Source organism: Zea mays, chromosome 4, assembly GCF_902167145.1.
Source record: "Zea mays cultivar B73 chromosome 4, Zm-B73-REFERENCE-NAM-5.0, whole genome shotgun sequence".
Taxonomy (NCBI): domain Eukaryota; kingdom Viridiplantae; phylum Streptophyta; class Magnoliopsida; order Poales; family Poaceae; genus Zea; species Zea mays.
Window position 1 is genome coordinate 32095938 of NC_050099.1, and position 72089 is coordinate 32168026.

A 72089-nucleotide genomic window follows, 5' to 3' on the forward strand; every position below is an offset into this window, starting at 1 on the left:
AAACAAACCAAGTGGTGGCAAACAATGATCCAAATATGCCAAATTTGAATCAAAAACAATTCTTGTTCTCATTTGCATTGATGTTGCACTTCTAGTTGTTGCTTTTTGATGTGTTGGCATAAATCACCAAAAAGGGGGAGATTGAAAGGGAAATGTGCCCTTGGGCCATTTCTAAAGTATTTTGGTGATTAAGTGCCCAACACAAATGCTTTAAGTGTTAATTTGTGCCAAAGACTCAAGAAGTGCAAATCAAGGTACAAGGTATGTTTCTAGACTTAATACATTGATTTGAAGACTAATGTATTGTGTCTAAGTGCTAGAAACAGGAGAAATTGTTATGGAAAAGAGTTGGTTGTGTAGAGCCAACTGCTGCTCGGTCTGGGTGCACTGGACTGTCCGGTGGTGCACTGGACTGTCCGGTGGTGCACCAAACAGTGTCCGGTGTGCTAGGACCAGTCTCGGTGAACAGTCCGCTCTCGGGACTCGACGGCGGCGTACGGCTATAAATCACCGGACTGTCCGGTGGTGCACCGGACTGTCTGGTGAGTCGTCCGCAGCGAAGTCGTCGCTCTCGGAAAACGTTCAATGGCGTACGGCTAAAATTCACCGGACTGTCCGGTGGTGCACCAACGGTCGACTGCGCCAACGGTCGGTCGCGCAATCCGCGCGCGACATGTGGGCGATCCAACAGTCGGCAGGGGCACCAGGCTGTCGGGTGTGCACCGGACAGTGTCCGGTGTGCCAACTGCCACAAAACTGCAACGGACGGATGCGCCAGAAAAGGAAGGAGATCGCGCACCAGACAGCTACAGGGACTGTCCGGTGGCGCACCGGACTGTCTGATGCGCCACCCGACAGAAGGCAAGAATTGCCTTCTAAGAATGCCTCCAACGGCTCCTAGCTGCCTTGGGGCTATAAAAGGGACCCCTAGGCGCATGGAGGAGTCACCCAAGCATACTTTGAGCATTCTAAATCGTCCACACTCTGTCTCTGCGCACTTGATTGATTTTCTTAGTGATTTGAGCTCCGTTCTAGTGGTAAACTTGTTGCGATTCATTCGAGCTCAAGTCTTGGCTGTGTGTGTGCATATTGCTGCGGATTTGTGTGTGTTGCTTCCCTCCCTTACTCTAGTGCTTTCACTTTGATCTTTGTTGTAAGGGCGAGAGACTCCAACTTGTGGAGATTCCTCGCAAACGGGAAAAGAGTTAAGCAAAGAAGAATACCGTGGTATTCAAGTGGATCATTGGATCACATGAAAGGGGTTGAGTGTAACCCTCGTCTATTGGGACGCCACAACATGGAGTAGGTAAGTGTTATACTTGGCCGAACCACGGGATAACTCGTGTGTCTCTTGTGATTGCTTTTCTGTGTGATTATTGTGATTCGCAAGAGCTCGCTCTATAGCCACTTGGTTTATCATTCTAACACTTAACCAAGCTTTGTGGCTTTAAGTTTTAAGTTTTTACAGTATCACCTATTCACCCCCCCCCCCCCCCTCTAGGTACTCTCACAACCGCTCTAAACCCCAACGGTCGACTGACGTGGCACGCACCGGACAGTAAACAGTGCCATGTCCGGTGCACCACCGGACTGTCCGGTGCGCCCATTGACAGCAACGGCTGGAATAGTGGTTGGGGCTATAAATACCCTTCAACCACCACCATTCAAGCTATCCAAGCCTACACATCTTCACATTCAATACTATAGCAAAGGCAAACACTCCCAAGACACAATCAAAGCATTCAATCCCCTCCAAGCTCCAAAATCAACTCAATTGCTTAGAGACTTGAGAGAGGGTCATTTGTGTTTCTTTTGTTGCTCTTGTTGCTTGGATTGCTCTTCCTCTTCACACTCTAATTCTTTATAAGTGCTTTGTAAAGCTAGCAAGAGACACCTAAGTGTGTGGTGATCCTTGCGGGGTCTTAGTGACCCAAGTGTTTAAGGAGAAGCACTTGACCGGTCTGTGTGACCGATTGAGAGAGGGAAAGGGTTGGAATAGACCCGGCCTTTGTGACCTCCTCAACGGGGACTAGGTTTTTTGGAATCGAACCTCGATAAACAAATCGTCATGTTTATTTGTGTTGATCTCCACTCGATTTGTTTCCTCCCCCTTTCCTCTCTCTAAAAGTTCCCTTGATCATATTGGTTTGAGTTTGCTCCCAAGGTTATCTGCATTGATTGAGCAACTCATAGCAAGGAGAACTATCTTTCGCACTCTCAATTATTTCTAACACTAACCCCGGGCATAGTGCGTATTCAAAGTTTGTAAATTTCAGGTTTCGCCTATTCACCCCCCCACCCTCTAGGCGACTTTCACCCACTCTGGCCCCGGCACTCTACAGCGCCACCCGGGTGCCCATGCTTCTTCCGGGGGACAAGCCCCCCGCACTCTGTCTACCAGGGCCCCCGCACGACCCCTGTCGCGGCCCCTCATCAGGCGTCCACCGCCGACGGCGGCCGTCGCCCCCGCAAGGGCGGACGTGGGGGCAGCAGCTCCTCTCGTCGAGGTTCCACCGGCCGGGGTGCGGCCAGGGCTGGTCGTCGTTCTACAACCCCTGGACCAGCACCATCTCCATGTGGCCAGGTCAAGCCCCTAGTGCCTCCCGTCCTTCGGCTCCGGCGCCGGCTCTCCTGACAATGCCACCCTACGGCGCACCTCTGTTGCCTGCCTACGGCATGCCTCCATACAGTGTGCACTCGACGACCCCGGTCCCGCCTCATCTCCCGCCTATAGGGAAGTCTACCACGACACCATGGTCCCCATTCACTGGAGGCTGGGACCCTGCCTCCCTCGCCACCGCATACAACACCATGGCGTTGGCCCACCATCCTCTGACTGGGTCATCGCCTCTGGTGCATCCTATCACACAACTGCCACCACATGCATGCTATCTCGCTCACACCCACCTCCCTCCACCCACCCTACCTCGATCGTCGTTGGAAACAGTTCCACTCTTCCAATCACCTCAGTATGTGCCTCGGTGTTCCTTGGACTGTTCTATCTCAACGACGTTCTCGTCGCCCCACACATCACTCACAATCTCCTTTCCGTCCATCGGTTCACCACTGACAATTCTTATTCCATTGAGTTTGACCCCTCTCGTTTTTCTCTGAAGGATCTAGCCACCAGGACCCCACTCGCTCGATGTGACAGCGTCAGGCCCCTCTACATGCTCCGGCCCTCTTCCACCGGCGCGTCTCCACCTCCTGTCCTAGTATCCACCACCATCTCCACCACTTGGCATCATCGTCTCGGTCACATAGGACCTGACGTCATGACTAATATTTCTAGCAGTTTAGATTCTTCTTGTAATAGGGGACATTTTGAGGGCCTCTGTCATGCTTGTCATCTTGGCCGACATGCTCGTCTCCCTTTTACTACCTCTTCTTCTCGGGATGAGCAGGCTTTTGACCTGGTTCATTGTTATCTCTGGACCTCCCATGTACTCAGTCTTTCTAGCTACAAATACTATTTGGTAATTTTGAATGATTTTCACATTTTCTCTGCACTTTCCCTCTTTGGCTAAAGTCCGACACTTTTACCACCCTCACTCACTTCTTCGCTTGGGTCGCCACCTAGTTCTGTTGCCCGGTCTGTGCACTGCAGTGTGACAACAGTCGCAAGTTCGACAACCACGCCTCTCGGTCATTCATCCTCACCAGTGGCGTTCAGTTGCGTCTCTCGTGCCCCTACACCTCCACCCAGGACGGCCGTGATGAGCGCATGATTCATACCACCACCAACATGATCTGTTGCCTTCTCTTTCAGGCGTCTCTCCCGGCCAGCTACTGGGTAGAGGCCCTACACACCGCCAACCACCTCCTCAACCGCCTCTCATCGAAGGTGGTGAGCTACTCCACCCCCTATTTCGGCCTGTACGGCACAACCCCCTCCTACGACCACCTCCGCGTGTTCGGATGTGCCTGCTTTCCCAACACTTTGGCTACTACTCCTCATAAGTTGTCTCCACGCTCCACTCATTGCCTCTTCCTTGGCTACTCCCCTGACCACAAGGGGTATTGTCACACCCGGTTTTGGAAGGTAAACCGAATGTGGACCATGTACGTGCCAGGATCAGAAATTCACGTACACAACAATTACATAAATGACTCATCATAGCACAATGCTTCGAATAACAATAAAGAGTAAGTAATAATATTAAAGACAAGAGTCATTTACATAATTTAAATCAAACTGCACATAATAGAAATGTAGCCAGCGTAAATTAACCTACCACAGGCAGCTAACTGGGGGAGGTCGCTAGCCTAATCCTCGAACTCATTGAAGTCCTGGAACTCCTGGAGATTCGCCTCGACGCCTTCTTCTTTACATGAGCATAGATTGCACCAAAGGCAACCTGGTGTTTTGTGAAAGCAAGGGTGAGTACACATCAACGTACTCAGCAAATGTCCCATTTGGCTGAGGTGGACTAGCTTTATGTGGGGTTAGGGTCAAAGCAGTTGCTTTTAGTTCGTCCGGTATTCATTATTAGTAGAAGCCAAGTTTTAGCAATAAACAACCCGTGAATCATTTCCTCATTGAGGAACATCATTATCATCATCGTAACCAAAACCATTAATAGAACCATTGTATCCCAGATCATCTGTATCTATAATCAAAGAGGATCCCAAGGCCGCTCTTAACCGTGAGCATGGCTGATATATCGGTTTCATTCCCCTGCAGAGGTCACACACTTTACCCACAAGTTGTGATTCCCATTCTGCCCGGGGTTCTAGCCTCCCCATTGATCACTACCAAGGTGACCTAGCAGGGTCTCACTATGTAGCCTTTACAAAGATTCCCTAGAGGTCATAGTCGCCCGTTAGATTTCTCCGGTTTGATAAACACAGTACTTCTCCCCACAGGAAGGGTGACTAACAAAACCAAATCAAAAACCTCTGCAACCAGCCTCGGCAGAGAAAGTATTGTGCCCGGACCCCATTGACGGCACTACGGCGAAGCCAACTACACCTCAAGTTCCTCTAATTAATCGGCTAAGGGCGTCCCATTCCACCCACATGGCTGCACTGTTTTCCCGGGTGGTCACTCAACGAATAGGTCCTTTCGGAGAGGTACTCAGGAAAACAGTCTGAGTCCCCTAAAGTGCCACAAGAACATCATCATAACATAATGACAGCATTGTATCATAAGTGTTCACATCATGTTCATTGATTAAAGTAAAGCAATAGCATGAAGCTAACTATAGTAACCCAAAAGGTAATCAAGGATAAGGTAAATACAAAGCTAATCAATCCTTAGGTTTCAATTAAGTAATGTGGGACAGTGAATTATAAGTGAATGGGACATAATGGGTCAGAGGACACTTGCCTTCACCAAATAGATACTCAGGGTCTTCAACTTTGTAAAACTCGAAGAACGAGACCACCTGGTCACCGAAGCTTGACCATTGATTCCTCGAAGCTCGGAAACAGATCACAATCTATTCGCGACGCACAGCGAATACAAACAGGCACAAACAAACATATATATGCATAAGAACATTACACCATACAAGATAAAACATTATAGAACGTGCAGTGTGAAATAGAGCTCGCTTCTATGGTCACACGAGGAAAAGAAACGCGACAGTCGGAGCTACGGTCGAGAAGTTATCGCATTTACGCTAAACGACTATTAACTACAACATTTAATTCGACCTTATCAAATATAAATTATATCTACTATTTAGTTCGATTAATCTGCTACACTAACATCTGCCAGTTAACTAAGTAGTTTAATTAACACAAGAGATTCTAAGCGAGACGAATTTACGACACACGAAACAGTGCGTGCGACCAGCGCGAACGATGAGCGAACCAGCGTGCCACCACGTGCGGAGCAGCACGCGCCACAGGCGAGAAAAACTAAATAGGTGACACGTTTATACTAAACAAATATTAAATAAATAAAAAGTAGTTAAGTTAATATTAGTCATGTTAATGTTTATTACAAAAGCGCAAGTTGAACACTACACATTTAATCTAATTAGAATATTAATCTAATAAATATTAGTCGAGCGAACCTTAAGTTAATTATCCAAAATATGTGACCCGACGAATTAACGTTATTAACATGAGTGATTATAAGCGAAAACAACTTATTATCACGAGCAGACGTCGCGCGACCCGCGTGATCGACACGCGGCAAGGCAAGCGACACGTGTAAATGGCACACGCGACGCACACACACGACGTGTGACGACACACGACACTGTACGAAACAGCGCCCGGTCGGCACGCGAAACAACGCGCACGAGAGCGTGCGACACCCGCGAGTCAACGCGACTACGCGCGCGAACAGCACGATGACACGCAAACGATGTCGCGCGCTAACAACAGCAAACAAATAATTAATTAAAAGTATTTACGCTGGTACTAATCAAGTTAATTAACATTTATACTAGCTGACTACTCGTGCGTTGCAACGGAAATATATAATAATAGTATACTATGATAACTTATATACAAAATATGTATTATACCGTTACGAGAAAATGTTTTATAATTAATTTGTGATTCTGGCCATACATAAATTTTGTTATTTTAATCTATCTGTTTCACCACTACATTGCAACCATCAGTATCATGCAGACTTTGATATATGTCACGATTTGCATGGTCTCATCATTGGAGAGCACGTTCCACACATGCAGGAAGAAATTCCCCCGTCAATCGTTAGTCATTAGACATGTACCACCATACGCTTTTGCTTAAACAAAAAGGCAAGTGTGTGTGTTTGCGAAGAGAATTAAAGGCAAGTCGGCACAAAAGCTACCCCAACGGTGGTGAGGATGACGAACTGGTTATTATTGTCGGTCCTCCTCTGCGTCACCTCTTGCGTCGTCAAGATGATGCCACGGTCCTCGATATAGTAGTCATCGAACGCGCGAGACATACCGAGTACTGATGACTCTAGGTTGGGCTGTAAAACGAAGTGCACCCTGCGCTCATCGGCAAGGTAGTACCCCTGGCCGTTGCACCACCAGATGCGCTACTCCTCTACATACATCATGTTCAACGACACTCACACAACGTCAACAACGGCCATCGTCCCAACGCACAAGAATTCATGGTCGGTCTGTTGCGACTTACGTGGAAGGTTGGGCTTCAGGTGGACGATGAGCTGGACGACGTGATGGCGTCATCGTCAAATGCGATGCCCAGAACAACCTGAGAGTCACCGACGTTGGCGACGACCATGAGGTCCCCCTGCTTGATGATGGACAGCACGGAGCAGCCGCTCTGCATCGCGTCGAAGCGGCGGCTGCGCCGGAGCTTGTCGTACATAGCGGCACATGCGGCCACGTAGGACTGTTTCTAAAGGTCGAACTGACAGTCGCCAAGTTTCTTCTCGTCGTCGATGAGCGACCTCAACGCGAGTGCCTCCTGCTAATGGTGTTTGTTCGGGGTTTTCAAGTAAGAAATATGGATTCATGTTTGGCATGGTTTATAAAAATGACTCACAAGTCAGATCCATGGAAAAATATTATGAAGAATAAATGTCACGCATGCAAAAAAGGAATTTAAGTTAAAAACATTATTCAAACAAAAGAAATTGCATGCAAGGCTCTTTTTTAAATACTACTCCCTCCATCCAAAAATATAATTCAAGAATTTCGGTGATACTTATCTACTACTACGCATTGTGCAAGGGTAGCAGGTGAGCTTGGGGAGAGATGTAGTAGATGTGTTTCCTGTTATAGGTGTAGACATAAACACGCATGTGGTGTAGTGGTAACTATTGCAGGCATTTGCTTGAGAGGTCGTGAGTTCGAATCCCTTTGGGGCTATGTGTATTTTTTAATTTTAGCTAGACTTCGGCTGTACGGGGGAATGAGAATGGGAATGAGCTTTGCGGGGAGGGGGAATGAGAATGATAGATATAGAATGGTGGCAGGACATGGGAATGGACTATGCGCGGGGAGGAGGGAATCGGAAAGACAGAACAGGAATGGTGGCAGAACACGGAATGGGCAGAACAGGGAATGGCCGACTACTATTGCAGCCTTAATAAGTAGTAGAGATTATGATCCTCGTAAGTAAGTAGTGACTTCTTTACAATAATAGCTGAATACCCGTGCGTTGCAACGGGAATATATAATACCAGTATACTACGATAACTTATATACAAAATGTGTGTTATACTGTTATGAGAAAATGTTTCGTAATCAATTTGTGATTCTGGCCATACATAAATTTTGTTATTTATAATCTATCTGTTTCACCACTACATTGCAACCATCAGTATCATGCAGACTTCGATATATGTCACGATTTGCATGGTCTCATCATTGGAGAGCACGTTCCACACATACCGGAAGAAATTCCCTCGTACATCGTTAGTCATCAGACACGTACCACCATACGCTTTTGCTTAAACAAAAAGGCAAGTGCGTGTTTGTGAAGAGAATTAAAGGCAAGTCGGCACAAAAGTTCCCCCAACGGTGGCGAGGATGACGAACTGGTCATTGTAGTCGGTCCTCCTCTGCGTCACCTCTAGCGCCAAGATGACGCCACAGTCCTCGATATAATAGTCGTCGAACGCACGCGACATACCGAGTACTGATGACTCTTGGCTAGGCTGTAAAACGAAGTGCACCCCGGGCTCATCAGCAAGGTAGTACCCCTGACTATTGCACCACCGGATGCGCTACTCCTCTACATACATCGTGTTCGAGGACACTCATACAACATCAGCAACGACCATCGTCTCAGCGCACAAGAATTCATGGCCAGTCAGTAGCGACTTACGTGGCAGGTTGGGCTTCAGGTGGACGATGAGCTGGACGACGTGATGGCGTCGTCGTCGAATGCAGTGCCCAGAACAACCCGAGAGTCACCGACGTTGGCGACGACCATGAGGTCCCTCTGCTTGACGATGGACAGCGCGGAGCAGCCGCTCTGCACCGCGTCCAAGTGGCGGCTGCGCCGGAGCTTGTCGTACATAACGGCACATGCGGCCACATAGGACTGTTTCTAGAGGTCGAAGTGGCAGTCGCCAAGTTTCTTCTTGTCGTTGATGAGCGACCCCAACGCGAGTGCCTCCTGCTAATGGTGTTTGTTCGGGGTTTTCAAGTAAGAAACGTGGATTCATGTTTGGCGTTGGTTTATAAAAATGACTCACAAGTTAGATCCATGGAAAAAATATTACGAAGAATAAATGTCACGCATGCAAAAAAGGAATTTAAGTTGAAAACATTATTCAAACAAAATAAATTGCATGCATGACTCTTCTTTAAATACTACTCCCTCCATTCAAAAATATAATTCAAGAATCCCGGTGATACTTATCTAGTACTACGCATTGTGCAAGGGTAGCAGGTGGGCTTGGGGAGAGATGTAGTAGATGTGTTTTCTGTTATAGATGTAGACATAAACACACATGTGGTGTAGTGGTAGCTATTGCTAGCATTTGCTTGAGAGGTTGTGGGTTCGAATCCCCTTGGGGCCATGTGTATTTTTTTAATTTTAGCTAGGCGTCGGATGTACGAGGGAATATGAATGGGAATGGGCTTTGCGAGGAGAGGGAATGAGAATGATAGATATAGAATGGTGGCAGAACATGCGCGGAGAGGAGGGAATCGGAAAGGCGGAATGACAAACTGGAGGGAATCGGAATGGCAGACTACTATTGCAGCCTTAATAAGAATTATTATTTTAAATAACCAACTAAACAATAATTGACTAATTAGCGTGAGCGACAATAACTACAAGAAATAAATAACGTGCAGACAGCACGCGAGACACACGCGATCGACAAGAGACGACACACGCTGCAACACGTTTATACTAACAAGTATTAGTTCAAAAACATTAGAACCGATGTAATCATATTAATATGTATCAAAAAAATTGCAAATAAAAACTAGAAATTATTTTTATTCAAATTGTTATTCTAATAAATTTTGGACAACAAATAATTAATTAGTTGATTAAAACTTACGTTGTAACAAAATAATGTTACTAATGTAAAATTGACGCTGCTACGGAGTTCACGCGACCAAAACGAGTCAAAACAGGTTTGCGACGCATAACATATTTAATAATTAGCAATTCGTGGCTAATAAACGACGCGACATACGAATACTACTAAATTGAATCGTTTTTATATTAAACCAATATTAAATATACATTTAAGTTGGCATAATCACAATAACAGGTATTTGTGAACGCGTAATTAAAATTATAAATTTGGTTTGGTTGAACTGTTATTTTAAATAACTGACACTAAATAAGTAATTAATTATTTAACATGAACGATGTGGTGAAACAATTTTATTAAAGCGTGTGAATAACGACTCGTGTGAATGACGACGTGCACGGACAACATGTGAATTAGCACGAGCGAAACAGCACGCGCGACGCGCACTACAACACGCAAATAACGTGCGGATCGGGCGCGCGGCGCGTGTGCACGAACATGCAAATGGACGACGACTACGCGCACGCTATGCTCGGAACGGCGCATGAACGACGCGCGACGACACATGACTTGAGCGCAAGTCAGACGTTTTGCGCGCGGCGTCGAATCGCACGACAGCGAGGGTGCGACGGGGCTGCTAGGGGCCACGCTCGGGCACGGGGTTGCAGGCACGCCACACATAGGCGTGCAGAGCCGCCATGGCACGAGGCCGTCAGGGATCGGGTGCCGACTGGCCGCCGCGCACAATGGAGAAAAGGATGGGCCAAGGGTGTCGCGGTGGGTGAGGGATCGAGCACACAGGGGCTTCGGCCATGGGAGCATGCCTGTGGGGCTGAGTCACCAGGGTTGCGACCAGGGCGCTCGCGCGCAAGTGCCCGGCCAGGGGTTGGACGGAGCCATGCTGCGGGCTGGCCACGTGGGGCATGGGCGCTGCGCGGTGGTGTGAGCCATGGGCAATCGCCGAGGCCATGCTCGACCAGGGTGCAGGGAGGGTGGCTCGCCGGCGCATGGCCGAAGGATGCACAGTAACGAAAAAACTGAGAAAGAAAAGAGAAGAGAAAATGCTCACCGGAGATGAAGAGGATGACCGGAGGAAGGCTGCGCTCGTGGCGAAACGATGGAGAACAGCGATGCTCTGGCACACGGCGAGGGCGCGACAGCTTGAGCGGTGGACATGCGGTGCGGCGGCTGCAGTTGTGTGGGGAGGCAAGCACGAGAGGGCACTGGTCTGACCATGCAAGAATGAGAGAGAGAATCGCGAGGTGATGGGAACATGGGGGTTCAAATGGTGCTCTTGTCGTGGGGCAGTTGACAAATCTACTCGAGCAGCACCTGGGAACGCCCACGCACGTGACTTAGGCGGCCTAGCTGTGCGGCATGCACGGCTGAGTGGCATGCGCGACTAGGCAGTGGTCCTGCAGTTCGTGCGAGCAAGAGGCACTAGGCGCGCACGCATCTGCGCATGCCACCATGTGCGATGACGGCTGCGGCCAGGTGAGGGGTGCGGTGGGGCGTTGGGCCGCGCGTGGGACAAAGTGGAGCTAGTGGGCCGGCCAGCGGGGGAAAAAGAAAAGGGGCGAGCTGGGCACTTTTGTTTTCTATTTTCTTCCCCTATTCTTTTACCTATTCCTATTCAAATTTAGATATAGCTTTTGAATCCAAAATTCAAATATACTTCATGAGTTTGAATGGATGCACCACCACAACAATTCAACATACCATAAAATGTCTTGGCATGTTATGCAATAATCAAGGACTCTTTTAGGGTTCTATTTTTTACTAGGCTTACACATATATAAAACAAAATGACTCTCCACCATTTAGAAAAAAAGTATAAAATAAAGAAAGTAAGAGGGTAACACCTGAATTTGGTGGATATCAGAAAAGAAATTTTATAACCCAAATTCAGGGTGTTACAAATCTAACCCCCTTAACAGAATCTTGCCCTCGAGATTCAAGAAGAGACTAGCAAGAAAATGAGATTGGTTCATTAGTCTTTCATAGCTTGTCCTGACTCAACTTTGACTCCAGCAACTTTAACTTGCGGACTGGTTGCTTTGACCTTTAGATGCTTGAGACCGATCGATACAATTCTTGAGGATCTCTTGGACCTGTGGGTTAGGACCCACACACGCTTTCGCTGCGCCACTGCAACCTTGTTGGTTGATGTTGAATACATTGTCTTCATTGGGGTTAGCGACTAACCCCCTTAACAGGAGCATTGATACACACATGGTGAAGATGTTGTCGATTCTGATCTTGATTGATTAAGAGAGGTTGTAGGATGCCACCTGGACAGGTGCAAGAGGAAAGGGTATAGATAGAAAAGGTAAGCATAGACGGATTAGAGAGAGCAGGGGGGAGAACCCAATTACTTAACTATATGGCACTCACCTAGTAAATTGATGTCATTGCGAACTAAGGGCCACAACACATCAACAGACATCACAAAGAAGCAAATCAGTCATAACACAAAGACAAACATCACAAGCATACAACAACAAACATCTCGTTGCTACACGTTAATGTTAACTAGATGGTGGTCTTTCCTTACAAAGGGGAAACTACTCTAACACCATCGAAAGGCAAGGGGAATAATAAGACATGCAGGATAGGGGCATGAGCATAATAAAGGATGGAGCTAAAGCAAGGATTGTAACCGACAGGGAGAGAATGCAACCAAGGTCAGGATAGGTAAAACACCATTCTCAACTTGAGATGGAAAAGATGATATTTAAAAAGGTAGGCATATGATAAGCATCATCGAAAGATCTAGATATTAGGAAGGTAAGGGTGATATCGTGCAAAAGCTAAGACTTGCAACGTGACAGAGTGTCACACCCGGGTTTTAGGGACCCGGGCGTGAACATAATCACCAGGTGTGCTAGGACCAAGTCTCACACATATGATGAATCATGGTACAGAAACGAATGTCACAACTTTATTATACAATAGGAGTTCTGTACAAAATAAATAAATAATTACATCGTAAGGAGACAACAATCCAGCAACCCAAAGTTGACTGGGAGACGACGACCTAGACCTCTCACGAACACATCGCAGCATCCACCATGCACCTCATCCTGTGGTACATGTTCTTGACATGTGGGGGTGTGAGACAGCAAGGGTGAGCTCACATATGTTCATCGCTCAACAAGTTGTGGGGAATAATGTGCATGAACTCGCCAAAGGTGTGAGCTCATGTGAAGTGTAAGGCTTACCAAAGAGAATGGTTAAAGTTGAGCATTGCTTTTAAAGTTGGTCAAAATTTTATTAGCAATTACTAGATGTAAGTAAATACCAAACCATAATAATAATAGAACCAAAATTAATAATAAATCCCATGCAATGCAAATGACAAATTGAATTTAGTTCCATAATTTAATCATGCGAGAGTCTTGAGCTGCTCATGACCGCGAGCACGGCTAGTATACCAGTTTTACACTCTGCAAAGGTTGTACCCTGTACCCACAAGTCGTGTATCCCATGTCGCCAGGGTTTGCAAGGCCCTTAGACGCTTCCGAGGTGAATGGCTAGGGATCCACTACAAGGCCTTTACAAAGTTCAACTAGCTTCTAAAAACACGCTACAGTTTCTAGGAAGAGCAATGTAGGAATCCCTCGTATGACCGCCATCGCAGCAAAATCAACCTGAGAACCTCCCTACACGCCTACTCCCCTACTGCCCTTGCCCCTTTCGGGTAAGGTAGTCTTCCACTAGCTTTCCTAGTTAGTCAGCCAAGGGCGTCCCATTCCACCCTTGTGGTGGCACGTGTTTCTCAAGTTAAGCTCCATGTTCCAATTAAAAATAATGATCTTGGCATGAACATAAATAAAATAACAGAATAATTGGAACATAGACATAATGTAATATTAATCCCAAAACCATATAGAGCAATAGCAAAACTACCCAAATGATTCAGGGGTGAACAAGGTAAAAAGATAACCAAACTAGGGTGACCTATTGGGTCCCATCAAAATTAAACCTATGTAGGAATAAATAATTATAGAGAACATTATTGGGTAAATAAAAGTGATCAAGGGCACAACTTGCCTGGGACTTGAGATTCCAGGTACTAGGATGATCCTCAGATTCTCGTGACATCACTGCTATTCATAGCAATACAAACAAACATGGTATATACAAAATTAACATCACACCAAACATAAGAATAAATTGCGTAATAATAATCTACGCATCGCTACGAGATCCTGGGTTCGAGAACCACTAAAATCGGAGTTACGATTAAGGAGTTATGATTTTATAGAAGATCTATGTGATTAAACTATATTATAAATTAATTAGTATACACCAAATGAGATAATATTCTATGAATAATTAATTCAACTTTAATCTTAATTATAACTTAACTAGAGATCATATTTTAATCAAATTATAATTATGGACATGTTAGATTTGATTTAGAAGAGCTAATCTAGTAGGCATAGGATAAATATAAAAGTATGCGACATGATATAACTAATGTTGTTACTGCGTAGTAAATGTTTATACAAAGCTAATGTAACTGGAACGAGTCAATTCGGAATTAAAATGGAGGAGTTATGAATTTCCGAAGTTATTTGGTACTTAGAATAGAGTAAATCAAGTGAATAATTTTAATTCAAGTTTCATGGCTAAACAAAGGTACCAGATGATGAACAATATTAAAACAAAATTATTAGAACTAGAATGGATTAAAAAGGAGTTGAAATGAATTTTCTAGGGATTAAACAAGTTATTGGAATTAATTTTGCACTATAAATCTTTTTCTAAATGAATTTCTCTGTTTTATAATCTGTCTGGACTGTGCGCGTAATTTGCAGTGAGTTCAGGGTTAAAACACAAAGGTTCCTCAGACTCGGCAAACAGTCACAAGGGACTGCGGGTTGGTTACTGGATTCTACAGGGGCTCTTTAGGAAATAAGCCACGCGAAGGGGTACTGAACAGTTCTGGTCGTCCGATCTGTACCGAAGGGCCACGATTAAATCTGCCCACCCCAACTGGTACGCGCAACGCTGGTGCACGGATCCAAGATCGATGGCCCAGAAGGTGCCACGCTAATGACCAGTCCCGACCATCGGATTCACAATCTATGGCTCAGATTTTATTTCTCGAAAAGATACGTGGTCATCTAATCTCACCCATGCGATTCCGATCCAACGGCTCCGATCAAGTTTTCCCAAAGGGGTACGCCGCCTCCAATCACGACCATCGCTGATCAAATCAACGGTCAGGGCTTACTCCAACCTTTCCCCCTCTGCGCCGTCAACGTGCCACCCAACACGCACGGCGGAGTATCGCCGGTGTAGGTTGCCCGGCCATCCAAGTGTGCTACGGCGTACGTGACTATGCGCAGAACGGAGTGGAGAACATGGCGTACTCAAAAAGCGTAGTTATTACCGTACTTAGTGACGTAGAACTTCCTAGCCCCGGTGAAGCGCAGATTTACGGCGGCGCCCTGCCTTTATGGCAGAGAAGTGCCTCCACGGCGGAGCCGTCGCCGGAGAAGGCGATGTTGCGCCCCCGGTGCACGATACTGACATCCAAGTGGTCAGGGACGATGCGCTAGTTTCCCTGGACCTGCCCGAGCCCCCTGGCACCATATATGTCGCGACACATTGACCCACGCCACCCGGTGGTACTGCGACGGCGTTCCCCGCGGCCAACCACAATTGACGCTCCAAACCACGGGGAAAATCGACGGAGAACTATGCAGGGAGGTACGAGAGACGAGGAAGTAACAATTTACCAGTTTACACGATGTAGCAATCCAATAGGGTGCAGCGGCTCCGTCGCGATCTTGCACTCCATCAAGCAATTGGGATTGTTCCAAGGGACTCCACCCCTTTCCCAACTCCAACTCTTCACCACGGACCCTCCCTGATTCTATCTGGGTCGAGGGCCGGTGATAGTGGAACCTCGACGCGGTGCCCCACTCACCCTCTCTCTCCTATTTCTCTCGCGTTCCCCCAGGCGTTTTCTTCTTCTCTCAATCCAGTGGCATGGCGATCATGGTGAGATGAGGTGAGTTGCGAAGGGCGGCTTCAAATATATGGCCAATGGTACGGCGCGGGGATAAGTGGAGGAGGCTGGAGAGATTCGGTTGGCACGAGAATGGCAGTCAGGTCTCGGGAGTTGCGCGCGAAGTTTGTTACGCCAGAGGAGAAAGAGCTGACCACCTGGGCCCGCTTGGAAATGAGACGTGCGCGGGGACGGCGACTGGTGAACGGTTGAGACGCTGGAGCGCGGTTCCCGCTGGCAGGACATGGGCGCGCGGGGAGGGAAAATAAGACCGACCGAGCGGGCCCACATGTCGGTCGGTTGGCTTGAGGGAAGGAGTTGGGTCACGAGGGGATTCGACCCATGCCATTTCTGCCTAGTTTTTCCTTTCTTCTTTCTTTTCGTATTTCATATTTTCTTCCCAAATTCAAATATTCAAGATAAATTTAAATTTCTGTTCTGAATTTCAGTTTTCAAATCTCAATTATAACACTAATGTAAATGTAAGTCCTTTTTTCCCTTTTTAGTATTATTATTTATTCTCTTACTCTTTATTTAATTCTAGGAGTAATAAATGATTATTACCATTTCCTTTCTCATTTTCTATTTTATGTTTTTATTTAAAAATTTGAGATCTAATTTGTGTTGTCAATAGGATGTATTACCACAAAACTATTGGCAAGAGGTCAACTTTTCTTTAACTACTTATTAGTTTCTTAATTAATTTAATGTTATCAAATGGTTATGAATAGGAAAGGCCCTAAAAAATCTCAAAGGTTTCAAATATTCTAGACACTACCATTGATAACCTTATTTCATTATTTTATGATTTATACATTTATTATTATTATTATTATTATACCAATTTTGGGCCTTACACAGAGGAAAAGGGAACGAACAAGAGCGGGATGGGCAAGACATCACTCTTGAAATGAAGTGGGAGAGGCGGCTTTAAAATGCAGGTATAGGATAAGCATCAAGGTAAAGATCGAGGGATGACAAGGGTTAAGGTGATAACAGACAAACACACAATAAAGGATGTATTTTAGACAAAACTTGCAAGGTGTCAAAGAAGGGGAGCAATCAATGGTGAAATAGGTAAGACATTATCCTCGAACAAGGATGGAAAAGGGAAGGCTTTCAAGGGGAGGTTCAAAGTAAGCATGAAGGTAAGGGTATTACAAGGGTTAAAGGTGATACCGGACAAGAATGTAAGAGAGGAGGTAAATGTGCATAAGAACCAAGGATATAAGTACCACAAAGGATGGAGTTGAGACAGGACCTGAAAATGAAAAAGAAGGGGGTACATCCACGAGCCAGATAAGTAAATTGTCGCTCTTAAATTGAGGTGAAAGAGAGGATTTTTTTTAAAAGAACAGGCATAAAGATAAGTATCAAGGTAAGATCGATGGATGACGAAGGTAATGGTGATAGCAAACAGAAACACATCAAAGGATGGAACTAAGCGGGTGTGCTGCCATCGAGTGTATTCCTAGACTTTTGGTCCAGTATCAACATTTGTACATGATAGAGTTGCGACTGCGGGGGGTGTTAGAATACCTATTAGGGTTTGGGGCTCTCCCTATGTAATTACCCTCTCGCCTCCTATGTAATGGGTCTGGCCCAACATCCTAGTCTATTAATACATCACCCCACCCTATTCCAAGGTTAGGGTTTCCCACAATGACTACGCAGTTTAGGGTGTGTTAAGTTGTGTCCAGTGGGTCCCTATCAGCTCCCGCACAAGTAAAATAGAGGATCCTAATTACTATAGAACAATTTAGTAGATCGTGAATGCAAAAAAGGTATTCCTCTAACGTCCCTTGTTATAGATTATCTCTTTCTTGTCTCCCTCTTTTCGCGACATGCTCGAACTGAACCGGTTTTAGGGACTCGAGATCACAGTCACAATTTCTCCGCATCCATGTTCGCGGACCGCTGCAGTCTTAGGCTTCTCTTACAGCATCCACGTTCGCGGAGCGTTGGTATTTCAGTTGTTGGTAGTAATAATTCTTGCTATAATTTGCTTCGTCATATTTATTCATCTGATAAACATGTTTATAATAGTTACTTATCACTATTCAGTTATTGTTTAATTGCAAACAACATAATCAGTATTGCCGAATAGTTTCAAGTAAATGGTTCATTTAATAGTACAACCAATACTCGAACTTATGCATAATTGAGTTGGCTATTATGTGCTTCTCCCATGCAAATTCTATAGTTTAATGAACATCATTGTCCTCAGTGGGTGATATGGTTGATGAATCCTTTCTAATCATCGTGCTAAGCTTGTGTCCCCATCCAAAAGGTAGGTCGGACACTCGACGGTAAGCACGATTGGATACCTGATCATGGTCACCTATCCTGCATACGTCGAACGATCTGTGCACTAAGGCCGGACAGTCCGGGATAGTCACGGACAGTCCAGCCATGAAGGTTGGACAGTCTGTGGACAACCAGAAGCAGCAACGACCAGACTGTCAAACCACAACATCCTAAAACAAGTACTAGGTAGCAAAACACTTCTAGGATGTTTGGCCGGCTCAACAGAGTCGGTCCTACTATTAATCAGTTGCTTGCTAAATATAAGAAGAAGGTCGTTCCACTCGACTAGCTACTAAAACGAATAAAGTCAAAAGGGCGATCTATGTGAAAGCAAAAGTCGACTAAACCGGCCCAAAAAGTGGTACAACCAAGATCATCTAGTCATCCTCCTCTAGGGATGTTACGGTGCTTTCCAGTTTATTCTTCGTCGATGTGTTGTCCTGCTCAAGTGTGGGGCGGTACGACGATGAATCTGTATTATTGGCCTAATCTGTTTGCTTATTCGGGTTGGGGGCACCACAAGTTTTGCCTATTGACATGTTGATCAGGAAGATATGGCCGAAGAAGATGCAATCCAAAATGGCCTATGTGCATCAAATATTAATATTATCTGATCAGAAGAGCCAAGGACTTGCATCGAGTTGAGTCCTTACTTCGGAAACAAAATAACTCATGAGATCTATTGTTTTTGAAGTGTGCTTGTGCTTTTGGTTCGCCAAGCTCCACCAAAAGAGGGGGCATGTGTTGAGCACCAAAAGGCAAACAGTCCAACCTTTGAGCCCGGAAAGTCCGCGTGCCTCGCGATCATATTAACTCGGGCGATTATCCTTATCTCGTGCGTGGTTATCCATTTAATCACGTGAGATCTGTTGGTTATCGCCTAGTAACAGGTCCAAACCTCCTCCCTTATAAATATAAAGGGGTACGGTCGATTGAGAACCCCGAACATATTCCAATCGAACCTATCTACTTTATTTACCTTTCCTTCCCTAGAAGTAGGTGCAACATAGCTTTAGTTGTAGCTTTCCACATATCCATCCTCCACCCCTATTTGACTCTACATCGTCTAGATCCGTCCTAGGGTGGCCTGCTTACTCCAAGTCAACCCTAGGATCTTACCCTTCCTGAGGGGCAAGATCTACTTCGTCTACTTCACTCAAGATCTCTTCATTGACTTGATTTCTTAATTCCTAGGTGACTCTACGTCGTCTAGGGACACCTCAGGTGACCATATGACCCAAAGCACCCTAAGGTCTCTCCCCCAGGGGTGGGATCTAGGTCCTACGAGAAGACGACCCTGCGCCATCGTAGACCGTCTGGCCCAGAGCGTGGACTGCCTGGGCAGCACGTAGAGAAGACCCACTCCTGCAGCAAGGTCGCGGACCGTCTGGCTCAAAGCCACGGACAGTCCGCACCGTCGCAGCGAGCACCACCAGGCGACCCCGCAACCCGTCACGGAACGTCGCGTCGTCCACCTCGCAGAGCCAATCCCAATGTATTGCTCATCACGAGTAGGCACTAGGCTTCGTTGCTGTTTTGTCCCAAATAGGTGGTGGACATCATAAAGGTGGTGTCCCACCTTCAGGATAACCATCTTAGATACATCAAGTAATCATCCATTTGATTCCAAGGTTTTTTTAAGACCACATTCGAGATAGTGTTATTTGTCTTACATCTTATTTACTATCTCGCTTTCCAAGGTCTCGACCCTTCATAGACGAAACCTAGAGATCATACCTAAGGTCTAAATTCACTACGAGGGTGACCTAAGGATAGTTAGTGTTTGGTAAAAAACCAACACTCTCAAACAGCTCCTAGTTCTAGGTTATCTCTTTATTTTCTAGTTCTAGGTTATCTCTTTATTTTCTCCCTCTTTTCGCTACCTACTCGAACTGAACCGGTTTTAGGACTCAGGACCACTTCTCCGCATCCACGTCTGCAGACTGTTGAGTCTTAGACTTCTCTTACATCATCTATAATTGACGGTTGTGTGGCCTAAGGCTTTCTCCAGTGGCATTCGGATGCGAATGCGCATTTAGGGAGTCCGCGAGCCGCTGTGCGTGCACATTTAACTGGAGTGCTCCAGCAGCTCTCTTACCCTACCTCGCATTGTTGTCTCCCCCCACGGCGCAGTTGTCCACCCTATATGCATGCTCGTGTCATTTCCTCTATTCTATATCTATACTATACTTAAAGCACCAATTTCAACGGTCGTCATGCGTCAACAATTTTTAAAAACCCCCTTGTATTTCTTTGAAAACAACCCTCACTCCAACAGGTACAGTCTCTGCTGGTAAACCTAACATCGTCGCCACCCGCTCGCCTAAGGCGCACAGCCCACATCCCTCCCACCATGACCGCCCCTCGCGCCGCCATCACCCACATCCCTCCCACCGCGCCCGCCTCCTACCAGGCCCAACACAAGAAGGGATCGCCGCCTGCATCACCACGCCACCGACAAGGTGATCGTCTTGGCCCGGTGTCGCGCTCTCTATTGCGCCTGCTGTTGTGCCTACGCCGCCGACATTGCAGGCACCATCTACCTCGCCTACTGCTCGTGCGTGCCGGACTTCTTCGTCGCTTCTGTCTCCATCCGTGGCCTCACCGTCACCACCCTAGCCCGTCCCTCCTCCCGCTCCCTCCCCCTGTAGGTCGATGTCGTCGTGTGCATGGACAACGGGCGCAATGGGAAGGCCGACTTCGAATACTGCGGCGATGGGGACGTCACAGTGTCCTACTCCGGGGGGCGACACACAGGCCCGTGGCCGACGTTTTGCTAGCCGCCGAGGAACCTAACGACATTCTCGGTTGCCATGGCCGCCTAGGGTGTGTGGCTCAGGGAGGCACATGCTGCGCGGAACGCTAGGCTGCTGGCACCATGACGCTGCAGGTAGAGGCCAGTATGCTGCAACATGTTGAAGGCCATTTTCTTTATTCTCTAAATTACATGCATTTTGGCAAACCCAAAGTTTGGTATGGTGTCCCCAGTGGTGAGACAGTAAAGCTAGAAGAATCTACGAGAAAAAACTTACTCAAACTATTTGAAGAACATCCTGATCTACTGCATGAGCTCGTAAATTTTTTTTCAGTTATGTGGCTGGCCGCTGATCTCGATATATATGTAGTAGTTACCTATTGCCAAGTTAAGCTTTATTTTGGTCTGGCATAACATAGTTGAATGCCACTCAAGCTATTAAGCATTGAATAAAAAAGAATATGTATTTCATCCATTCTCATCCTGATTTTTTCTTGGAGTGGGTTACAAAGTTATCTCCATCTGTTCTGAAATCAGAAGGACTTTCTGTTTACCGTGCTATTCAGAAGTCGGGTGAGTTTGTTCTGACACTATCCATTCTGGATTCAACTGCGGTTTCCACTATGTGGAGGTCGTAAATGTCGCTCCTGTGGATTGGCTGTCTCATGGACAGTGGGTTGTTGAGCTCTACAGAGAGCAGCGTCACAAGACATCGATATCACATGACAAGCTATTACTCAAGGCTACAAAAGAAGTCGTCGGACAACTTTGGATGAATCACGGAGGTGGTAAGGTAGAATACAGATGGTTGAACACCTGTGGAAAGGATGGAATCCTGACAAATGCAACAAAGGTAGTAACTCGACCACGAACATTGGAACTTACTATGTGTCTCTTGATGAATTACTTATAACACACACATATTTTATATTTTTTGCTATGTATTTCACTATTTCAGACAAGAGTTAAAATGGAGGGTGCAGCATGGGAGGTGAATGGTCCTTTGGAAAGTAAGGAGATGGAAAAGTACTACGATTCCATTGATCCGGAGTGCTTTTCATGTTTCTATGATGTGCACTTGTTTGCTGTCAGTTGCCAGTGCAGACCTAACCACTTTGCTTGCTTAAATCATACAAACCTTCTCTGTTCATGCCATATGGACAGAAAAAATTGTCTTCTTTCAATATAGCATGGAGTAGCTTAATACTCTTGTTGCAGCTCTAGAGGGTGATCCGGCTATATTTTCTCATGAATTTTTCTTCTATGTTTACTCTCCTAGCACTACCAATGTAGATTACTAGCAAAAGAAAGGGTATATAGAATAGTCAAGTGTTACTATTTCCACCAGAGACAGGTCTAGCCTACGGTCAAGTCAAAGCATTGCAGTGATTTCACAAGGCTCACAATATGCTATCAAGTAATCACAAACTGTAGCTTACCTAATGTTTGGCGAATGTTAAAGAAGTATGTCTAGGGGCTGAGATGCTGGAGTGTTTCACTTGCTTGCTCTCTTTTAGTTTGTTTTTTTTGTCTTTTACAGAATGCTACTCAGAAAAGTCAAAAGGTATTTGTCCATGTTCCTTCAGAAATTGCTACAGTTTGTAATTATGTTTATGGCTTGCTCAAATTTATGTGTTATTTTTCCGTTGAAAGCTAGTGCATAAATGCTCTAACACTTCTTTAGTTTTTCATGGAAGCATTAAAGCGCTTGAAAAGAAAAGAAAAGAAATGATTCATGTTAAATGGATGGGATGGGGATGGGGGCACATGTGTAAGAAAATGGGTTTTCTTTCTGCACTGAATGTGGTCAGTTACCATCTGCTTGCAGATAGAGACTTGCCATTACATCAGGGACCACTGCACCTCTCTTCAGCTTATTCTATCTAACATTAACTCTATAGTTTACACTCGTTCATTCATTTATTCTGTTCTGCATTTCAGATTTCAGGTTAGAAGCATAACATAAGTCGTGATAGAGTCCACACCATTGCTTGTTTGCTTGCTAGACACAGACACAAGTACAAAACTTTCACTGCTGTTGGTGAAGTTATAGTCACATTTATAGTTTGTTCTTTTGTTAACAATGGGAAGGTTTTTTATTGTTGATGACCAGGTAGAATTCAAGAATTCATTAAACTGATCCATTCATAGACCAGTGCTCACTCACGAAAATGGCGAGCGGTGTTTTCGCCATGGCTACGTGATTTGGGAATGGCGGTTGCGTCTCCCGAATGAAGAAGGTAGCTATAGTTGTGTCCGAAAGCCCCGTTTTCGAGATTGTGTGCGGTAAGGCACGCCTCATTCTTAGACTTTTTTGTGATATTTACATTGTTGTATGCTTTGATGCTTTGATTTTATATCATTTTAGTTCTATATTGGTTGTTGGCAAAAAAAAGATATTGAAGTTAGTGATAATATGTGTTGTTTATTTATATAATCTTTGTGTTTTAACATTTTTATCAAATAATTCATATGCCGTTGCATCGTACGGGCATCTGAGCATTAAATAGTAGAAAGAAGCGCAAAATAATAATAATAAAAAACTGGACTTAATTCAGGGATTTGAACCCGACGTGAATCGAACACGCAACCTTCTGATCTGGAGTCAGACGCGCTACCATTGCGCCACGGATCCGGTTGATTCCTAAATGCCGAATCAAATGTTATGTATGTTATTGTAGTAGACCACAATGTAATCTATAATTCAATTGGAGTTCGAGCATTACGGGTTTAATTTAATCCCTACGCTCCAAAGTGCAATCTGTTTTAGTTTGTTATTATAAGTAAACTTCTCTAGTCTGTTACTTTTTTATTAAAAAAGGTACACAGTTAAGTATTAAGTACAACAAAAGATTAGCTACATCACATCTCATGGGCTGGGTTTTTTTTAGATAAAAACAAAAATGGCGTGCATTTCAGAATGAAGAGAGTAGTATTATAGTTGAGCTCAAAACACAGTTTGTGAGTTGCACGTAACCCTAAGGCTTCCTTGTTAGCATTCTGGTCCTCGTCTCTGATGCTAGGATCGAAGAACGCAGTTGGCGTCAAATCCATCATTTGGCGCAAAGGAGGCATCGTCGCGGATGGGTCTCGGTATCACCCAACCAATCATACACGCTACGAGAACTAGTATAGGTCAATCCTAGACGTCCGATCCAGAGATCCAATAAGTCCATGTTTGAATCCTCTAATCGATTGCGAGTGGCTAATAATTAACGGGCAAATAATTAGTCGTGATATGTTTGAAGTCTTATCTAATAGATGACTAAACATACTAAATAGTTAGTTTTTACCTTGCACGGCAAACAATTGGTCATGAGAAAAAACAAATAAACTGGCAAGAGTATGGATCGTATTCTTCTTTTTATTATGGTCTATTAGCATATATTAACAAGATTAAATGTCTATTTAGCTTGCTATCTAATTTGCCATACTTTGTCTAGTTTTTTTGACTAAGTTTAGTTCTTAAATTTGAATGACTAACCTTAGGCAAAGAGAGGTATGGTTAGCCATAAATCAATTAGATCTTAAATGACTAATAGATAAACAATTTGTTAGATCTCTAGCTAATAATTTATTTATTTATTAGCTAGTCTGTTTGGAGGGAGATGCTAAAACTAATCGGCAAATTGTTTGTGTCAAGGACGAAGCTACCTGGTTAGTTGTGGATACACATGCATCCTCCACAGTCCAAAATTCAGTTACAATAATCAAAATTTCACTATATAAGCATTCCACATATCTTATGCACCCATAAGAGAGTTGCACTCTCTGCTCTAGCTTCGCCGCTGATTTGTGTGATGCATCCAAACTATAGTTTCCTTTGGAGCGAAGCAAACCGACGTCTCCCGCAGGGCCAAGTTGTCTGCGATAGCAAACAGCGAAACCCGTCGTCAGCGCAAACCGCGACGTTAACCAACCCCTAAGTATCCCTGTCAGCCGTACACGTGTCCCAATCGAACGGCTGGGCTCCCTCGTCAGCGTAGCAGGTGCCGCCCGTCCCGTCGACCGACCTGACGGACGTCGCCGCAAGCGCCCGGCTGGGCTTCACCTCTCCACCCCATCGCTCACCACTCCCCCCTTCGTCTCCAACCAGATCGCCCCCCGCCGCATAAATCCCCCGCTGACACCCGATCGAGCAAACCCTCGCTTACCTCCCGTCACGTCGCGTCCGAACGGCGACGCTGCGCCGTGATGGACGCCTTCTTCGGCAAGGGCGGCGGCGGCGGCGGCTTCCGCGGCGCCAAGTGGTACGCGCGGGCGTTTCTTTTTTTTTCCGGGGATGTTCTCGGAAGGGGCGGGAAGCTTTGGTCCGCGTTGGTTAGTTCTGGTTTCTGATGTCGTGTGTCGGTGTGTGCGTGCGTGCGCAGCAAGACGCTGCTGAAGCTGTCGATCCCGCGGATAAAGCTGCTGCGGAACCGGCGGGAGCTGCAGCTGCGCCAGATGCGCCGGGACATCGCCAAGCTTCTCGAGGCCGGCCAGGAGGCCACCGCGCGGATCAGGGTACGTACGCTCCTCGCTGTCAGGGGATATGCATATGCTTAGATCAGGGTAGAGCTGGCCGGGTGGGCGAGGTGAGGACTGGGTCGGGGGCTTTTTTTTTGGCTTGGCTGATTGGAAGCTGCGGCTGCGGCGGATGCAGGTGGAGCACATCATCCGGGAGGAGAACATGATGGCCGCGCAGGAGATCCTCGAGCTCTTCTGCGAGCTCATCGCTGTGCGCCTGCCCATCATCGAGACCCAAAGGTTCGCCCCTCTGGCCCTCTATCTGACTTCAATTTTACAGCCTGTAATTGCGATCACTGTTTGCTTGTTCATGAGGCCACGGCCCACGGGTGTGCTTTGTTGCCCCTGGATATGGCAAACTGTGCTGGACCACCAGCTCCCTTGAGGCCTTGAGATTTCCAGTAACTGGTTTTTATAGCGAACATAACCTTGCTTGACTGCTATAGTGGACTATGGCTGTGTTTGTTCCATTCCAATGTGTTCTTAGCAGAGACTTGGACCCTAAAGATAACCATTACTTTAAGGGTGTTTCGTTCCAGCGACTAAAGTTCAGTATATGTCATATCGAATGTTAAATATGAGTATTAAATATAGTCTAATTATAAAAATAACTATATAGATGAAGACTAAATAATAAGACACAAATTTTAATCCTAATTAATCTATGATTAGCAAATGTTTACTGTAGCATCACATTAGCGAATCATTGACTAATTAGGTTTAATAGATTTGTCTTGTCGTTAAGTTTTTATCTATATAATTAGTTTTTTGATTAAATTATATTTAATACTTATAACTAGCATCTAAACATTCGATGTGATAGGTGCTAAAATTTAGCATAGGGAAACGAACGGGCCCAATATGTCCATTTGGCAACAGGGACAAGTTATCTTCGTTCTTATACCCTCTGCATTCTTACATTCCTTATTTGTTTGAAGACATAACCATTGTAATCCCAACTCCAAGGATGTTACTGATGATATTTTCTTTGCTGCTGCCTTTTTTATAGGGCGTATTATCTTGAAGTATAAAGCAGGGATCCTGAATCCTGCTCGTGAATACAAATGGGCTATAGTTGATAAAATTGATTAACTGTTTTGTGACTAAAAATTCTGCAAGAGATGCAGATAAGTCTGACTGAATTGTGTTTCCTTGTTTTGTTGGCTTCAGGGAGTGTCCTATTGATCTCAAAGAAGCAATATCAAGTATCTGTTTCGCTGCTCCAAGATGTGCAGATCTACCTGAACTGATACAAGTTCAAATGATGTTTGCAACTAAATATGGGAAGGAATTTGTCGCTGCAGCTTCAGAGTTGATGCCTGATTGCGGGGTCAATCGTCAGGTTATATGACACTTTGAATTCGAACTGGTTTAACCTTGTTTTCAGGTTGTTTTGGATGTTTGTAACACATCAGAATTAATGCTTCTGCAGATAATTGAACTACTTTCTATTCGTCCTCCTCCTGTCCATGCAAAGTTGAAACTGCTGAAGGAGATAGCTGAGGAACATGAAGTTGACTGGGATCCATCAGAGACAGAGATAGAATTTCTCAAACCTCATGAAGATCTATTGGTAAATATATATACGGATTTGTGACTAACATGGTTAGTTCAATGATTCAAATCTTACTTGATACTATGTTTTCCCTTCTTAGAATGGCCCGACCTACTTCAACGGCTCCACACTACCTCTTCCCAAGGAGAAACACGAGGAAACAGTAGCGGCAAGTGCTGCCGAGCGGCCTGACAAAGACTGCGAGTCAGATACCGGTCTTGACTCACTGGATTTTCCTGAAGTCCCAAAAGCAGCAATACGTCCACCTTCTAACACACCATTGACCCCAGATATTGGTCCCCATGCTCCGGGCTCTCAGCCGCTTCCTCGTGAGTTCTCAGACCGTACTAACTTGGAGGAGAATCCAACAGCTGGCGGCGCTTTTAATGTTATTCAGATGAAAAGCCTGGAACATCTTATCTCTGCACCATCTGCTCAGCCAAACACACCAGATTTGCCAGATGAAAAGAAGCAATTTATTCCTTTTGCATCTCCACCGCCAGTTGTTGCTACTCCATTGGAAAAAACTGAGACAGTTCCCTCACCTTCAATGTCTCCTCCAGTGAAGCCAACAGAGCCAAAAATCTCCACAAAGCGGGTTGATGAATTGGCCACACCTCCAGTACCTCCCACTGATTATACGTTCACAAAACAACCAGAACAAGTACGGCCAATCTCTTCCGAGAGTGAGGCAAGTATCGACTTGGACGATGTACTATCTGCTGCTCAGACAGCTGCTGAATCAGCGGAGCGAGCTGCGTCCGCAGCCCGCGCCGCTGCGAACCTTGTGCAGCTACGCATTGCAGACCTAAAGAAGAATTCAAGGGTCTATAACAAGTACACCGACAGTGCTCAAAAGGAAAGCCCTCATCAGGCCGAGGGTACACAGAAACCAGTATTTGATCACCAGGACTCCTTCACCAACGAGACACAGGACTATGTGCCGTCTCATGTGCCGCAGAGGTCGCCGTCTCTGGAGGACGATCCGTATTTCTCCTACCCCAACTTGTTCTCGGCGCCAAAACCTTGAAGGCGGAAACTAGTGGCCTGTAACTGCTAGTAGTAGTCCTATTATGTCTTGGTCTTCGCTGTTGCCTCGGAATTTCTGTGTGTTGCTGAGTTTGGTACATAACGGTACAAAAGGAGACTACTGGGTTATTACTTGGCTACGAAACCTGTCTAGTTTGAGTCTCTGTAAACTGTACATGTACGGTGTCTGTATCAGTTTTCTGAAACATTTCTGCAGTTCTACACGTAAGTAATGCCAGATCATCTAGTTTGGTTGGGCTGGGCCCAAAACAACATCTTGTAATTTGGAATGGACTTGGAATAAAGGAAGTACCTGGAGATCAACACAACAAAGACTATCCAGGTAGGTTAGTTTCCCATGGGTAAAACTAGAGAGGGTCTGCCAATCGGACTCTTCTCTCATCTGTGCCATCAACCTTCTCTTTATATCCCTTTGTTTACGGTGTGACGAGGCTGATATAATTTAGGGCTGGTTCGGTTAGGGGTGGATTGAGAAGGATTGAAGGGGATTAAATATCCTCCTATTGAAATTTGAATAGGTCCAATCCACATCAATCTATCTCAAACTGAATAAGGCTTTAGGGCTGATTTGTTGATCAAGGATCACGAGAGATTGAAATCCCCTCCAACACCCTGTGATCCTCTTGTCACCAAATCAATCTAGGGAGTGTTTGGCTCCCACCACCACCTTCTAGACTAAAATTTTAGTCTTTTAGTTTGTAAACTACTAAACAGTATGACTAAGATTCTGTTTGGAGGCAATTAAATTTTTAAGAAACTGATTTTTTTTATCTTTTAGTTAGGAGGGGCTAGCTTCTTGGTTTTTAAGAAACTATGAATCAAATTTTTATAAACTGAGGCATAAACTGATATGTTTGAAACAACCTCAATTTCCATAAACAATTTTTAAAAAAATTGGGCAAATAGGCTCTAAATGTAGTCTCACAAATATAAATTTTAGGGACTAAAGTGTAGTTCTTAAAGTTTAGAAGGATGACTAAAGAAACAAGAATTCCCCATGCTCGATTTTTTTTTACAGAGAAAAAACATTTTTTTAAGTTTAACCAAGTATATAGAAAATGTTTTATATCTAAATAAGTTCATTCTGAAAGTATACTCCACTATCATTCTAACGATAATTACTACGCATCGTTATTTCCTAATATAAATTAGAGTGCAGTGACTTTGTAACACCGTGGAGTGATGAACTATTTCTCAAAGTTTGGTCATGGTGAACTGAACTAAAAAGCCAGAGCAGCTAGCTCCACGCGAGTGCCAGAACAAGGCGCCGTGCTTTTGCAGCTTTTCAACAAGGGTCAAGGGGGCAGCAAGGCATACTCTGTGTGATTTGTGAAGGGCAGCAGCCCGGGTAGGTGTAACTGAAAAACAGATGCTGCTGCTGCTCTCCTGAGTCCTGAACTCCCAACGGTGCCTGCCTTCTCTAGGAGGCCTATAAATTTGGGTCGAGCAGCAGAGCAACGCCTTCACAGCCAATGCAGGGTAGCTTCTCACCTCCAAACAGCTAGTCTCTGTTCTTACCCATTCCACCCTGTTACGAAAAGCTAGAAAAGTGTCAGGCACTGAAAGTGAGAGTTGGAGGAAAGCAAACCGGCTGGGTATCGGATTCAGCAACGGAGGGTGCTGCCGGTCGGTTTGTTTTCCTCCAATATCTCACCTTCAGTCGATAGTCTGATGAAGATGTACACTACCAACATCCATTCATTTGTGCCATCTGAAGTGAGGATTAGAGGCAACTGAACCATCATCTATTGCAAAGGTTCAGTTTCCTCTAATATCTCATCTCGAATGGGCCCATCGCCGGAGATGTTTGTTTGCATATAGCTGAAAATGCAGTCACCCAAAGTGAGTGCTGAAAGGAATTTCTAACACCTAGGTTGAATTGAGTGATACTGAAGTGTTTGGCCATCTGCTAGTACTAACCACTAGTCAAACAGATGGCAATCCACGTTGTCATCGAGTTGGCTGAACAGATTTGCTCGGAAAGGTATACATTCTCCATTTGGGACATGTGTGGGAGCCAGGGGATGGAGCAGATTGGAGGGGATTTTAGCCTCTCGAATCCCCTCCATTTCGCTGGCTCCTAAACAAGCCGCCCTTGAAGTGCTGATTTGAGGTAAGTAAACCGACCGGAGAAGCAGGGACAAAGAAGTATCGTTTCATCAGATGTGATGCACCAACTTCTACCGTTATTTTGACAAAGCACTGCATGTAAATCTGCAGTGGTTTATCCAATAGCAAACTTGTTCTCTACTTTGTCACTGTACTAACTGAAACTGACGAACATCCCCACTTGTATTACAATTTTATCTCGATCTGCAGGGTAAGACAGCTTTCGCGTGTATACACACAAGTCGAGAAAACCCCTCATTCGTATGCATTAACTTGAGAGCTAGAAATCTAGAATGAAGTTACGCCAAGTTGGGGCGAGATGCACGGTACCATCTGGAGTACTGACTGGTTAACCGACATGCACGAAAATTGAGATCATCGATATAAATAGGGGGGCGAAGCTATATTCAGTTTAGGATGTGTAGATGTACCCTAAGAAATATGCACCTCCTCCATTACATGACGTCTATACATCCCCACCCTAACGTCCCACCCTCATTAGGGCTGATTTAGTTTGGACAGAAAAATAGAGAAGATCCATAGGAGAGGAATCCCCTTCATTTTCCTGTCCATCAAACTAACTCTTAAGTTCGCCACTACAGAGTACAGTCTAGAGACATAATTACAACACTCAGCACGGAAACTTCTGATTAACCTTGCCACCCAGAACAGGTCCATAGGCACACCTATATCATCCGATCCTTTTGTAGGAGGGGAGTCAGAACGGTTCGCGTCAGTTCCTTCCAACCTTACATTAGATACACAAAATAGTTAGATGTCAACTGTCAGTACAATTAACTTATCGCAGACCCAGATGACAGCCACAGCACCTTAGCTCCCCCTACCTTCGCAAATCCAGGACCACTAGTGCATGCACCGACAGCGCACGACACTAGCTTGTCGAGCTCTGCTGCCCTCGCATATATGAACTCAGCCATGTCACCTCAGCAACATACATCCAATGCACATCATGGCTGACCACATCTCCTCGCTTCACCCAACGATTGGTATGAACAAATGGGGGATTCTTGACTAGGATGATTGATACACATCGCTATTGCCCTTGCAAGATACAAGAATCAGTGAGTCCAAAGCTGCCTTCACCTCGGCCCTGACAGCTGTTCAGCGTGGAGGTTGTCGGTCAAGTCGAGGATCCATTCCGAAGTTCGATGAGGGCCTAGCTCGACCTCTTGCCGTACTACTTCCGCTTTCTGCCACTCCTCCCATCTCTCGGCGAGACCATCGCCTTCGAGCATCCTCACAACCTCTGACATCTTAGGGCGTTCCATGGGGTTGCTCTGAGTGCAGAGGAGTGCGACCTGTACCAGAGATTCCACCTCAACGTCGACGTAGTTGTGTTCTAGATCTTGGTCGACCAGACTCTCCAGTTTCTTCTCCTTGAGCAATCCCTTGACCTGCACAAAGCAAGTGAGCACGATGTCACTACTTGTTAGCCACTTCAGGTCGTATCAAAAGGATCCAATGAAATAAATCCTCAACAAGCTATTTTAACAAATACTCTTACTTTCAGGGACAGGAGCATGTCACTACTTGTTCAGCTGTCAGCCTATCACAATGCACCAATTCAGTTAAAATATTTATTCCTTAGACATTATCAAAAGCTCTTTGTCATTGGATCAAATGATTAGCAAGTTTTTTAACGGTTACATAGGAAAAATTGACCACCAACCCCTACACAGTATGGAAGCCACAAAAAAGGCATGAACATTTAAGTTGCAATTTGAACAGAGGAAATGGCATAGTTAATTACCCAATCAAGAAGCATGACATCATCATCATTAGCAAGGCAAGCTAGATCGAAGGCCCGCTGTCCTGTAATAAGCTCTAAAAGTGTAATTCCATAGCCAAATACATCAGTTTTCTCAGAGGATTTTCCTGTTGAAAGGTATTCAGGTGCAATGTGCCCAATTGTTCCACGAACAGCAGTAGTTACATGGGTATCCTTGTAATCCATTAGTTTGGCCAAACCAAAATCCCCCACCACAGCCTCGAAGTCTTCATCTAACAAAATATTTGCAGCTTTGACATCACGATGAATAATCTTTGGGTCACAATGGTCATGTAAATAAGACAGGCCCCTAGCAGAACCCAAAGCAATCCTTCTCCTTGTTTGCCAATCTAGCGGAGGTTCAGCTGGTGCCCGGTCTACAAAATAAAACCAAAGTAATAAAAAATTCAGAGTTTCATACTGCCGCTAGCGAAGTGTAACATGAAAGACACAAATAAAAGTGTGTGAACAGCACTATACTAGAAAAAAAAATACCTCTTAAACGTGATGCAACACTTCCATTAGCCATGTATGGATACACAAGCAACCTTTCTGTTGGTGTCATACAGAATCCACGAAGACGCAATAGATTTCTGTGTACAGCCATACTAATCATCTCAACTTCTGTTTGAAACTGTAATTCCCCACCAGGCGTGCGCTCCTCCTTTAGTCTCTTAACAGCAACCAAAGATCCATCTGCCAGCCGTCCTTTGTAGACTTTGCCAAATCCACCTCTTCCAAGAATGTTCTTATTGCAGAAGCCATCTGTTGCAACTTGTAATTCTCGTAGTGAAAATCTTTTAAGCTGGCCAAGATGCACCTCTGGATCTTCCTCGGCTGCCATATTCGAGATCTAACATTAAGTCGATTCAATTTTATTCCCAAGTTAGTAAGTTATTCTCCTGCTGTTGAATACCTACCAGGTACTTCAAAGAAATGTTCTTGTGGTTTCCTGCGCTGCCAATAGGCAAAACTAATTGCAGGAACAGCAAATAGCAAGGCTGTGCCAGCAGCCACTCCACCAGCAATTGCTCCAGTACTAGAAGAGCTACTTCCTGCACAAAATAAGATGTCAACAGAAAAGCCATATGTTCCATACCCTTAATTACTCCCGTACTAATGCACGGTAGGGAAAAAGAAAAGGACAAGGTAGTTATTGACTTGTGCCGCATGCCCGCATCACACGAGGTACAGGTCAGTAGCTTCCCAGCCAGTGTTCTTAAGGCGCCTAGGCGAGCAAGTGCACCAGACAACCGTCTTGGCGCCTAGGCAACGCCTAGGCGGGTAAGGCGAGCAAGTCAGCCAGTTTTGCCCGAGCGCCTGGACGCCTTAAGAACACTGTTCCCAGCGTATCCCAGTATTCCACTGTACCAAGTTAACAGCAGTACAACACACACATATCGCTGAGTCACAGCCTAATAGCAGCACAGAATCATAGTACCAAATTGTATCGCTCTGGCTCCATACTACAAATTATTATTTTCAACTTAATTTTCAGAAAAAAGTGCAGTTATTCCTTATTGCTCTCCAGCCTAGACAGCATTATGCTTGTTTTGGAGGTACACGTTTTCTCAATTAGGATGTCATTTGGATGAAAGAGCAAGGTAGGAAAGGTCCTATTGAACTCAAGGATTTCGCTGAACAATCTGAATAAATCACCTGGTGATTGCACAGGGGGTGTAGGGTTGTATGGAGGTGGAGAAAAGGGAGGAGCACCAGGACAAGGTTTTGTGGTGCCAGGACCACATAAGTTAGGGTTGTTCGCAAAACTTTAAAAGAAGACAGGTGTGAATAGCAGAAGCATTAAGGATTAAAAAATGACATTTTGGGCCAAACTCTAGCTTTACCTGATAGGGGTGAATAAAGAAAAGGAACCAGTTGATGGAACTTCTCCAGACAAATTGTTATTTGACAGATCCCTGTGATTCAATAGAAACATTTGTTTTCCATGTTACATTTACTAATTAAAACCAAACTAAGTATGCAAACTGAGAAACAAATACTTACAGAACTTGGAGTGCAGTGATAGCAGTTAATGATTTTGGAATTGAACCAGAAAGGCTGTTGTTGTTAAGACGCCTATGCCCCGCACAAAAGTTCAAAGATGTGTCAAATTAGAAACATCCACAGGTAATTTCATAAAAAATGAGAAAACTTAGAAACTATAATAAGTTAAAAACCTAACACCATGATAGAGATAGACACCTTAAAACATCAAAAACAGATTGCTGGATATGAATAATCTAATTATACAATATACATACGTCAAGAGTCACTTTTGAACACAAGGAATCACTCAACGCTACCATCAATAGCAACTCTGTCCTGGAAAATCTTACCTCTTCCAATGTATGGGACCCAATGAGGCTAGGCAGCTATTTTCTTTAACCTTTTATTAACAAAGTAACTGCATTCATAAGAACAAAATCATGATTTTAACAAAGCAGCTACCATGTATGTGGCCTAGTGAAATCTCAATGTCATAGAAGATCTCCCTTGGTCAATACAAAAGATGGGATGAAGCAACCAATGATGACAGACAGATTCAGTGTGCGTGATTCCTACTCTTAACAGGTTTTACTCTACTGTAAATAGTAGGGAAAATCAATGTGGATGTCTTCAGATATCTTACAAGAACCGCAGCTTCAATAGCTTCCCCAATGAATCTGGTATTGGACCAGTGAAGTTGTTCAGGTACAAATCCAAACTGACCAAGTTTGTAAGGTTTCCAAATCCACTAGGTATAATTCCGCTGATATTATTACTGTAGAGCTCCCTGCATAAAAAATTAATATATGAAGACAGTAACTAATTTAAAAATATAGCAAAAACTAAGTAACCGAGTTATGGCATGCCACAGTAAATGGTTGAGGTCATAGTGATTAATGAAGGCGGTGAATGTTATTGGTCATAGTGATTAATGAAGGCGGTGAATGTTATTGTTATGACATCACAGTTAATAGTGCCAACAGCATTGTCATTTTATATAAGATAGGCTCGTCATTTAAAGACAGAATATACCAGTCACTTATTTTGACATCACCAGAACAACATACAATCTTTAGACATTGCAGCAGCATAACCTTATTTTCATATATGTGATAAGTATTATGAACAGGATATTTCTTATATGAGCAGTCATGCCTGAAATGTTTTCACCTAGAAAGATAATAGAATCTTCTAACACATGCAAAAATCAGTATGGGATTAGAAAACACAGCAAAGAAAGAGAACTTACAGGTACTGCAAGTTTTAGAGCTGTCCAAGTTGCGGAACCAAAGTTCCTGATAGTGCAGCATTTCCAAGATCACTGTGAATAAAGTAAAACTTTCACTAGGAAATATAGAATAGGTGCAACTCACTGATGAAATATAGTGGAGGAAAAGGTGAACCTACACTCTGATGACACTGTTGTCATTATTGCAGGTAACATGAAACCAAGTGCAGGGGTTGACCAGAGTGGGATCCCAACTTTGTAGAACATTATTAGGATCATTTAAGTTGGTACGTAAGCTATGCAAGGCATCACCTGTCAACAGCAGAATGGAAAATGCAGTCTTCTTTTGTTAGAAATGTCACCCAAACAAGCAAAGGGATACATCAATCAGTAAAGCTGTAGAGTTGTGGCAAGTGGTAACCAATATCCCTTTTAGGACTTAGGTAGCCATAAATAAATAAAAATCAACATCATCAAATACAAATGAAAACGATAATATCAACATCCATTCCATTAGTACTTGTAGCTAATGGGCTAATGGCATCAAGTAAGACAAAGCTTCAGCCCTAAAACTCAGAATTTGAACAATTCCCCTCTCATTAGTACAGGCATCAAAGCAAAAACACAGCAAGACAACTGTCCATTCTATGACAAAACACTTCGCTCCAAATAAACGAAATATAGCCCATAGGCCACATGACCATCGGTGCAAGACCAAAGTAGCACAAAATAACCAATACTCAAGCAAGCGCTGTCAGCGTGAACCTAACAGCAAGCACCCGAAACAAGCAAACAACAGAAGCAAGCCATGCAAAGTCCTGACTCCTAACCAGCCCGAGCACCAGCAACCGAAAACCGGCCATAAATCGCCGCTCACCCTCAAACAAGCAAATTATAGGACTAGGAAGATGGAAAATCACTCTGAGTAGCAGAACCAAATATAGACACCAAGGCCCCCTGAGAAATGTCCAGCCACCAACTAGAAACAGAACAGAAGTATATCCAGAAACAACGAAACCACGTCAGGAGACGTCCAAATCAAGCCTAACGACCGGTAAGGCGACTGCACTACCGTTGCCCGAGCAAACCAGCACGCAGGAAACATTAGGCAGAATGTAGCGAAGCGATTTAATGCAACAGTAGTACTAAGCCACAGAAGGCCTTCAGGACGCACAGGGGCGCGCAGCAGGAACACCAGAACGAGGGAGCATGGACACTCGGAGGGAAATGAATTCAGAGGAGATATGGATCCAATTAATGATGCTAGCAGCACTAATAACTCTCTAAGTTTTGGTCTCGAAGAGCAAAAATAGATACAAATTTGCAGCAAAAGGAAGGGCGGATTTGTTCGGCTCGGCCAGTTGCCAGGCACCTGAATCCGCCGCAGAGTAAAAGTGGATTCGAATTTGTTTGGTCAAACGCAGAAACGGCTCCTCTACTCCCGGGCAGCGAGGGCCAGAAACGGCGCCCAGCCAAACCCCCAGGAAACGGCACTTGGCGCTCGCCTCATGCACTGCTCCAGTAGCATAGGCGTAAAGCGGTAAGCCCAACCCCCGTTTGAATTAGGTGCACCGGAAGCAGGCAGAGCTCCCGGAAGCCCCCCGCGTCAGACGGAGCAAGTCGGGGGGCACAAGGCAAGCAAGCGAAGCGGGGAGAGAGAGAGAGAGAGAGAGAGAGAGAGAGAGAGAGAGAGAGAGAGAAGGACGGGCTCACCGCGCACCTTCGGTGTTGGCGAGCACGAGCGCGGCGGGGTGGAGCAGCAGCAGTAGCGCCCACACCGCCCACCGGCGCCGCGGCTCTGCCTCCGCCATTGCCGCGCGACCCCACCACCTCCGCTAGATCCCTCCTCGCGCCGCCATTCCCGCCGGATCGGCCGGATCAGGCTGTCTGCAGCGCTGTACCGGCAGGTCGGGCGATCCGGCGAGTACTCGAGCGGGCGCTGCAGGCTCCGCTTCAGCACCCACCGCCACGTCGCCCTCCGCCTCCCTCCTCTTTCTCGATCTCTCCGAATCGACCCCCTTCTCTCTCCCACTCTGCGCTCGCTTTTCGACGGACGGACTCAGCCTTTATCGCCTGGGCTCATTTTCGTTGCGGTTGGGTAGAATGGCGATACGAGACACGGGTGGTGGGGTGGGATGGAATCGAACGGGATGTGTTGGGCATAAATAGGGCTATAGGTGTACATTTATGCTGTGCCTAATAGGTCGGCTCAAAGCACACAATTTTTGGCACGGCTCATATCTGGCACGGCCCAACCTAATTGTGGGCCTAGGCCGGCACGGCCCACATTGTGGGCCGTGCCTGGGCCTCAAGTCAAGCCCACGGGCCGGCCTGGCACGACCCATTTAACTAAGGCCCACCGAGGCCCACTAAATATAGACTCAGTATTTAACTAAGGTCTATCAAATCCCACATGACTAGCATAACTTGGAGAATCTAGAGCTTCAATAAGCCATCGAGAACCAATACCAATATATAGATAGTGAATAGTGATGATGATCATTGTATATGTATTCTGTATGGATGTATAGTACTCAATTAAACACTAAACAGAGAACTGGATATTATTTGTGAGCTAATTGTATTTTTTTTCTTTCTGACCAAAGGTTTATAATGTGCATCCACAAAACATCTTAGTTTTATTTTGGTCATATATATATTTTATACTTTTTGTTGATGTATTACTGTTGTATGTATATGGACCGGTCTGGCACATTAAGACATTTTGGGCTATTTGGGCCGGCCTGGCACACATAACTAATTGTGGGCCGTGTCGTGGGCCGATGACTGGGCACACGTGCTGGCACGGCACGGCCCATAATTAGATATGTGCTTTTGTGGGCCGTGCCTTTGTGGGCCGTGCTTTCGTGGGCTTGTGCCGTGCCGGGCCAGGCCGGCCCACATGTACATGTATAAATAGGGCTGGGCAAAAAAACCCGTAACCCGAAACCCGAACCCGGAATACCCGAATCCGAACCCGAAATATCCGAAACCCGAATTTTGTCCGGGAATTTCGGGTAGCAACTTGCAAAACCCGAATTTATTTCGGGTAATTCGGGTATCACAATCGGGTACCCAAAATACCCAAATTACCCGAACTTTCATGTGTCATGCTTAATTATTAATTTATACATCTATAATTATGTGTAAGTGTGCATAACTTGTGATTATAGATAGCTTATGTTTTATATGTCCATGTATATCATTATTCAAACTATGTTTTTATGCTAATTTAATAGGGTATATGTTTTTCTATGAAGCCAACATAATAATTCGGGTAGTTCGGGAATACTCGAACCCGAACCCAAAATTCCGGGTACCCGAATTTTCGGGTATTGCAAAATCCGTTGTAATTTCGGGTATCAATTCTCAAAACCCGAAATTTTAAAAACCCGAATTACCCGACCCGAAAATTTCGGGTAACCCGAACGCCCACCCCTAGGCACAAAAAGAGCGAGCGGACGGTCTCGTTCTGGAGCCGGACGGTCCGCGGTCCAGACAGTTCGCGCCTGTGTGTCGGATGGTCCGCACGCGCACAGAATAGATTAGGATTCCGAGTTTCTTGCCTGTGTTTGTTAACGAAATTCGCGTGATTCGCAAGATCCAGGTGCCGCCGGTGATCTTCCGCCGCCCCTGCGCATGCGTGGGCCGTCCGACCGTTAGGCACGGAACCCTAGCCTCGCACCAGGCCGCGGACCGTCTGGCCCCTGGCCGTGGATCGTCCGCGCCTGTGCAGAGAGCACCGACGCAGGTTCGTATTGAGTGATTGGCGCCCCAAAAAGGTGTCAACATACTTTTTGGCGACTTCGCTGGGGAAGATTTCATATAGACCTATCGAGATCGGCTCTCAATGGCCGGTTCAAAAGATAGCTCTGAAGTTTCCACCAGCAATATCATCACACCAACATGGGAAACCTTGCCGGCTGAAGAACAGCTCCTGTTCGAGGAGCGTTAGGAGTAGCTGATTCGTGAAGCAAAGGAAGAATTCCTGGTCGACTTCAAGGTGTACAGGAACAACAAAGTCATTCGGCAACGGACGACAGATCTGGCTTCGCTCCGACCTACTACGATTACCCCCAATGTAAGTAGTACCAATGAACTCCAATCTCTTAAAGTTTACATAGACGAACAACGAGAGCAGATAAAACGTATCGTAGGGGATATACAAAAAGATCATAAAAGGCTAGTGCATGCGTTTGATAAGTCTACTATTGCAAATATTCCTTCGCACGAGGTTGAACTGAGGGAATACACACGTAATTCATCGGCTACAGGTTGTCACGATCAGTCACAACCCCTTTATGGGATGACGATAGACATGTACCTTGGGCAACAACAGCCTCCCACACGCATCGGCGATAAATTTGCCAATCTGCGCATGTCCGGACCGTCCGCACGTGAGCGCGGACCGTCCGGGCCAGCGGCGACCGATCCCATTTTTAGAAGCGAATTACCGAGGCCTGCACCCAAGCCGCCACATACCGTGCAAACCCTAGATAACCCATTCGGACCGTCCGCGTATGACGCAAGGCAATCCGAATATAATGTCGGACGGTCCGGCCACATAGCCGGACAGTCCGCGCACGGAGTCGGACGGTCCGCGTATTTAACTAGATGGTCTGACACAAAGTTTTTTGAGAAGGATGGATATCCAACTCCGTATCCGTCCCAGCTAGACTCCCCATCTCACCATATGACACACCAGCACCATATATAATCTACCAAACCCGTGAGAGTGAGTACTTTCTGGCCCGTAGGTCGAGACGGAGAGAGAGAAGAGAGAGAGAGAGAAGGACGGGCGCACCGCGCACCTTCGGTGTTGGCGAGCACGAGCGCGGCGGGGTGGAGCAGCAACAGTAGCGCCCACACCGCCCACCGGCGCCGCGGCTCTACCTCCGCCATTGCCGCGCGACCCCACCACCTCCGCTAGATCCCTCCTCGCGCCGCCATTCCCGCCGGATCGGCCGGATCAGGCTGTCTGCAGCGCTGTACCGGCAGGTCGGGCGATCCGGCGAGTACTCGAGCGGGCGCTGCAGGCTCCGCTTCAGCACCCACCGCCACGTCGCCCTCCGCCTCCCTCCTCTTTCTCGATCTCTCCGAATCGACCCCTTCTCTCTCCCACTCTGCGCTCGCTTTTCGACGGACGGACTCAGCCTTTATCGACTGGGCTCATTTTCGTTGCGGTTGGGTAGAATGGCGATACGAGACACAAGTGGTGGGGTGGGATGGAATCGAACGGGATGTGATGGGCACAAATAGGGCTGGGCAAAAAAACCCGTAACCCAAAACCCGAACCCGGAATACCCGAATCCGAACCCGAAATACCCGAAACCCGAATTTTGTCCGGGAATTTTGGGTAGCAACTTGCAAAACCCGAATTTATTTCGGGTAATTCGGGTATCACAATCGGGTACCCGAAATACCCAAATTACCCGAACTTTCATGTGTCATGTACTCATGTCATGCTTAATTATTAATTTGTACATCTATAATTATGTGTAAGTGTGCATAACTTGTGATTATAGATAGCTTATGTTTTATATGTCCATGTATATTATTATTCAAACTATGTTTTTATGCTAATTTAATAGGGTATATGTTTTTCTATGAAGCCGTGAGAGTGAGTACTTTCTGGCCCCCAGAAGGCCAAAAAGGAATGTCCAGTCCTATGAGCCTCATAGGGCATGTATTAACGCGCCGCAAAACCCAAACCAATGGGGAGGAAAACAGCACACCAACATCCAAACAAACTCACCCATATTGGACCAAAGAGCTGGTGGTCTCCCACCGACTGCCATCGATATAGTGAGAGGGGAAATAGCTGGGGCGTTCCGAGATAAGCTTGAAGTTAGTATAGTCCCCGGGGGGCAGTCATATCGGAGACCTTATGATAGCCAGTTTGACCGTCTCCCATATCCACAGGGGACCAAAATACCCAAATTCGTAAAGTTTTTGGGTGACCAAGGAAAGAGCACGCGTGAGCACATAGACCAGTTCTTAGCACAGTTAGGAGAATTGGCCGACGCCGAAGCATTTCGTGTACGTTTATTTTCATTATCTTTAACAGGGACTGCATTCACATGGTATGCCACGCTCCCTCCTAATTCCATTTTGTCATGGGGAGACTTAGAACAAAAATTTCATGAACATTTCTTCTCTGGCGATTATGAGCTAGATTTAGTAGACTTAGTGGCCCTACGACAAGAAAAGGATGAATCAGTTAGTGATTATATCCGGAGATTCCGGGATACGAGAAACCGATGCTTTCAAATTCATTTAACAGATAAACAACTGGCGGGAATAACCTTTGATGGATTGCGCTATTATTTAAAAGAGAAATTAGAAGGCATCCAGTTCTTTACGCTAGCACAATTACATCAGAGAGCTTTGGCTTGTGAAAGCCGAAGCAAAGAACTAGTCAAAACGGTTCATCATAATGTCCATATAGTAGAACACAATCAAAGTAGTTCGGACGATGAACCAAAAGAAGTTTACACTGCCGAAATAGTTTGGTCCGAGCAGGCCAAATCTTCGGCTTGCTCCTCCTTACAGTCAGTTCAAAAGAAACGGCAGGAGGAGGTTAAGTTTACATTTAATGTCGGCAAATGTGATAAGATATTTGATGAATTACTAAAAATGGTAACATTAAGATCGATTATACCGTTCCGCCTGCCGATGAACTAAAGCGTCGCACATATTACAAGTGGCACAACTCATTTTCTCATGCCACTAATGATTGTAATGTGTTCCGACGACAAATCCAATCGGCCATTAACGAGGTACGATTGAAATTTCAGGAGGACACAGAGCCCTTCCCAGTGAATATGATCGACTTTAAGGGCAAAAGGGTCCTAATTCGGCCCAGCACAGCTGATAAGGGCAAAGACAAAGAAGTCATCATCGGCAACGCACAGGAGGCCGATGGAAACAACAAAATCTCTTGCAGGAAAGTGGTGGCCGAGAAGACTCCTGATGGAGAGGAGACACTGAAAGTGACCATCACAACCTCCGGCATTGGAGGGCAAGCGCAGACAAGGGAGCATGTGCGAGAACCCATACTGCGCATCACGGACGGTTCGGTGCCCAGGCACGGATGGTCCGTAACATCGCCAGACGTCCGGAGCGTTCCAGCAGACGGTCCGACAACGCCAAGGAACCACGGCGACCACGTACCTTCAAACCACGACGACCAGAAATAGGTACGTGGAAAACAAACACGTTCAAGGCAACCGGTCGGTTGGTAAAATCCAGCCCGACCTTTGATCAATTATTATCTAAATATGTGAAAAAGAAGGCCGGCATCACCGACCGGCCACGAAAACGACCTCGCTTACCCACCCAGGAGCAACAACAGGTTAGGCCGATTGGACCACCTCACCAATCAGAAAAGACGGGAGATCATAATGTTCAATTAAGACCTAACGTACCTGCATGGACACCTCTACCCCCATATCCACCTATGCCATATCCATACACATACATACCTCCACCATATCTCCCAAATCAAATGTGGGGCATGCCACCATACCAATTTGGGATGCCACAGTACCCCACTTGGGGGGCACCCCAAACATCTATATTCAATAGGTTGACACCTACAGTACAAGACTTATTGAGAGCCCCTCAATCTGGTCCACGAGCACAGGCCCAGCAAGATTGCCGAACAACTCGGCCTCAAAGGCTAACTGATCCGACAGAGGGGCATACAGCTACAGCCTCCAACAGTGCGATAAAAGGGGACATCATTAAAATAGGAACGACAGATGTCGTCGTACAACAAAATAACGAAGGGGCGATGATTTCCGGTGAATCGGCCAACACAAACGAAAAAGAAGGTACGTCTGTCAACAAAACAGCCGATCCAAAATACTCCATGCCCCGATGGTACCCATCGGGATTGACACGATCACAAAAGCGAAAATTACAGCGCCTCAGAGCAAAGGAGAATCAGGAAAAGGAGGTGGAAAAAATATTCAATGACACGCAACCGCAGTATCCGCCACCACAAAAGAGATGGAGACCAAAGGTCGTTGAGAAAAATCAAACAGCCACAAAGGTAGAAAATAAAATGACAACTGTGCAGCTCTCTGCAGGTATGTTAGACAGTTCGACTATAAAGGCCAGATCATCTGCACAGGACGCAGACCGTCCAACCTCTAAGGCCGGACCATCCGCACTACACCAAGACACCTCCAACGACGTATCGACGCCCATGGAGGAAGACGGTCTGCAAGGAGAAGACCTGGTCGACTATGGAGCTACGCCAGAACACTTAGAAAATTAGGAAAGCAAGGTGACGAATTGGTCAGGACCAGTATGACGCTCGGTGATGTTGGGACTGACAGTTCGATCAAAGCTAAAGGGGTCACGTCCGTTGAGTCAACCATCAGGACCAAGGCCACTGCGTACCATCCTAGTAAGTGGCAAGATGCCTAAGAAAACCGATGTGATCACATCGAGTTAGTTGCTTTTGGTTCACTCAGCTCCACCAAAAGGCAGGGGGCATATGTTGGGCACCAAAAAGAGCCAGCGGACGGTCCGGCCCTGGAGCCGGACGATCCGCGGTCCAGACAGTCCGCGCCTGTGGGCCGAACGGTCCGCGCGCGCAGAACAGATTAGGGTTCCGAGTTTCTTGACGAAATTCGCGGGATTAGCTCGGGGAGTTTGTTTGTAATGGGTCCAGTCCCCCTCCTCTATAAATACAGAGGTAAATGGCCGATTTGTAATAATCAATCGAATCAATAACACTTCTATTTCGCATTTATTTTCTGGACAATTAGGAGTAGTTCTAGTCTAGTTCTAGTTTAGCCTCTCCATCCTCAAATTCTCCGCTTCTCTTCGACTCTACGTCGATTAGAGGAGTCTAGGTCGGTCTGCCCGAGCCTAGACCTCGCCTAGGATCTCTCCTCCCCAACGGGGTCCCTCCTGGGAGCGAGATCCAGGCGCCACCGGCGATCTTCCGCCGCCCCTGCGTACGCGCGGATCATCCGGCCCTAAGGCGCGGACCGTCCGGCCGTCAGGCAGGGAACCCTAGCCTCGCACCAGGTCGTGGACCGTCCGGCCCCGGGCCGCGGACCGTCCGCGCCTGTGCAGAGAGCACCGCCACATGTTCGTATTGAGTGATTGGCGCCCCAAAAAGGTGTAAACAGGATGTTAATCGCCTTATCTTTTTCTGTTGTTTTTTGAAGGGGAAGGGAGCACTGGAGCGTGGGGTGTATGGTTTGGATTTTGTTTATTATTATAAGGAATTCTTAGTTTATATCAATCTAGCTTATAATTGGAATTAAATCCATATCATGATTTATGTCCCAAACTAATCTAAACCTACTTATTTTTTATTTGGTTAAATTTATCATAGATTATAACCTAAGAGTTTAGAAAAATTTTAAACTATGGAGGCATGGATTCTATCCATAGCTTATTAGATATGGAACAAATCCATGGGATATTGCACAAGTTTATATTAGAAAATATGGATCTAAAGGATAACTAGCTTTGAGAGATACATTGATTAAATGATGGATTTAATCCTTATTATAAGATTAAGTGTGAGATATGGATTCACTTAATTTAAACCCGAATTAAATTCATGGTAGAATTTTATCCCTAGTAGGGTTTAGGAGTCAGAGATTGGATCAGCGACACCAAAACGCGGGGCAGGATATGCATGGCTGTGATGCGACTGCAACTGTGGAGATGGGAGGTTGTGTTGCGGTGCCAGAACGGAACAGAGTCAATGAACGACACCGTGTGCGTGGGACGACAGGAGACGAAATCTCGTGAGGATGGGCGAACACCACACACCGGACACGGACAAACACCAAGCAGAAAAGTTAGATGTTGGGACGGCGGGAGACGAAATCTCGTGAGGATGGGTGAACACCACACATCAGACATGTGCATGCACCAATGAGAAAAGTTAGATGTTGGGACGGCGGGAGACGAAATCTCGTGAGGATGGGGAACACCACACACCGGACACGGGCAAGCACCAAGCAGAAAAGTTAGATGTTGGGACGGCGGGAGATGGAATCTCGTGAGGATGGGCGAACACCACACACCGGACACGGGCAAGCACCAAGCAGAAAATTAGATGTTGGGACGGCGAGAGACGAAATCTCGTGAGGATGGGCGAACACCACAAGCACCAAGCAGAAAATTTTGATGTATTTTGCAAATATGTATATGGTCGTGCAAAACATATAATGTAGATAGCACTGCTTTTAAAGTATAGTTTGAATTAGAAGGTGTGATAGGCAATAAGAAATGAGATACGCCAGAGGTAGCCTTATATGATGACCCTCCATATGTGCTAGAAATTTCAAAAAGGATGTATTAAACTATTATTATTGTAGCCTCGAATACCTCGACAGTCTGAAAATCCTTGAACTGCCATAAGATTGTTCACAACAAATCATGCAAATTAGAAAATTTACGCTATAGATTACATTGTTTACATAGTGAAGTTTAAGATAGAGGATGATATAGGATAGCTGTTATAGGCGTATTTGCGAGCAAGAACATTAGAGGGGACCGAGTGAACTAAAATCCATTTTTATTTAATTTTGAATAATAAGATATTTTAGCCCTTTTAATCCCTACAATCCTCTTGTCCGAAACAAATCATAAAGACCTAAAGATTTCTAATGGTCCTAACATCCCAGAAGAAGATTTAAATCAAATATAGATTATGTTCGCATTAGATCTAACAATCCCCAATAAATACTATGTCGCATAAAAATGCTATCATCCTCAATTATTTGTTATTCCAATGTTTCATTGGAGGTTGTCAAATTGAACATCCACCTAGAATATAGTGCATCCTCCCTGGTTAGAGTATAGGTATACATTCGGGCCGCCCGGCCCGACCCGGCCTAAGCCCGAAAAGGCCCGTATTGTTTGAATTTCGGGCCGGCCCAGCCCATTTGAATTTCGGGCCGTGCTGGGCCGGCCCACGGCCCGACCCATAATTTCTTAAGCGTGCCGGGCTCATTTCGGGCGGCCCGAAATTATAAAAGCCCGAAATTCACATTAGGGCCCGAAATTCAATTTTTGGCCCAAAATTCACATCAGAGCCCGAAATTCACATCAGAGTTAATAAAACAAATAAAAGATAAGACAAATAAATTTGATCAAAGACAAACTTAATATTTGTATTAAGTTACCAGAGCTATGCAATGACTACCTCGTTTACAAATCATTTTGTTAGAAAGAAATAGAGTATAAGTAGCTCTATATAAAGTTCGTAAGTTCAGTTCATTATCTAATGTTCATAACAAAAATAAGATTACATCACACACTCTAATTCAAAGCTAAAAAAACATCTAACTAACGTTATCTCTAGCTTTGTGTTTTTATCAAGTACATGAAAGTGTGGGATGAAGTGTGATTTTAATAAATATATGGGCCTTTTCGTGCCTCTATATGGGCCATTTCGTGTCTGCCTTAAACGGGTCGTGCTCATGCCCGCCCATGGGTCGTGACCTCGGCCCAAACCCGGACCGACACTAAAATATTTCGGGTCGTGCCGTGCCTAGGCCGTGCTTTTTTTCCATGCTTCGGGCCGGCCCATCAGGCCCGGCCAAATGTACACCTATAGGTTAGAGCATACAAGTCAAATTTTATGACCTTTCATAAGTATCTAGAGATCACCAAATATCATCAATTGTGATTAATAGTCTAGTCGAATTTATATAGGTGTGTTTCTTAAAAGACGTCTTGGAGGACAACATCTTCCCTTCAACAGGCTACTTTGGAACAAACCAACATGACGTAAAATATAGTAAATACACGCATATGGTAAACCTAGTAGGGACCTTTTCTTTCAGTCTGTCACCAACTTGTTTTACTGATCTATTTTAGGAGATCTCCAGTCATATAAGAGGACTAAAATCCTCTTTATATTCAAAATTGAATAGAAAGGTAATTTTGGCCACCTTAATCCCCTCTAATTTCATTGCTCCTGTTGGGGGCCTTCGTCTTCCGAAAGTCCTCAAAAACATGACTAACAATGTTTCCCAAAGCATAATATATGGGCAGGAATCTTCGGACATGGGATGAAGCTGTATACAATATGGAAAGCAGGGTCAGAACGAAGGTTGAACCAGTGCCAAAGCCGTGCGCAAGGAAGCTTCGGCTCAATAGCAGATAAAGGAACCGACTTAAGGAGGAAAAGACTATTTAGTCCTAGGCAGGTTGTTCTTATGTCAATACTAAATATAAAGGGCATGAATGTAATTTTACACAGGCTGCGTCCTGTGCCTATAAATAGATGAACAGTACCCCCGTACTGTTCACGCTGACTTGTACTCGCTCGTGCGTCACGCTTGTATTTTCACCTTCTGTCAAGCTGAAGGTACATATGTAATTCAATATTGTTTTATTCATCCATGACTATATAATAAATATATATATGAATAATGTTGTGTGGTTATTCATGTCACTCTCTCATGTGTCATATGCTTCTCCTTTTATTAATGTAAACTGTGATGATGAAGGTATGTCCTTCATAACCTTTGTCCGAAGATCGTTATATCCCGAGGGAAATCATGCTTCGTAGGACGAAGGGTATTAACCATGAACTTCTTTCTGTGTTGCCTTGTTGTTAAGCCGAAGCATTTGAGAACAAGTCCCCAACATTGGCGCCCACCTCCGGTGTACTCACTTCCACAACCTTCGGCAAAGCATCGACCTTCGTCATGCCGCCGAAGAAGATAACAGCGCCAGGGGTTGCAATGTGGCCACTGGACACAAACCAGGAGACTCTCTCTCTCTGAGAGGCTCGAAGCCAGAAGAGAAAGGCCACTAGTCCAACATTCCAGGATGAGGAGTTGGACCAGGAGATCAAGAACATGGAAATCATCCACCAACAGGTGCAAAGGAAAAAAGGGAAGATGGCTCGGTTGGCCGGTCTTCAAAGGAAGATCGATGAAGCTATTGAGGAAGTGCGTCATCTTGCTCAAGATGACCAAGTCCGAAGGCCCCAACACAGGGAACTTCGTCAAGAGGGTTTATTCAACGAAGATGGATGGTACGATGATTTTAATCATGATATCTTTACTTTTGATGATGCTTCTCCCTTGGCAGTAGAATTGCAGGCTATCCCATGGCCACAATCCTACAAGCCACCCCAGCTACTCATGTACGATGGGCACTCAGACCCAAAGTAATTTTTGATGAGCTATGAGGCAACAATATCCTCATACAGAGGCAATGTAGCTGTCATGGCAAAGTCCTTTGTCATGGCAGTCCGGAACGTAGCCCAGACATGGTATTCTTCCCTTCGGCCATGAACAATCACGTCGTGGCAGAAGCTCAAGGACATGCTGGTTACCAGTTTCCAAGGCTTTCAGACGAAGCCAGTCACAGCTCAGGCCTTGTTCCAGTGCACACAAGACCATGAGGAATACCTTCAGGCGTATCTCCGAAGGTTCTTGCGACTAAGAGCACAAGCGCCCACAATGCCCAATGAAATTGTCATTGAGGCCATGATCAAGGGTCTTCGGCCAGGACCTACGGCTCAATACTTCACCAGGAAGCCCCCCAAACTCTGGAGAAGCTGCTTCAGAAAATGAATGAGTACATCCGGGCTGACAATGACTTTCGCCAAAGAAGGGAGGATGCTTACAGGTTCTCTGAGATGACAAGGGGCTTTGGAGGAAGAATCCACCCTAGGCATGTCAGATCAATCCATAGCTCCAGCCAGAATGATGACAAAGGAAGCCAGCTTCAGAGGCCACAGTACACTTCACAGGCTTTGGGGTAGCAGCAAAGCTCCTTCAGGCCGCCAACTCCAAGGGGCAGAGGCGCCAAGGGCTTCAAAGAAAGATATGGGGATCAGCCCAGGAAAATCTATTGCTTATTCTGTGGTGAGGACAAGGGCCATACTACAAGAATGTGTCAAATCATTATTCTGAAGCAAAAGGAGATTGTAGAAGTCGAAGCTTGGCAGAATCAGCCGAAGCAGGTCTTGCACACTGCTTCGTGCCACTCTCCCTACATACCAGAGTATATGGATAATCACCCTGCAGCTTCTGTTGCTTCGGCTAGCCATTCACAGGCTTCTTGGCCTCAGTTTCCACCGCCACTACCGCTGCAACCTACCTATTCCCGAAGCCAGCAGTCATAAGGGAGCCAGCACTCTCAACAGCAACGTGAATTCAGGGAGGAATCCGAAGCTCGTACAGTCAACAGTACTGTGCCAGAATCAAAGCATATATATTAAGGATATCCTACCTCTGAAATACTTTTATGTTCTATGTCATTTTGTTTTTTAATAAGGAACAAGCAATGTAAATTTAGTTTAAATTTTTTGTAATGATCTTGTTTCTATCAGAATAGAATATGTCTTCTTCATAAACTTACAAAGCTCAAAAGTCGTTCCTAAGGGAATGCAGAGCTAAAATTGCCGAAGCTACAGAAAGTCGTTCCTAACGAGCGAACGTATGTTTTCTGCTCAAAAGTCGTTCCAAAGGGAATGCAGAGCCAAATACCGCCGAAATATAAGGCGAAGAAGTTCCAAAGTCGTTCCTAAGGGGATGCAAAACTTATACCGCCGAAATATAAGGCGAAGAAGTTCAAAAGACGTTCCTAAGGGTATGCAGAACTTACACCGAAAATAAACGGTGAACACCGAAAAATAAACGGTGAAGAAGGCTCCAAAGTCGTTCCTAAGGGGATGCAGAGCTTGTGTGTTTCAGTGTCGGCGTGTGGGTGTGTGTGTCTTTGGCATCCTCATCATTTTGCATCATATCATCATATCATTTCGCATAACATCACATCATACATCATATTGCATCAATGACGCGAATTGAATACGAAGTTGATCTTCGGCGAATGCTTCGTAAACATGAAAATGTGCTAAGGCACGCAATAAGCTTCGGGAAATACAACTTTATCAGCCTTGTCACAAAAGAAGGGATCCCTCTTTGTGAAACATGTATATCTTTGCGAAGCATGGATATTTTTCTTTAAGAAGCATGAAAAGAAGGGAAGGTGTTTTTTCGCCGAAGGCTCAAAAACGGTATGCATGTAAAGTTTCATGCATCGCAAATAAATAATTTACATTTTTGATTCAAAGCTATACACATCAAATATTACAGTCTTTTTACAATAAAGGTACAATGTCCATTCTAATGTATCATACGTTGACCATCTCAAAATGTTTTTACAATAAGTGCTATTCCTCTTTAAGGACTTTCTCTGCAACTTCGTGCAGTAACTTGTTAACAACTTCATCAACAATGGATTCAGCCATGTTTATAATGTCCAGCGCTTCCTTCATTTCTGGATCTGCTAAGGGATCAAACGGTTCCGGCGGCGGAGATAATTCAGCTGAAGTGGGAAAAATTAATTAGTCCGAAGCCACATAAACAAATGCCAAAGCTAAGCATAAAAAAATATTACCTATACGTTTTTCGCGCTCTGCAGCTTCTTCAGCTTGTCTTGCTTCTACTCGGGTGTCATGGGTGTCTTTTTCACTTTTCTTTATAATTTAATGAGCCATTTCTTGGCCACCATTCACCCAGACATCATTATAGAATTTTCCGCCCATCAAGGTTGCTTCAGCTGAAGGATCCTTTGTATCATCTGTGGAGAAGGCAGCTTCGGTCTAGGCCATGGTTTTAATATGGTCACATCCCACCTTCTCCAAGATGGTTGAAATTCCCCGCGCACCGGAAAACGCGCAAACATCTCCGCGATCACTTAAAATTTCTTTGAAGGTTTCGACCTCTCCACTTATCCATTCAATAACACCTTCGGAGTCGCCTCGTATGAAGTTTTCTTCGGTAGAATAGGCACCCACTTTGGCAAAACTATCTTTTATTTTCTTCACACAATCCAAGGATTTTTCAAAGCATCTTTCCTTGGATGTACGAAGTTCTTCAACATTTTTCTCTAAATGATTTTTCCAATATTCACTGATTTCTTGGTTAGCTTCTGCGAGTGCGCATTTTTCCTTAGCTTCGACCAGTTGCCTCCGAAGGTCTTCAATTTCAATCTTTTGGGATTCGCCCTGAGATTTGAAACTTGCTTCGTCTTCTTTCACTTTGTTAACCAGAGAAAGTAAGATTTTATCTTTTTCAAGACCTTCGTTTCTCAATTTGATTACCTCTGAACGAAGGTTGTTCAGGGCCATCTTATAGCCTTCATCTTCAATGTTTTTCTGTGCCCTAAGGGCATTGCTAAGAATCAAGCCCTGCAAGAGGAGAGAATTGAGTATGACAAATGAAATACCTCATTTTAAAATTCAAAGTTAACTTTTATACCTTTATGCTATTGTATGCCAGGCTGTCAGCAAGCTCATCCTTCGATAAAATCGAAAGGCCGTCTTCTAGCTTCGGGAATCCGATGCTTTTACCTATCTCCCGGCAAACGAATATTTCTTTATTATCCGGGAGACAGTATAAGAAATCATCTTCGTTACTCCCGTTAAAAACCAAGGCACCCTTCGGATACTTCAACTTTTGCGCATAGTGCCTGGCTTCCAGAATTTCTTCTTCAGATAACTTCTTCCCCGAAGCGTGTCGGATGATGTAGTCAACGTTTTCGATCAAAGCTTCGGGGGCAGGATTCTCGATTACTTCAGGAGCAATTTGCTCTGTTGCTTTTTCTTCAGGGGCGGTAGGCTCTGTCTTGGTGGGCACTGAAGGCCCAGCTTCGGCTTCAGCTTGAACTTGCGTAGTTTCGACTTCTGCTTGACTAGTTTCGGCTTCAGCCTGCGTCTTGGTTTTAGTTGGAGCGACTTTCTTTGCAGGAGCATGGCTCAATGCCTTTGCAGTCTCCAGCACTGCATCCGGTACGTTGGCCATCCTCCTTCTCTTAGGGGTTGCAGCAGAAGTTTTTTGCATCTTCGGCAGATTTGCCTCTATCGGAGGGCTCAGAATCTTTGGCATTTTTTCGTCAATTTTTGGCTCTTCGGCCTTTTCAACTTTATCTTTGACTGGCTCAACTATATGCGTATTTGGCATTACAGTTGGTTTTTCAGCGCCCTGTAGTCGAAGCAGTTTGTATTGCTTTGGCTGCTGAAGAGGACACTGCGCCAAAGTCGGGCACCATGGCCGGTTTAATGTAACGTGGCTGGTGGGTTAGAACATTCACCATTTTGCCCTTCGGCACAGGCTCAGCCGGGGAAACCGAAGCAGCAATTTTCCTCTTTTTCTGTTGTCCTCGCAGTGGGTAGCGATAATCGGGGTATACGAAGCTGATTGCATCAAAAACCCTGTTCAGCCTTTTCTTCCCCCAGCCTCCGAAGGCTACAGATAGAGCATTATCTTCGGCCTTGGAATAAGCTCCGAGCATTTCATCATTGGTAGCTTCGATACACTTCAGACAGTCGTCATTTGGCTCATCAAACTTCTCCTTGAATCTGAAGGTATACTTCAGTCGGACCAGACCACCTTAGCTAGAATCGGTGGTGGTCTCATTCGGCATTTCCCAGCTTTCTACAAGCGGCCATACCCTGAAGGCTATATGTTCTTGAATTAAATCTCTTGTGCCGATGAAGGAGCAAACAGTGCTGAAAGCCCTCTGACACGCTTCGACAGTGTCATCAATTTCTACCTTCGGCCTTCGAAGGCCGAAGCAGGACCAGATGGGGCGCATAATGATTTCTTTAATGTCTTCCCTTGCCTTTAAATCATTCTTCACATAAAATCACTCTTCCATCCAGGCTCCGGGCCATCTCTTCCGAAATGTTGGCACCGGGTGGCTTGCGTTGGGGCGAGCGATAAATCCATAACAACCGAAGTTGTTGTGGTACTGTTCTTTGCCAATGGCCTTCGTCTCATATAAAAGTTCGTGCATACTGCAGAAGCACTTCGCGCTTGGCTCTAGCCCTTGACTCCTTATTGCCCAGACAAAAATCTCCATCCTCATTATAGCTTTGGGGGTGATCTGATGGAGGAAGATTTGGTAGATTTTCAGTTCTTTTACTACAAACTTGCTCAAAGGGAACCAAAGTCCAGCCTTGAAGAAGCTTCGGTAAATAACAATTTCGTTTTCTTCAGGGGCAGGGACGTTGTTGTCTCCGCCAGCCCTCACAATAGACATATCCCAAAAATACCTTCCTATCATGTTCTCAAGATGACTCTACTTAATGGTCGATTTTCCAAAGACAACATGGCTTGGTCGCCAGGGCCGATCCTCAGAATCTTCATCCCCACTTTCCACATCATAACTATCGCTGTCACCAGTATCTTCAGATAAGCCTTCTAGTATCTCTTTAGTAATCTTCTGCGTTTGTCTTGGCCATCGACTCAATGAATCCAGCAATATAAGGGTCCACAGCCTTCTTCTCCTCAAACAGCTTCGACTCTTCAGTCAGCTTCTCCTTCTCAGTCATTCTTTCACCAGACATCGTAAAACACGTCTCTTAACCGAATCTCAAAAAGCTTGAAAATCTAGCGAACGCTAGTGAGCAAGAGCTAAAAGTTTGAGAAAATAATGCAAATGGCAGAAACAGCGTATCAAACACAGCAGATGTGGGTTCATATTTATACGCCTAGCACGCTGCAACTTGGAGGGCCCCGCTTGTCATTGATTGTTGCTATTCTAGCAAAGGGAAGGTGTTTTTTCGGACCTTCGGCTTAAGGCCTTCATTCATGCCGCAGTCTGAATTTGTTATTATAACAAATTAATACTGCGAGGGGCTACTGTTGGGGGCCTTCGTCTTCCGAAGGTCCTCAAAAACATGACTAACAATGTTTCCCAAAGCATAATATATGGGCAAGAATCTTCGGACATGGGATGAAGCTGTATACAATATGGAAAGCAGGGCCAGAACGAAGGTTGAACCAGTGCCGAAGCCGTGCGCAAGGAAGCTTCGGCTCAATAGCAGATAAAGGAACCGACTTAAGGAGGAAACGACTATTTAGTCCTAGACAGATTATTTTTAAGTCAATACTAAATATAAAGGGCATGAATGTAATTTTACACAGGCTGCGTCCTGTGCCTATAAATAGATGAATAGTACCCCCGTACTGTTCACGCTGACTTGTACTCGCTCGTGCGTCACGCTTGTATTTTCACCTTCTATCAAGCCGAAGGTACATATGTAATTCAATATTGTTTTTATTCATCCATGACTATATAATAAATCTCTACTACTCTTAAGAATGCAGCGTAGGCATCCACATGGTGCGCGTTCTGCCTCCGACATCCTCCCCTTCGCTCCGCTCCCTGAAGCCGTGATCGAAGCCGCCATTAACGCCCTCCTCCCCCTCCGCTCAGGTCCCCTCCGTGGAATCAGATCCGATTCCGTGGCAGCCGGCATTCCCAGCCCCCCAAAATCCCATTTCCCTCTCCCACACCACGCGCTGCGCCCGCCTGATTCCGCCCGCCAGCCACGCCCGCAGATCTCGCTTCGAGGCATCACCGCCCCGCCTTCCATCGTCGCCCCCATGCCACGCTCCCCTTCCATCCTCGCTCACTTCCAGCTGCCCCCATTCCCAGTTGAAGGAACCGTCCAAGAACCGGGAACCGCATCACCGGATCAGGAGCAGCCGTGTCGCGCCACTCGTGCGCCTGCGCCTCGAACCTGACTTTAGACGACGCCGACGGGGACCACCCTCCCTTCGCATCGAAGCCGATGAGCCTCTGGTGGTGGTGTCAGCGGTCGATTGACCGATTGAGCCACCGAACGGTGAGGCGAGCCTACACGTGGGGGGATGGTGGGAGGCGCTACCACCAATCGAGCGGCATTAGCCCCAACCTGAAGCACACCTGGCCGGAATCTAAAGGATATCGTGCACTCGCCCCGCATCGATATCCTTTGGATGCCGTGCGCCACGAGAACCAGTTCCTATCCTCTGAGTCCCGCCGCCTTGAGGTTCTCGTGTCTTAGGCCCGCGAGGAGGTCACCGCCGCCGAGCAAGCTGCTGCCACCAACGAGAGCGAGGCCGCCACGCTCCGCAGCGAGGTCGAGCGCCTCGAGGGTCTCCTCGCCGCGGAGAAGGCTAGCCATGAGGAGGAGATGCGCAGGGGTGCACGGCTCGGGGACCAGCTGCAGACCGCGTACCAGGAGAAGGCCGCCCTCGAGGAGGAGATCGAGACCCTGAAGGGTTCCGCCACTGCTGAGGGCAAGGGCATAGAAGAGGGATGTTATTCTGTTGCTGCTAAGGCCGGGACGCCTAAGGATCAGGGCGTGGTGCCTCCCGCACTGGTCCGCGGCTGCTGGAGCAGCTACCATGGCTGGCATCACAGTGGTCTTGTTTAACCTCAAGAGGTAATCTGGTGGTCCGATGCGCGGAAGTTTTGATCTGCTGCTATGGCCTATATGAGAATGGGTTAACCGTTTTGTTAGTGTCACTGGAGTCATAGTAGTAGTATCTTTACTATCAGCTAGATAATAGACTAGAGGAACATGTATGGCAAGTACCTTTACTTTCTGAAGTTTTCAATGGTAATAAGAGTCGTGAACACAAACATGAGGTATAATTGAGTTCTTGTTTGATCTTTTGAGTTGCACCTGATTCCAGACTTTGAATTATTATGACTTGGATGGTTTGTACTGTTAGAGGAAAGATGGTGCTACTTTGTTTAGTTGATGCCTGAGATGTTTTTTATTGCAAATTTGAAATATGCATGATTGTTTGCATGTCTCTCACAGCTTGATGCTTGTAGAGATGTTTGTTGGATGATATGCTGACTGTTAGGCTATCTCACAACCCCATATGTACTAAAATTGGCAACATGAGAGCCATCATATGCATTGCCTCTTGAAGTCTTGATGGATCGAATCCAAAATAGTAGGAGTTGTCCTTGACTGAATTAACATCTATTGGTATCACTAGATAAAGATGAATCCAAACAGAGTAACAATAAGCTTAAGGCAGAAATCGGATTATATATGAGTGCTTTGAAATGGTAGACTAATCACTTTGTGATCCATTTTCTACACAACAAGATAACATCCATTAACTACAAGCCAGCAAAAAGCAAGAAAAAAGAGAATCAGGGACAAACTTGAAAGTAACCAACTATAAAGTCTAGCAATAGTGTAATTAATTCTGCATTTGTTATCAGCAACTGCTCATGGTCCCATGACTACGTAATGTGAGAACAGAGGGGGCTTCCAGAGCACTAACTAAATCATTCAATAGTAGCAGTAACACACTATGTATTATGTACACTAGAATCTTGACATGACAGGTATCTACCATCTTTAAATTATCTGGTATGTATTTTGTATACCTCTATCAAATGATAGCATGCAACCCAAGGTGCCCAGGTCTTGCAAATTTTGCTGATTTAACAAACTATGACAACTGGATATTTTCAGCATTCTTCATAAGCAAGTAACTGTGTGTTAGGGTCAAGAAATACTTTTTGTATGTAGATATGGATCTAATTCTCTAACCTCCTAACAAACCTGCTACTTCTCTTATCCAAAATCTTGTAAATAGAATTAGTGTAAGTAATTCTGCATTTTTTATAAGCTTCTTCTCATGGTCCCATGACTACCCAATGTGAGAACAAAGGGGGCATCGACCCTGAAAACCACGCAGACAATTGACTTCTTTTTTTATTCATCATTTTTTGCTCGTAAGGCTTGTTCTACAAGTATTTATTATACTATACTATACTCATTCAGATCTAAACTTTTGCAGTTGCGAAGGGAATCTCAAATAAAAAATTGTCGATCTTAAGTTTCTTCATCAACCAGGTATTTTCTTAACAATTTCATTTGAAACTCAGTTATGACTGACTACATTGGTCATAGAGTGTTTACTGAAATTGGGTATGGGGTTTTCATTGTAGTAGTTTGTTGCTAAAACTTCATGATAAATGGAGAACCTTCATAAATAAACTCAGATCTAAATTTATACAACTCATATCATTTTGCACCAACCACTCTAGGTACTTACTTTCCTCTCTAATACTATTATCCAGAAACCTCTGCTCCTTTTCCTGAACAAAAAAGGTTCAGAGATATGGAACATCGCAACCTACATGTTATAGTCATAAATCATAAGCTCCCTATTATTGTAAAATTAAATGGTTGTCAGAGCCCGATATCCATGGAGAACCTTTTATATAATTATAATTGACAACATTAATCAAACAACCGACATGCGCTAGGAAGGTGGTGCACTGCTCCTACCACCGCTTCATGTCCAGCAGCTGCATGTGGGCCTCCTCTTGCTCGCGTCATAGCCGCATCAGCTCCCATGCCAGGGCCTCCACAAAAAAAAGCAACACAAAACCAAGCAACGGGCAGAAACATTCATCTGAGGTATGCAACTTTCTTTCCCTCTAACGGTTGGTCTATATGCCTTTTTGCACTTTGTTTCTTGTAGTTTAGTCACCTTAGGAGGTGTTATCGATAATTCTTAGATCTTGTCTGTACATGATCCCTCATTCACTACTAGCTTCCTTAGCAACTCACATTTGTATTATGGTTCAGAAATGCCTCCACAATAACCAATGACTTGTCTCTGGTATGATGTCCACTAGCGTGAATCCACCATAAGGATGTTTAGAAATTCATTGCATTTGCTATAACTGAGATTTCGGATCCACTGACATCATTGTGGCTTGCATGTCAGTACTTTGTATAGTAGAGATCATGCAAGTATTCTAACCAGTGACACCGTCACTGATCCTATGCTTGGCAGTGCCCCTAATAAGGATCTTATTAGGTCCATCAGCCCTTTCTGTTCTGAAAAAGGTGAAGTAGGCATCATTTGCGTGCCCAATGTCATCATCAATATTGCGATAAATTTATGTTTTATTTACCTACTGCAGCCTAAGACTATGTCTCCTTTTCAACGAATCAAGGTGGACAACGTCAGATTTGCAGACGAGAGGCTTCATGATAACTCATATTGGGCTAAGGTGCTTTGTTGCTTTGTTGGTCATACACGCACATGCTGATGGATTTTTAGCATTTATCAAGCTAAATCTTTTTCTTTGCTACCTTACCTCTCTTGCAGGACGATACAGACACGGGTTACGACGCAAAGGCACATGAGATCCTTGGCCAGGTCAGGAGAAGGTGAGTACTTCATGTTATTTTCTGGTTTCTCTCGGTAACAACAAGGAAGGGATCGAGGTCGTCCTTAACACCTGATGGACACTTCCATGCTGCAGCGGGTTTAGGCACAAAAAGACCAAGAAGAAGCGTGGCACCTACAGAGGCGAGCAGATCGACCACCAAACCCACTCGATCAAGTTCGAGAATTCAGATGACGAGGCAAATGCTCTGAGCTTCCCAAAAAGACAGAAGCAACGATTTAGCAGCCGACCGATTTCTATAGCCCTGGTGGGACCGTGGGAAGGTGAGGCGATGGACGGTGCATTCAAGGCAACATGGTACCAACGGGATTAAAGCCTGTTGCGGTGCGCTGGTTTTTGTTAGCTTGAGCGACATGCGAAATCATCGAGATTTTCGTTTGCTTTGTGGGCTCTGTGATTGCCGATTTTGCTACAACTTATGCGACATTAACGTTGTTACTTGATTCCTTTTGAAATGATTGTCTTGGAGCTGATAATCTAGCTATGCATGAGGTGTGAGCTGGTGTCGTTACTTCTACATCAAGCATTGGAACTACTGTTGGAAAGCCTGGAAGTGCAGTGATCGATAGCTAGGCCGGCCGGAAGGTGTCGTCGTGTCGTATTCATGAGCGTATGTATTGTGGGTGTCTGATGGTTGTCGTAGTCGTTTCCTAACAGTAACATGTGTTAGGGTTTGCATCTGCAAAAAGAAAAAAAAGCTTCCGAACAGGCCAGCTCGGGGACTGCAATTGCTCCTGCTCCTTAGCGCAAAACAAACTAAAGTAGTGTTTGTCTCTCTCTATTTTATTGCAAAAAATTGAACTAGAAGCCCCACAAACATGACAAACGCGCCATACATGGATTTCCTTCATATGCTCATCGAGATTCATGAAATATAGGAGTTTTAGGAACATTTTTGTCTATCTTCTGCAAAATAAATGCCAATGCACATACTGGTGTAAACCACAAGAGCACATGCCCTTAAGGCAATAAACTACCTTCAGCTGCTCATTATGTAAGATCTTTAATTTACATGTATATTCAGTAATACTGTGTAACTTACTCGGTTGTAGATGATAGATGCCAAAAACAAGGGCGCAATGCATGCTGCTAATGTTCAATTTTGTTGTATTCTATTCTTGTGTAAACTTGCTAGCTATTATTTACATCCTAACTGTTGCATATCTCACCCGTTTCTTTTCATGTTTCTCCTCCAGATGTACCATTAACATTTTGTCGAATATTTTGTATGTCGTTGCAACGCACGGGCACCTAACTAGTATATATATGAATAATGTTGTGTGGTTATTCATGTTACTCTCTCATGTGTCATATGCTTCTCCTTTTATTAATGTAAACTATGATGATGAAGGTATGTCCTTCATAACCTTCGTCCGAAGATCGTTATATCCTAAGGGAAATAATGCTTCGTAGGACGAAGGGTATTAACCATTAACTTCTTTCTGTGTTGCCTTGTTCTTAAGCCGAAGCATTTGAGAATAAGTCCCCAACAGCTCCTGTTGGGGACTTGTTCTCAAATGCTAAGAGTTAAAAACAAGGCAACATGAAAAGTGTTAAATGTTAAAGTCTTTCGTCCTTCGAGACATTATTTCCCTTCGGATATAATGAATTCCGGACGAAGGTTATGAAGGAAAAACCTTCGTAAACACAATAAATAATGAGGAAGAATTCATATACGAAATACGAAAAATAATATAAACATCATCATCAACTTATTTTTATTTGCATTACCATATCCACAATTACAAATTATAGATGTACCTTTGGTTTGAAGGAAAGCAAGGGTACAAGCGTGATGCAAAAAGCGAATGCCCAGTCAGCGTGAACAGTACAGGAGTACTGTTCATCTATTTATAGGCAAGGGACGCAGCCCATGTAGAATTACATTCATGCCCTTTACATTTGCTAATAACTCTATAGTAATTCTTCGAGGTCTAATTTTCCTTTTCATCTTTAAGTCGGTTCCCCTTTTCCGCTGTCATGCCGAAGCTTTTCTGCGCACAGCTTCGTGATCACCTTGTCCTTCGTCATAATCACCTTTCGTCTTGCTCAGGCTTCGTCCTGACCATGCTCTTGTATGCTCATGAACCGATTCCGAAGATACCTGTTCACATATTTCACTTGGAAAACATTGTCAAATCATGTTTTTGAGGACCTTCGGAAGCCGAAGGCCCCCAACAGTAGCCCCTCGCAATATTAATTTGTTAGAATAATAAATTCAGATTGCGATATGGACGAAGGCCTTAAGCCGAAGGTCCAAAAAAACACCTTTCCTTTGCTAGAATAGCAATAGTCAATGACAAGTGGGGCCCTGCCACTTGCAACGCATTGGGCGTATAAATAAGAACGCGCCGCGAGCACATTTAGCATGCTTTCTTGCCGTCTGCTCTTGCCTTCCTAATTTTTAGCTCTTTGCACACCAACGCTTGCCTGGCTTTTTTAAAATTTTAAGCTTCGTCTTTGAGAGCACTTTCTTGGCATTTTCGAAGATGTCTGAAGACAAGAAAGCTATCGCTGAGTCGAAGCTAAGCCTTTCCGAAGAGATGAATCTCGGCTTCCTTGAATCAATAGCAAAGACAAACACAGAGAAGATTACTAAGGAGATTTTAGAGGGCCTCTCTGAAGACACTGGTGATAGTGACAGCTATGATGTGGAAAGTGGTGGTGAAGATTCCGAAGATCGACCTTGGCGACCAAGCCATGCAGTTTTTGGGAAATCAAGCATTAAACAAAGCCATCTTGTCAATATGAGGGGTAGATATTTTCGGGACTTGTCTATTGTGAGGGCTGACGAAGGAGAGAAAACTTGTCCAACTCCCGAGGAGAATGAAGTCGTGATATTCCGAAGCTTCTTTAAGGCTGGACTTTGGTTTCCCTTGAGCAGTTTTGTCGTGGAAGTTTTGAAGATATTTGAAATCTGCCTCCATCAAATTACTCCCGAAGCAATCATAAGGATGGGCATCTTCGTATGGGCTGTGAAGAGTCAAGGTTTGGAGCCAAATGCCAAAAGTTTCTGTACCATGCATGAGTTATTATATGAGACAAAACCTTGGGGTAAAGAGCAATACCATAACAATTTTGGCTGCTACAGCTTCGGCGCCCGCTCTGGGTCGAGCTGTCCCGTGCCAACTTTTCGGAAGAGATGGCCTAGGGACTGGATGAAGGAATGGTTCTATGTGAAGAACGACTTGAAGACGCGAGAAGATATTAAAGATATCATTATGCGCCCTATTTGGCAGCGCTTCGGCCTTCGGAAGCCGAAGGTGGAAATTGACGAAGCAGCCGAAGAATGCCAGAGGGCCTTCGGCGTGGTTTGTTCTTTCATCGGGACAAGGGATTTGATTCAAGAACACATTGCCTTCAGAGTATGGCCACTTGCAGAAAAGTGGGAAATGCCGAAGGAAACCGTCAGCGAACCTAACGAAGGTGGACTAGTTAGGTTAAAATCCACCTTCAAATATGGAGATAGATTCGTCGAGCCAGATGATGACCGGCTGAAAAGTATTGAGGCCATAAGCGATGAGCTGCTTGGGCCATACTCGAAGGCAGAAGATACTGCATTGTCCGCAGCCTTCGGAGGCCGGAAGAAGAAAAGACTCAACCGAGTATTTGATGCCATTGGGTTCGTGTACCCTGACTACCGTTACCCAACATAGGGTCAGAAAAGGAAAGATACTGCTTCAACAAAGGAAGTTGCTTCAGCCGCTCCCAGTGAGCCAGCGCCGGAGAGGAAAAAGATAAAGGTTCTTACGCACCGGCCACGCTATATTGAACCGGCCACAGTGCCTGAATTTGTGGGTGAAACCTCTTCGGCCACCAAAGCCAAGGAGCCGACTCCCCTACCGAATGTTGAAGAGCCAGTCATAATGCCGGAGATGGAGAAAATAGAAGAACCAAAGGCTTCAGAAACAAGGACTTATGAAATTTTAAGTCCTTCAGCAAAAGTTGAAGCACCAAAAAGCCAAAAGGGTCCAACAATGACCCCCAAAAGAAAAAGGATGGTTAATGTACTAGATGTTTTGGAGACAATAAAGTCTTCAAGCACTACTCAGAAGAAAATTGTTGAAACTCCCGAAGTGCAAATTGAAGCCTTTGGTACCGGAGCTTCAAAGCACCAAGCTGAGACTGAAGCTGAGCCTTCAGAGCCCGCTAAGGTGAAATCCTTGGAAACCAAAGAAACAGAAGCAGCAGAACAAATTTCAGCTGAAGAAACTGACACTGCCGCCCCCGAAGCATTTTCCGAAGCTTTCAATTATATTTTACGACATGCTTCGGGGAAAGAGATGACTGAAAAAGAAAAGCAAGATGCTCAGTTCTATGCCCAGAAACTGAAATATCCAAAGGGGGCGTTAATATTCAACGGGAGCGGAGAAGAAGACTTCTTGTATTGTCTCCTTGACAGCAAGGAGATCTCTGTCTGTCAGGAGATGAGCAAAAGCTTCGGATTCCCAACACTAGAAGACGGGCTCTCAGTGTTGTCAAAGAACGAGCTGGCCGACAACTTAGCATACAATAGTTTAAAGGTGAAAAAACGAGATCTTTGTATTTTTTCTTGAAACCAAATTTTTTTATTTGCTTAAACTTATTAACACATATTTTTTCCAGGGCCTTATACTTAGCAATGCCCTCAGGGCACAAAAAGATGCTGAAGACGAAGGGTGTACCATAGCCTTGAGCAACCTTCGTTCCGAAGTAATTGAACTAAGGAACGAAGGTCTCGAAAAAGATAAAATATTGCACTCGTTAGTGAATAAAATAAAAGAAGACGAAGCTGCTTTCAAAGCTCAAGTTGAGGCTCAGAAGCGCGAAATCGAGGATCTTCGGAAACAGCTAGTCAGAGCTAAAGAAGAGTGCACACTTGAAGAAACAAAACGAGAAATTAGTGAACAATGGGCCAATCACTTAGAAAAAACGTTGAAGAGCTTCGGGCATCCAAGAAAAAGTGTTATGAAAAATCTATAGAATGTGTTAAAAAAATAAGAACCAGCTTCGCCAGCGTTGGCGCATTCTCAAGTGAGGAGAACTTCATAAGGGGTGACCCCGAAGGCCCAATTGGATGGATCAGCCACGAAGCTGAAGCTTTTGAAGAAATTTTGAATAGTCGTGGAGACATATGTGCCTTTTCGGGTGCCAGGGGGATTGCCACTATTTTGGAGAGGAAAGGTTGTGACCATGTGAAATTCTTGGCACAATCCGAAGCCGCCTTATCCTCTGAAGATATAAAAGACCCCTCGGCCGAAGCGAGCCTGGTTGGTGGAAAATTTTTCACCGACATCTGGGACAATGGTGGCCGGGAGATGGCCCAAGAAATTATACAAAAAAGCGAGAAAGGTATACATGACGCTAGAAAAGTAGCAGAAGCCGTTGAGAAAAGTGCGGATCTCGAAGGGCAAATAGGTATTGACTAGTGGTTTTTGGCTTTTTGTTGTAATTTTTTGATTTCGAACTTGTTTACGCTTTGTAACACAACCGTACTTTCTCCTCCCTCAGAGCCTACCGAGCCATCGGCGGACCCCCACAAAAAGGGGGACGACGAAATTAGAAAAATGGCCGAAGCCATCATGGATAAAGTTGTTGATCAGCTACTAAACGAAGCTGCAGAAGTAGTTCTAAGGGAAGATTAGATGTTATTGTAAAAACATTTAGAATGTAATGTTTGTTGAGGAACATGTGTAATATTTTGTAACTTTGAATGTAATATATAAGCTATTTATGGTTCTATTCTTTACGATGCATGAAACTTCACATACATACCGTTTTTGAGCCTTCGGCGAAAAAACACCTTCCCTTCTTTTCATGCCTCGTAAATAATATCCGTGTTCTCATAAAATCAGTAACCAATCCTCGTAAAATCAATAACCAATAGATCTTTTCATTTCAGAGTTTGACGAAGGTATAGTTCTTCAATAACTATTTTTGTGCCCTGGCACTATTTCTTCGAAACAATCTTCGAATATCAATACTGAGACCCCCTTCTTGCGTCGTTGATGCAATATGATGTATGATGTTATGCTATGCAAATGATGTGATGATGTGATGTTATGCAAAATGATATTTGCCGAAGATCGACATTTTTTCACTGCAAGCCTCCCTTAGGAGCTTCTTCACCTTTTACTTCAGCGGAATCAGCGTTTATTTTTCGCTGTAAGCCTCCCTTAGGAGCTTATTCGCCTTTTACTTTCATCGGAATCAACGTTTATTTTTCGCTGTAAGCCTCCCTTAGGAGCTTCTTTGCCTTTTACTTTCAGCGGAATCAGCGTTTATTTTTCGCTGTAAGCTCTGCATTCCCTTCGGAACGACTTTTGAGCAGAAAACTTACGCTGCGCTCCCTTAGGAACGACTTTTTGTTATTTCGAAGATTCACCCCGTAACCATAAGTTCTTATGCTTCGACAACTTTTTGGACTCCGTTATTCTATGGAGAAGGTTCGTCAATAAATGTGCTTCGATTCTGGCACAGTACTATTGACTATGCGAGCTTCAGACTCTTCTCTGAAGTCTCGTTGGTGTTGAGTATGCTGACTCCCTTCTGGCTGCTGGCCTCATTGCATTGGTGGTAGAGGTGGAAGCTGTTGCCAAGATGCCTGAGATTGACTTGCCGAAGCAACAGAAGCTGCAGGGTGGTTACCCACATACTCTGGGATATAAGGCGAGTGGTACGAAGCAGTATGCATGACCTGCTTCGGCTGGGTCTGTTGGGCTGCAGCTTCTGCTATTTCTTTTTGTTTCTGGATGGTGACATGACACATCCTGGTGGTGTGGCCCTTGTCCTCACCACAGAATAAGCAATGAATTTTCCTTGGCTGATCCCCAAATCTTCCTCCGAAGCCCCTGACACCTCTGCCCCTTGGAGCTGGAGGCCGAGGATAACTCTGTTGCTGCCCCGAAGCCTGGGAAGCCTGGGAGGAATATTGCGGCCTCTGCTGCTGGCTTCCCCTGTCATCATTCTGGGTGGAATGAATCGATCTGACATGTCTAGGATGAAACCTCCCTCCGAAGCCCCTGGCTATTTCGGAGAATTTGTAAGCTTCCTCCCTTCTCTGTCGAAAGTCATTGTCAGCGCGGATGTATTCATCCATCTTCTGAAGCAATTTCTCCAGAGTCTGAGGGGGTTTCCTGGCAAAGTATTGGGCTGAAGGTCCCGACCGAAGCCCCTTAATCATGGCCTCAATGACAATTTCATTGGGCACTGTTGGCGCTTGTGCCCTCAGGCGTAAGAATCTTCGGACATATGCCTGAAGATATTCTTCGTGATCTTGGGTGCACTGGAATAAGGCTTGAGCAGTGACCGGCTTCGTTTGAAACCCTTGAAAACTGGCGATCAGCATATCCTTCAGCTTCTGCCATGATGTGATTGTTCCTGGCCGAAGAGAGGAGTACCAGGTTTGTGCAACATTGTTGACAGCCATGACGAAAGATTTCTCCATGACTGCAGTATTGCCACCATAGGAAGATATTGTTGCTTCGTAACTCATCAGAAACTGCTTCGGATCTGAGTGGCCGTCGTACATGGGTAGTTGAGGTGGCTTGTAGGACGGAGGCCAAGGTGTAGCCTGCAGTTCTACTGACAGAGGAGAAGCATCATCAAAAGCAAAATTTCCACGATGGAAATTCTCATACAAGTCATCTTCGTTAAAGAAGCCCTCCTGATGAAGCTCTCTGTGCTGGGGCCTTCGGTTCTGCTCATCTTGAGTAAGATGGCGAACTTCTTCAGAGGCTTCGTCTATCTGCCTTTGCAGGTCAGCTAGCCTAGCCATCTTTTCCTTCTTCCTTTGCACCTGTTGATGAAGCATCTCCATATCTCTGATCTCTTGATCCAATTCGTCCTCCTGAGGCGTTGGACTGGTGGCCTTCCTCTTCTGGCTTCGGGCCTCCCGAAGAGAGAGGGTCTCCTGGTTGGGGTCCAGCGGTTGCATAGCTGCAGTCCCTGTTGCTGAAGCTTTCTTTGGCGGCATGACGAAGGTCTATGCTTGCCGAAGGTGTTCGAAACTCAAAAAGTGGAAGTGAGTTCACCGGAGGTGGGCGCCAATGTTGGGGACTTGTTCTCAAATGCTAAGAGTTAAGAACAAGGCAACATGAAAAGTGTTAAATGTTAAAGTCCTTCGTCCTTCGAGACATTATTTCCCTTCGGATATAATGAATTTCGGACGAAGGTTATGAAGGAAAAACCTTCGTAAACACAATAAATAATGAGGAAGAATTCATATACGAAATACGAAAAATAATATAAACATCATCATCAAATTATTTTTATTTGCATTACCATATCCACAATTACAAATTATAGATGTACCTTTGGTTTGAAGGAAAGCAAGGGTACAAGCGTGATGCAAAAAGCGAATGACCAGTCAGCGTGAACAGTATGGGAGTACTGTTCATCTATTTATAGGCAAGGGACGCAGCCCATGTAGAATTACATTCATGCCCTTTACATTTGCTAATAACTCTATAATAATTCTTCGAGGTCTAATTTGCCTTTTTATCTTTAAGTCGGTTCCCCTTTTCTGCTGTCATGCCGAAGCATTTCTGCGCACAGCTTCGTGATCACCTTGTCCTTCGTCATAATCACCTTTCGTCTCGCTCAGGCTTCGTCCTGACCATGCTCTTGTATGCTCATGAACCGATTCCGAAGATACCTGTTCACATATTTCACTTGGAAAACATTGTCAAATCATGTTTTTGAGGACCTTCGGAAGCCGAAGGCCCCCAACAGCTCCCAAATAAGGGCCTATTTGTTTCAGCTTATAGATCATATAATCTGGATTATAATATATGCGTCTAGACTATACGGATACAAATTATTGTTCTTTAAGACATAAAGGCAACAATACCCTTATTTGTTTGTTTGTCTTGATTTTTACGGTTATGATATTATATCGATTTATACAATTATCAGCTATATAATTAGTTTTATTATTAAATTATATTTAATACTCATAATAGCTATTTAAACATCTCATATGTTAGTTCTGGAGCAGGTCCATCTATTCCTGATGCACTCTATGGTATTCATCTTCGGCCTGGCCTTCACCACTTATTTCTGCTAGAGGCTGGCTCTAGTTTGCATTCCTCTAGCCTGTTGCTCATAATCTCGAGGCTCATCTATGGCAAGTACCTTCTCTACTTCTCCCGCCAGTCACGCCACGAGTACGCCAAGGCGAACTCCTTGGTCGACCAAGCTCTGGGCTCCATCAAGACAACGATGTGATAGAGGAAAGAAGAGCAGAGGTTGTAATTTCTACTAACATAATTATGGGTAGCAGATCTTTTACCAAAAATAATCTTTAGTAAGTTTTTCATGTGAAGATTATGTGATTATCATAATCTAGACTTTAAATTATATAATCTATCCATATAATCTAGTTGTTTGTTTGCCATCTAGATTATTTATATTATTTATACTAAATTATACAATCAAATTATAATCCGAAACAAACATGACATATGCCCTTACTGATGGATCCACGTGGATGATTAAAATCCTTGCGGGGAACAAAGACAGAGAAAAAAAACCCACTGTGCTCTCGTGGTAGCGGAGACAGGAAAATAGAAAATTTCCAAACCGCGGGAGAGACGGGAGGAGAATTCAATCTATATCACTCTTAAATAGGTGGATCTAAACAATACCACTACTTAGAATAAGAGTCCAAGATATACCACTTTAAACAACTCTCTCTTCAAACAATACCATGATAGCTACTAATCTCTCTCTTGCTATACTCTAATAAATTTTTAACACTAAATGTACATCCCATCAAATTAATATAATTAGATTAAAAAATAAATATTAAATATAGTAAACTACGAAATAACAATTATAATTCATGGAATTTCATCGCAAATTTGAGTAAAGGTCAACACAATATTTCCTAGGCATCTAATTTGATTTTTTGTGTACCTTACTATTATGTCATGGAGATGTTTGGTTACTATCTAAGAAATATTTAAGTTAGATGTATATGAAATATTGTGTTGACCTTCTCGGATTATGTGATAGAATTTCGTGAATTATAATTGGTAATGTGTATTTTATTATGTTTTAATTTTTATTTAAAAAAATCTTATTATATTTATTATTTTGCTGATATGTCTAATTCGTGGTTTTTCTTGTGTTTCTTCACATGGGCGTGCTGGTATGTTTGTATAGCGAGAGGTAAATCAGTCAAAACATGTTAAATTTAGTGTTAAAACTTGGCTTAGAGTGGAGAAAGAGAGTAATTAGCATATATTATGGTATTATTTGAAGAGGGAGTGATATATCTTAGACCTATATTCTCAGTAGTGGTATTGTTTAAATCCACATGCTTAGGGCTTATTCGGTTAGCTCTCAATCCATGTGGATTGAGTGAGATTGGTTGAGTTTGAATCTCAAACAAGTCAAACTTCTTCTTAATTTTTTCAAATCTCATCCAATCCATGTATATTGGGAATAACCGAACAAGACCTTATGAATGGTATGGATTGTATTCTCCCGGGGGACGGAGCGGGGATGTGGTGGCCGACTTGCCGTGCCATCAAGAAGGCAACACGTGCACCGCTCTATGGCCGCTATTTCCTGTGCAGGCCGCGTCGTCGGTCCCCTCCCCGGCTCCCCTTTCGTGCCGCGGTAGAATGTTCTTAAAACATCCGATTTATATGATAAATCTAATATTTTAGTATATATATAATTTAAATTAATTTTGACAATGTTATTAAGAATATTATGAAGTATTTAAATAATTTTTTGTATAATTTTTTATGTACATTATTTTCTCACTGCAATAAAAAGGTGAAAAAACATACAGATCTGTATTTGAATAGACATCCAAATTTTATATCAATTATTTAAAAAGATATAAAACGAATTTAATGTTTATTTTTTTGAAGATTAATAGCTTCAACGCTAAAAACAAGAATGTTGCGGGTCTGCTTCGTCGCCGAAGGTCCCATAAGAAGAAACACCTTCGGAAGACTGACACAAAGTCGAAGCTATCAATCAAAGAACTTCGGAGTACATTTTTAGATGCACCGACTTAAAGATGAAATGACCAATCGGCCTGAGATAGCTTGTATTATGATTGTAAACATTTGTAAAGGACATGAACGTAATTTCTCACAGGCTGTGTCCTGTGCCTATAAATAGATGAACAGTACCCATGTACTGTTCACGCTATCTTGTATTCGCTTGTGCACAACGCTCGGATTTTTTCCTTCTGTCAAGCCAAAGGTACAAATATAATTAAATATTGTATTTAAATATTCAAGTTTATATAATGAAGATATGTGAATGATGTTATATGATTATTCATGTTATCTTTCATGTTTCATATGCTTTGTCTTTCATTATCGCATACCATGATGATGAAGGTACGTCCTTCATGACCTTCGTCTGAAGATCGTTATATCCTAAGGGAAATAATGCTTCGAAGGACGAAGGATATTAACATTTAATACTTTGTGTTGCCTTGTTCTTGACTCATAGCATTTGAGAACAAGTCCCCAATATTGGCGCCCACCTCCGGTGAACTCACTTCCACTTTTGAGCTGATGGCTTCATTCAACAATCAAGTCGTAGCACCTTCGGCTACGAAGCTGCTGCTCCCGATAACAGGCGGCTCAAGTTCAGAGCCGGCTAACAAGAAGCAGAAGAAGAAAGCACAGAGAAGGGTGCAGCATGTTGGGGTGCAGGGACCCTTCATCAAGTCAAAATGGTCTCACATCCCAATCACCTTCTCCCAGGAGGACGTTCAGCTCAAGGATTACCCTCACAACGATGCTATGGTCATATCTTTTGTCATCAAGGGATTTCTGGTCCACAATGTTCTGGTTGATACAGGCAGTGCAGCGAATATCATATTTGCTAAGGCCTTCAGACAGATGCAAGAGCCAGAGGCCAAGATTCATGATGCTACACACCCTCTTTGTGGCTTCGGAGGAAGGCAGATCATAGCACTTGGCAAGATCACAATGCAAGTGACCTTCGGATTTGTCCACAACACAAGGACTGAATAGGTTGTGTTTGATATTGTTGACATGGAATACCCCTACAATGCAATCATTGTTCGTGGGACACTTAATGCTTTCGAAGCAATTCTTCATCCAGCATACCTATGCATGAAGATACCTTCGGAACAAGGGCCTATTGCAATTCATGGAAGCCAGGAAGCTGCCAGAAAGGCTGAGGGAAATTGGACAGACTCAAAAGCCATCCACAATATAGATGGAGCTGAAGCTTGTGAGCAGTACAAGTATAGAAGTGAGAAGGCTGCTTCGGCTGATCAGAAGCTTGTGAAGACATAGCAGAGCAGAAGGTATTGCTGGGGTCTCAATTATCTGAAGAGCAAGAAAAAAACTTTGATAAGGTTTTTATTCAACAACAAAGATGTTTTTGCATGGTCGGCCAATGATCTCTGTGGTGTCAATAGGGACGTCATTGAACATTCACTCAATGTCGATCCATCTTTCAGGCCCAGAAAACAAAGGCTTCAGAAAATGTCTGATGATAAAGCCGAAGGTGCTCGGAATGAAGTAAAAAGACTTCTCAGTGCTGGTGTTATTAGAGAGGTAAAATATACAGAGTGGCTAGCCAATACTGTTATGGTGAAGAAGGCCAATGGCAAATGAAGAATGTGTATTGATTTCATGGATCTCAACAAGGCCTGTCCGAAGGACGAATTTCCATTACCAAGGATAGACTCTCTTGTGGATGCAGCAGCTTCTTCAGAACTTATGAGTCTGTTGGACTGCTACTCAGGATATCATCAAATATGGATGAAGAAAAAGGATGAGCCGAAGACTAGCTTCATAACTCCCAGTGGCACCTATTGTTATCTTCGGATGCCTGAGGGGCTCAAGAATGTTGGAGGCAGTTTCAGCAGGATGACAGCCAAGGTCCTTCATTCCTAGATAGGCAGAAATGTGCTAACATACGTTGATGATATCATAGTAAAAAGCACAAAGCAATAAAATCATATCACTGATCTGCAAGAAACATTTGCTAATTTCAGACAAGCTGGCCTGAAATTAAATCCTGAAAAGTGTGTCTTTGGAGTGAAGAAGGGTAAGTTCCTTGGCTGTCTGGTTTCAACGAAGGGGATTGAAGCTAACCCAAGCAAGATCGAAGCCATCCTTCGAATGGAACCGCCGAGCACAAAGAAGGGGGCCCAACGGTTGGTAGGAAGACTAGCTTCATTGAATAGATTTATATCTAGATCAGCTGAAAGAAACTTGCCATTCTTTGAAATACTAAAGCCAGCCGAAGTCTTTCAATGGGCCCCAACTCAACAGAAAGCCTTCGAAGAGCTGAAGCAATACTTGATTGATATAACAACATTAACTCCACCCGCGCCAGGGGCTCCGTTACTATTGTATGTGGCAGCTTCGCACTCTGCAGTGAGTGCGGCGCTTGTGCAGGAGAATTTGGAAGGACAAATCAAAAAGCAAGCCCCAGTATACTTTGTCTCCGAAGTTCTAAGCTTATCAAAGAAAAATTATACAGAATTGGAGAAGGTGTTGTATGCTGTCTTAATGGCCTCCAGGAAGCTTCGATATTATTTTCAAGCATTCCATATAATTGTTCCTTCATCACAGCCTCTGAAGGACATCATGAGGAACAAAGAAGCTACTAGAAGGATTGGAAAGTGGGCTGTAGAACTCAACGAATTCAGCATTGATTATGTACATAGATCCTCAATTCAGTCCCAGGCGTTAGCAGACTTCATCGCGGACTAGACGCGAGGCGCTCAGGAAGAAGAAGCAAATACAGATGCCGAAGCTTGGATAGTGTTCTGCGACAGTTCTTGGGGAACCTTCGGGGCAGGTGCGGCCGCTGTCTTAGTTGCACCTTCCAAAGTCAGAACATGC

The 72089-nt window shown here is 44.6% G+C and overlaps 2 protein-coding genes, 3 non-coding genes and 1 pseudogene across 6 annotated transcripts; 4 read left to right on the top strand and 2 right to left on the bottom strand.

Moving 5' to 3' along the window:
- Positions 1 to 23569: 23569 nt before the first annotated feature.
- TRNAW-CCA (transfer RNA tryptophan (anticodon CCA)) lies at positions 23570 to 23641 on the bottom strand. The gene has a single exon. It is a non-coding gene; the product is annotated as a tRNA-Trp (tRNA).
- A 297-nt stretch (positions 23642 to 23938) lies between these two features.
- LOC100272774 (uncharacterized) lies at positions 23939 to 28429 on the top strand. Of its 2 annotated transcripts, none has more exons than XM_008678542.3 (6): positions 23939 to 25256; positions 25377 to 25509; positions 25649 to 25752; positions 26683 to 26854; positions 26945 to 27085; positions 27168 to 28429. In XM_008678542.3, the coding sequence occupies exons 1-6, from the start codon at positions 25201 to 25203 to the stop codon at positions 28095 to 28097; spliced, it is 1536 nt and encodes a 511-aa protein (XP_008676764.1). In that variant the 5' UTR covers positions 23939 to 25200; the 3' UTR covers positions 28098 to 28429. The 2 variants fall into 2 exon arrangements, with proteins under 2 accessions (XP_008676764.1, NP_001140699.1); NM_001147227.1 differs by having other exon boundaries at positions 25158 to 25256; positions 26522 to 26854; positions 27168 to 28317.
- A 1239-nt stretch (positions 28430 to 29668) lies between these two features.
- MIR2275a (microRNA MIR2275a) lies at positions 29669 to 29790 on the top strand. The gene has a single exon (NR_121115.1). It is a non-coding gene; the product is annotated as a microRNA MIR2275a (primary transcript).
- A 34-nt stretch (positions 29791 to 29824) lies between these two features.
- On the top strand, positions 29825 to 29906 carry MIR2275b (microRNA MIR2275b). Its single transcript, NR_121116.1, has one exon. It is a non-coding gene; the product is annotated as a microRNA MIR2275b (primary transcript).
- Positions 29907 to 30941: 1035 nt separating this feature from the next.
- LOC100382052 (Somatic embryogenesis receptor kinase 2) lies at positions 30942 to 37346 on the bottom strand. Its single transcript, NM_001174817.1, has 11 exons — positions 36946 to 37346; positions 35412 to 35544; positions 35254 to 35325; positions 34648 to 34791; positions 34023 to 34094; positions 33863 to 33934; positions 32936 to 33070; positions 32511 to 32852; positions 31998 to 32392; positions 31752 to 31793; positions 30942 to 31641 (listed from the first exon to the last, which is right to left on the bottom strand). The coding sequence occupies exons 8-10, from the start codon at positions 32629 to 32631 to the stop codon at positions 31782 to 31784; spliced, it is 528 nt and encodes a 175-aa protein (NP_001168288.1). The 5' UTR covers positions 32632 to 32852; positions 32936 to 33070; positions 33863 to 33934; positions 34023 to 34094; positions 34648 to 34791; positions 35254 to 35325; positions 35412 to 35544; positions 36946 to 37346; the 3' UTR covers positions 30942 to 31641; positions 31752 to 31781.
- Positions 37347 to 54820: 17474 nt separating this feature from the next.
- On the top strand, positions 54821 to 55567 carry LOC103655202 (uncharacterized; annotated as a pseudogene).
- The last annotated feature ends 16522 nt before the right edge of the window (positions 55568 to 72089 follow it).

Bases quoted from the DNA above. Each gene is read 5' to 3' on its own strand.
- LOC100272774 (XM_008678542.3), top strand. From the start codon at position 25,201: ATGGACGCCTTCTTCGGCAAGGGCGGCGGCGGCGGCGGCTTCCGCGGC. The intron at 25,257-25,376 runs GTACGCGCGGGC...GTGCGTGCGCAG, and splicing joins GGCTTCCGCGGCGCCAAGTG to CAAGACGCTGCTGAAGCTGT. The intron at 26,855-26,944 runs GTTATATGACAC...ATGCTTCTGCAG, and splicing joins ATTGCGGGGTCAATCGTCAG to ATAATTGAACTACTTTCTAT.
- LOC100382052 (NM_001174817.1), bottom strand. From the start codon at position 32,631: ATGATTAGTATGGCTGTACACAGAAATCTATTGCGTCTTCGTGGATTC. The intron at 32,393-32,510 runs GTATTTTTTTTT...TTTATTTTGTAG, and splicing joins TGTTGCATCACGTTTAAGAG to ACCGGGCACCAGCTGAACCT.